At 48.8% G+C, this 64,097-nt stretch overlaps 2 protein-coding genes across 2 annotated transcripts; one reads left to right on the top strand and one right to left on the bottom strand.

Moving 5' to 3' along the window:
- Window positions 1-25,025: 25,025 nt before the first annotated feature.
- LOC140211547 (cortexin domain-containing 1 protein-like) lies at window positions 25,026-55,002 on the bottom strand. The gene is made up of 4 exons (XM_072281369.1): window positions 54,871-55,002; window positions 34,366-34,543; window positions 30,557-30,814; window positions 25,026-26,428 (listed from the first exon to the last, which is right to left on the bottom strand). The coding sequence occupies exon 4, from the start codon at window positions 26,390-26,392 to the stop codon at window positions 26,210-26,212; it is 183 nt and encodes a 60-aa protein (XP_072137470.1). The 5' UTR covers window positions 26,393-26,428; window positions 30,557-30,814; window positions 34,366-34,543; window positions 54,871-55,002; the 3' UTR covers window positions 25,026-26,209.
- Window positions 54,590-56,943, top strand: LOC140211543 (C2 calcium-dependent domain-containing protein 4C-like). Its single transcript, XM_072281355.1, has 2 exons — window positions 54,590-55,235; window positions 55,686-56,943. Exon 2 carries the CDS (start codon window positions 55,732-55,734, stop codon window positions 56,851-56,853), a length of 1,122 nt encoding a protein of 373 aa, XP_072137456.1. The 5' UTR covers window positions 54,590-55,235; window positions 55,686-55,731; the 3' UTR covers window positions 56,854-56,943.
- Window positions 56,944-64,097: the final 7,154 nt, after the last annotated feature.

The raw sequence follows: 64,097 nt of genomic DNA, 5'->3' as shown, positions 1-64,097 counted from the left end.
ATGGGTTAAGGGTGAAAGGTGAAATGTTTAAGGGGAACGTGAAGGGAAGCTTCTTCAGTCAGATGGTGCTGTGAGTGTGGAACGAGTTGTCAGCAGGATTGGTGGATACGGGATCGATTTCAACATTTCAGAGAAGTTTGGGTAGGTAGGTGAATGGGAAAGGTATGGAAGGCTATGGTCTGGGGCAGGTTGGTGGGACTAGGAAGATTAATAGTTCAGCACAGTTTAGTGATAATGACTGATTCTGAAAGAACATAATTAGAACAATAAGTTTATTGTAGTGCAGAGGTCACAGTGTTTCTGTACTGAGGATGATTCGGGTTATGCAAGTAGATTCAAGAACCGAATGGTTGAAGGGAACCTGGTGGTGTGGGGACTTAAGGCTTTCTACCTGACAGAAGCTGTGAGAAGATGGAATCGCCTGGATGGTGGGGATCTTTGATCTTGGATGTTGCCTTTTACATATGACAGACGGTGGGGGGGAATGTGCCCACGATGTGTTGGGCTGAGTCGGCAACAGTCTGCGGTTTCTGACGTTCTTGAGCATTTGAATTACCGTCCCAGACCATGATGCCACCAGTTAGGATATGCTCATCCATCCTTAGGTTCTGGAGCCACCACTGTGTGTCTAAGATGCCCCATAACCTTAAGACACAGTTCTGCAGATACCGGAAATCTTGAGCAACTCACGCTACTCTATGTTCTGGGTTCTGGCTACACAGCAGCCCTCCCCCCATTCCTGACCCTTGGGCACCCGATGTGGAGAGGGAAGGTTGGAGGGCCATGTGTTTGCATGGGACAGGTTGGTCAAGGATCTTGGGCCTGGAGGTGCACAAGGAAATCACCGATCGGGCGGAGCAGATTCAATCTTGAGGGACTACAGTAAATTCCAGCTTCATGGTTAGTAGGAAGATCAAGAGAGTGAGTGAGATTTACCGGAAAGGGTCTGTGTTTGGAGCATCCAGCCTTGGGAGCAGATTCTGTCCAAGACGCCCAAAAACAATATAAGTAAGGTTATAGAACTATAGATTCAGCATGCATGGAAAATGGCAGCATGGTAGTGAAGTGGTTAGCACAACACTTCAAAGTACATACAACCCAGGTTCAATTCCCACCACTGCCTGTAAGGAGTTTGTATGTTCTCCCTGTGACTGCCCAGGACTCCGTGTGTTTCCTCCGAGTGCTCAGGTTTCCTCCCACAGTCTAAACTGTACCAGTTGGTAGTTAAGCAACACACATCAAAGTTGTTGGTGAACGCAGCAGGCCAGGCAGCATCTCTAGGAAGAGGTGCAGTCGACGTTTCGGTCGAGACCCTTGATCAGGACTAACTGAAGGAAGAGTGAGTAAGGGATTTGAAAGTGGGAGGGGTAGCAAGTCCCATTATATCAAATTTTCTTTTTCAACCTTCCATGATGGATCAAGCTTATTTTGATTGGAAAACCAAAGGTATAATATCTTTTCGCGATTTATTCTTGGATAACTGTTTTATGTCTTTTGATCAACTCTCTAATAAATATAACTTACCCAGATCTCACTTTTTTAGATATTTACAGATTAGAAACTTTTTAATTACTGTCTCTCCTAATTTTCCACACCCATATCCAATGGACACTTTGGAAAAAATCTTAGACTTAAATCTTTCTCAGAAAGGTGTAATAGCAATTGTATATAATATAATTATAAATTTATGTCCTGATGCCTCTAATAAAATTAAAGCTGACTGGGAAAGAGAACTTGAGATTAATATACCGACTGAAAAATGAGAAAAAATTCTTCAGTTGGTGAATTCATCCTCTGTATGTGCTAAGCATAGGTTGATACAGTTTAAAGTAGTTCACAGGGCTCATATGTCCAAAGATAAACTATCTCGTTATTACTCTTATATTAATCCAATATGTGACAGATGCCAGCCTGAGATTGCTTCTTTAACTCACATGTTTTGGTCATGTCCCTTGTTGGAGAAATATTGGAAAGATATTTTTGATATTATTTCAACGGTCCTAAATATAGACTTACAACCTCATCTAATTACTGCTATCTTTGGACTACCAATGATAGACTCAAATAATTTAACCTCTTCATCACGAAGGATGATTGCATTTCTTACTTTAATAGCTAGAAGGTCCATCTTGTTGAATTGGAAAGAGATCAACCCTCCTACAGTATTTCATTGGTTTTCACAAACTATGGTGTGTCTGAATTTGGAGAAAATTAGAAGTGCAGTTTATGACCCTTCTACTAAGTTTGAAAAAATTTGGAGGCCATTTATTCAGCATTTTCATTTGATGTAATTTGATCATTTCCAAACTGGTTTTATTTCTCTGTACTGTTGTTGGAGGGGAATGGAGGCGTCGACACTGAGGTTTTCTTCTCTTCCATTTTTAAGTTGTTAGTTTTGCCCAAGTCTTTTAGTTTAGTTTAGTTGTTTTTTTTTCTTTTGGGATGGGTTTTTTTTTCTTTTTTTTGTCTTTTTCCTTTTTTTTTTGCTTTATATTATCCGTGATCAGTTCTACATGTATGGGAGTTTTGGTAATTTCCACTATTTGGTTTTGCAATTACTCTTTTTTTAAATGTAACAATACATCTCATATTATCTGTATTATTGCTATGTTTTGTTTCTATATTTTGAAATTAATAAAAAGATTGAAAAGAAAGTGGGAGGGGGAGAGGGAGATCCAAAATGATAGGAGAAGACAGGAGGGGGAGGGATGGAGCCAAGAGCTGGACAGGTGATTGGCAAAAGGGGATACGAGAGGGTCATGGGACAGGAGGCCCAGGGAGAAAGACAAGGAGGGGGACCCAGAGGATGGGCAAGGGGTATATTCAGAGGGACAGAGGGAGAAAAAGGAGAATGAGAGAAAGAATGTGTGCATAAAAATAAGTAACAGATGGGGTACGAGGGGGAGGTGGGGCCTTAGCGGAAGTTAGAGAAGTCGATGTTCATGCCATCAGGTTGGAGGCTACCCAGACGGAATATAAGGTGTTGTTCCTCCAACCTGAGTGTGGCTTCATCTTTACAGTAGAGGAGGCCGTGGCTAGACATGTCAGAATGGGAATGGGATGTGGAATTAAAATGTGTGGCCACTGGGACATCCTGCTTTCTCTGGTGGACAGAGCGTAGATGTTCAGCAAAGCGGTCTCCCAGTCTGCGTCGGGTCTTGCCAATATATAAAAGGCCACATCGGGAGCACCGGACGCAGTATATCACCCCAGTCGACTCACAGGTGAAGTGTTGCCTCACCTGGAAGGACTGTTTGGGGCCCTGAATGGTAGTGAGGGAGGAAGTGTAAGGGCATGTGTAGCACTTGTTCCGCTTACAAGGATAAGTGCCAGGAGGGAGATCAGTGGGGAGGGATGGGGAGGACGAATGGACAAGGGAGTTGCGTAGGGAGTGATCCCTGCGGAATGCGGGGGGGGGAGGGAAAGATGTGCTTATTGATGGGATCCCGTTGGAGGTGGCGGAAGTTACGGAGAATAATATGTTGGACCCGGAGGCTGGTGGGGTGGTAGGTGAGGACCAGGGGAACCCTATTCCTAGTGGGGTGGCGGGAGGATGGAGTGACAGCAGATGTACGTGAAATGGGGGAGATGCGTTTAAGAGCAGAGTTGATAGTGGAGGAAGGGAAGCCCCTTTCTTTAAAAAAGGAAGACATCTCCCTCGTCCTAGAATGAAAAGCCTCATCCTGAGAGCAGATGCGGCAGAGACAGGAATTGCGAGAAGGGGATGGCATTTTTGCAAGAGACAGGGTGAGAAGAGGAATAGTCCAGATAGCTGTGAGAGTCAGTAGGCTTATAGTAGACATCAGTGGATAAGCTGTCTCCAGAGACAGAGACAGAAAGATCTAGAAAGGGGAGGGAGGTGTCGGAAATGGACCAGGTAAACTTGAGGGCAGGGTGAAAGTTGGAGGCAAAGTTAATAAAGTCAACGAGTTCTGCATGCGTGCAGGAAGCAGCGCCAATGCAGTCGTCGATGTAGCGAAGGAAAAGTGGGGGACAGATACCAGAATAGGCACGGAACATAGATTGTTCCACAAAGCCAACAAAAAGGCAGGCATAGCTAGGACCCATACGGGTGCCCATAGCTACACCTTTAGTTTGGAGGAAGTGGGAGGAGCCAAAGGAGAAAATATTAAGAGTAAGGACTAATTCCGCTAGATGGAGCAGAGTGGTGGTAGAGGGGAACTAGTTAGGTCTGGAATCCAAAAAGAAGCGGAGAGCTCTGAGACCTTCCTGATGGGGGATGGAGGTATATAGGAACTGGACATCCATGGTGAAAATAAAGCGGTGGGGGCCAGGGAACTTAAAATCATCGAAAAGTTTAAGAGCGTGAGAAGTGTCATGAACATAGCTAGGAAGGGATTGAAGAAGGGGGGATAAAACAGTGTCGAGGTATGCAGAAACGAGTTCGGTGGGGCAGGAGCAAGCTGAGACAATAGGTCTGCCAGGACAGGCAGGTTTGTGGATCTTGGGTAGGAGGTAGAAACGGGGTGTGGGAACTATAAGGTTGGTAGCAGTGGATGGGAGATCCCCTGAGCGGATAAAGTCGGTGATGGTGTGGGAGACAATGGCCTGTTGCTCCTTGGTGGGGTCACAATTGTCCTGACGAAGTGTCTCGGCCCGAAAACATCGACTGCACCTCTTCCTACAGATGCTGCCTGGCCTGCTGCGTTCACCAGCAACTTTGATGTGTGTTGCTTGAATTTCCAGCATCTGCAGAATTCCTGTTGTTCCAGTTGATAGTTAATTGGTCATTGTACATTGTCCCATGATTAGGCTCAGATTAAATCAGGTTGCTGCACGGCATGGCTCAAAGGGCCCAAGGGCTCGTTCCACTCAGCATCTCAATAAATAATCCGTGACAGCCACCAGCCACTCACCCATTCCCATTTCCCATTCTCCCCACGTTCCTCCTGGATTCCACCCCTCACCCACACACCAGAGGGATGTGGGAGGGAACTGGTGCGCAGGGGGAAACCCTTGTGGTCACAGGGAGAACGTGTAAAGTCCACACACACACACGAGCGCGCACAAACTTGCTCACAGTTATATTCACACACATTGACACACAAATATACCCACAGGCACACAAATACAGTTACACACACACACACACCCACCCACCCACCCCCAGAAGGCAGGACTGAACCCGGGTCTCTGGATCAGCCTGAAGAAATTCTGAGAAGATCCCTTTAATGAACCATGGTCTCCTAAATCTTCATGTCAGAGCAGTTTTCAATCTCTGGGCTAAAATTCAAACGGAAATATGAGGAGGAATTGTCTTACATTGCCAGGAACACTGGTCAATCAACTGGGAGGCAGCTGCGGGAGGGGAGAGAGTGAAAAACACGTTTCAGGTTTCAGATGGTTTGTCAGACACACGGGCTACTCCTCTCTCTGCAGATGCAGGGTGTTCCAGAGTTGGGCCATTTGGCCCATCGAGTCTGCTCCTCCATTTCATCATGCTGATCCATTTTCCCTCTCAGCCCCAACCTCCTGCCTTCTTCCCGTGTCTCTTCATGCCATAACTAATAAAGAATCTATAAACCTCTGCCTTACATATACCTAATGGCTTGGTCTCCGTAGCCACCTGTGGCAATGAGTCCCACAGATTCACCATTCTCTGGCTAAAGAAATTCCTCCCCATCTCCGTTCTCAAATGACATCCCTCTATTCTGAGGCTGCGTCCTCTGGTCTTGGACTCCCCCACCATAGGAAACATCCTCTCCACATTGATTGTCGAGGTCTTTCAACGTTCAATAGATTTCAATGAGATCACCTCTCATTCTTCTGAGCTCCAGTGAACGCAGATCCAGCGCCATCAAACGCTGTTCATATGACAAGCCATTCAAACCTGGAATTATCTTTGTGAACCTCCTTTGAACCTTCTCCGATCTCAGCACATCCTTTCTTAGTTAAGGGACCTAAATCTGCTCACAGTACTCCAAGTGAGGCCTCACCAGTGCCTTATAAATCCTTAACATTACATCCATACTTTTACATTCTAGTCCTCTTGAAATGAATGCTAACATCACATTTGCCTTTCTCACCGCTGACTCAACCTGCAAATTAACCTTTAGGGAATCCTGCACAAGGACTCCCAAATCCCTTTGCACCTCAGCTTTCAAATTTTCTCTCCATTTAGAAAATAGTCGACCCTTTTTATTAACCTACCAAAGTGCATGACCATACACTTCCCAACATTGTAGTCCAACTGCCTCTTTTTGTCCATTCTCCTAATCTGTCTGTCCTTCTGTAGCCTCTCTACTTCCTCTAAACTACCTGCCCCTCCACCTATCTTCGTATCGTAAGCAAACTTTGCCACAAAGCCACAAATTCCGTCAGCCAAGTCATTGACATATAACGTAAAAAGCAGTGGTCCCAACACAGATCCCTGTGGAACACCGCCATTCACTGGCTGCCAACCAGGAAAACCTCCCTTTTTGTTCACAGTCTTTGCCTCCTTCCAATCAGCTAATGATCTATCCATGTTAGTATCTTTCCTGTAATACCATGGGCTCTTAACTTGTTAAGCAGCCTCATGGGTAGCACCTTGTTTCAAATGTTTCAGAGGTTTCAAAGGTACATTTAATGTCAGAGAAATGTATACAATATACATCCTGAAATGCTTTTTCTTCGCAACCATCCACAAAAAACAGAGGAGTACCCCAAAGAATGAATGACGAAGTCCCTCCCAGCTCCCGTCCCTCCCACAATCCCCCCCCACTGGCAAAAAAAAGAATCGGCCCCCGCCACCGAGCACTCAAGCGTGAACAAAGCAACAGCAAAGCCACAGACTTGCAGTACTCCAAAGACTACTTGTTCACCAGGTATTCGACATACCACAGGCTCTCTCTCTCTCCCAATTAAGGGAGAAAGATGTGTTTCTGTTTCACAGCGAGAGGGGAGACATACCAAACAACTCTCTGGTTTATGATGTTAAAAGTCCATTGCATAACTTTTTCTGAGCTCTGTGCCCAAAGATCTTGGGTCTCTGGGCATGCAGCCTTAGATCTTCCATCTCCCATGAAACACCAGTCTTCTTCTCGGACACCGACCTCCGATCCCCCCGTCTTCAGAGCCGCAAAAAATCAGTCCTCCAAAGGCGAACAAAACTCTTAGGCTGAGCCCTTAGCGTGCCGAATAATGGCCATTCCTGAAACCCCGAGAGCGTGTCCCATTCCCGCAAAGAACCATAGTCAGCATATAACTCCAGGTCAGGGTCTTCAAAAGAACCCTGAAAGGGGAAAATAGAGATATTGAAGATGGAAATAGTGCTGTTTCTGAAGATGCAAACAAAGAAGTTGCCGTTAGGCGCCATTAACCCTCCTAGGCTCAAAAGCCTTCTGAAAATCCAAGTGCGCATTACGATATCTGCCAAATCTCCTTTATCTATCCTACTCGTTATTCTTCAAAAAAATTCCAACTGATTTGTCAGGCAAGATTTTCCCTTGAGGAAGCCATGCTGACTAAGGCCTGTTTTATCATGTGGCTCCAAGTTCCCCCAAACCACATCCTTAACAATCGACTCCAACATCCTCCCAACCATTGAGGTCAGACCAACTGGCCTAATTTCCTTTCTTCTGCCTCTCTTTTCTTGAACAGTGGAGTGACATTTGCAATTGTCCAGTCCTCTGGGACCATGCCAGGATCTAGTGAGTCTTGAAAGATCATTACTTATGCCTCCAAAACCCCTTCAGCCAACTCTTTCAGAACCATAGGGTGTAGAACATCTGGTCCAGGTGACTTATCTACCTTCAGACCTTTCAGTTTCCCAAGAACCTTCTCTCTAGTTATGGCAACTTCACACACTTCTACCCCATGACACTCTCAAATTTCTGGCATACTGCTAGCGTCTTCCACAGTGAAGGCTAATACAAAATACTTATTCAGTTCATCCACCATTTCCTTGTCTTCTATTACTCCCTCTCTAGCATCATTATTCACCAGTCTGAAATCTACTTTCACCTCCCTTTTACACTTCATGTATCTAAAAAATGTTTGGTATCCTCTTTAATATCATTGGCTAGCTTACCTTCGTATTCCATCTTTTCCTTCTTATAGAGTTGTACAAGATGATGAGAGGCATTGATCGTGTGAATAGTCAGAGGTCTTTCCCCAAGGCTGAAGTGGCTAACATGAGAGGGCATAGATTTAAGGTGCTGGGAAGTAGGTACAGAGGAGATGTCAGGGGTAAGTTTTTTACGCAGAGAGTGGTGAGTGTGTGGAATGGGCTGCCGGCAACAGTGGTGGAGGCGGAAATGATAGGGTCTATTAAGAGACTCTTGGATGGCTACATAGAGCTTAGAAAAATAGAGGGCTATGAGTAAAGCCTAGGTAGTTCTAAGGTAGGGACATGTTCGGCACAGCTTTGTGGGCTGAGGGGACTGTATCGTGCTGTAGGTTTTCCATGTCTATGTTTCTATAACTTTTGTTAGTTGCCTTCTGTTAATTTTTTAAAGCTTCCCAATCCTCTAACTTACCATTCATTTTTGCTTTATTATATGACCTCCCTTTGGCTTTTATGTTAGCTTTGACTTCCCTTGTTAGCCATGGTTGTGTCATCTTGTCTTTAGAATACTTCTTCTTTAGGATGTATATATCCTGTGCCTTCCAAATTGCTTCCAGAAATTTTAGCAATCGCCGTCATCCCTGCCAGTGTTCTTTTCCAATCAAATTTGGCCAACTCCTCTCTCATCCCTCTGAAATGGATAGAACTGAGAAATTCTAAGGGTAGAAAGACCCTAATGGGAGTTATCTACAGGCCCCCAAACAGTAGTCTGGATGTAGGGTGTAGGTTGAATCAAGAGTTAAAATTGGCATGTTGCAAAGGTTGTTATGGGGGACTTCAACATGCAGGTAGACTGGAGGAATCAGATTGGTACTGGACCCCAAGAAAGGGAGTTTGTGGAGTCCCTCCGAGATGGATTCTTAGAACAGCTTATACTGGAGCCTACCAGAGAGAATGCAATTCTAGATTTAGTGTTGTGCAATGAACCGGATTTGATCAGGGACCTTGAGGTAAAGGAGCCATTAGGAGGTAGTGACCATAATATGATAAGTTAAGGAGAAGGGAAACTCGGAAGTGTCAGTATTACAGTTGAACAAAGGGAACTATGGTGCGATGAGGGAGGAGCTGGCCAAAGTTCAATGGAACAATACCCTAGCAGGGATGACAGTGGAACAGCAATGGCAAGTGCTTCTGGGAATAATGCAGAAGGTGCAGGATCAGTTCGTTCCAAAGAGGAAGAAAGATCCTAAGGGGAGTAAGGGGAGGCCGTGGCTGACAAGGGAAGTAATGGACAGTATAAAAATAAAAGAGAAGAAGTACAACATAGCAATGACGAGTGGCAAGCTGGAGGATTGGGAAACTTTTAAGGAGCAACAGAAGGTAACTAAAAAGGCAATACACAGAGAAAGAATGAGGTACGAAGGTAAACTAACCAACAATATAAAGGAGGATAGTAAAAACTTCTTTAGGTATGTGAAAAGGAAAAAAATAGTTAAGACCAAAATTGGGCCCTTGAAGACAGAAGCGGGTGAATTTATTATGGGGAACAAGGAAATAGCAGATGAGTTAAACAGGTAGTTTGGATCTGTCTTCACTAGGGAAGACACAAACAATCTCTCAGATATAATAGTGGCCAAAGGACCTAGGGTAATGGATGAATTGAAGGAAATTTATATTAGGCAGGAAATGGTGTTGGATAGGCTGTTGGGTCTGAAGGCTGATAAGTCCTCGGGACCTGATGGTCTGCATCCCAGGGTACTTAAGGAGGTGGCTTTAGAAATCGTGGATGCATTGGTAATCATTTTCCAATGTTCTATAGATTCAGGATCAGTTCCTGTGGATTGGAGGGTGGCTAATATTATCCCTCTCTTCAAGAAGGGAGGAAGAGAGAAAACAGGGAATTATAGATCGGTTAGCCTGACGTCGATGGTGGGAAAGATGCTGGAGTCAATTATAAAAGATGAAATTATGACACTTCTGGATAGCAGTAACAGGATCGGTCCGAGTCAGCATGGATTTACGAAGGGGAAATCGTGCTTGACTAATCTTCTGGAATTTTTTGAGGATGTAACTATGAAAATGGACAAGGCAGAGCCAGTGGATGTAGTGTACCTGGACTTTCAGAAAGCCTTTGATAAAGTCCCACATAGGAGATTACTGGGCAAAATTAGGGCACATTGTATTGGGGGCAGAGTACTGACATGGATTGAAAATTGGCTGGCTGACAGGAAACAAAGAGTAGCGTTTAACGGGCCCCTTTCGGAATAGCAGGCGGTGACCAGTGGGGTACCGCAGGGTTCAGTGCTGGGACTGCAGCTGTTTACAATATATATTAATGATTTAGATGAGGGAATTAAAAGTAACATTAGCAAATTTGCCGATGACACAAAGCTGGGAGGCAGTGTGAAATGTGAGGAGGATGTTATGAGAATGCAGGGTGACTTGGACAGGCTGGGTGAGCGGGCAGATGCATGGCAGATGCAGTTTAATGTGGATAAATGTGAGGTTATCCACTTTGGTGGTAAGAACAGGAAGGCAGATTATTATCTAAACGGAGTCAAGTTAGGAAAAGGGGAAGCACAACGAGATCTAGGTGCAGCGAGGGAGTGCAGCGTAGGTTCACAAGGTTAATCCCCGGGATGGCGGGACTGTCATATGTTGAAAGATTGGAGCGACTGGGCTTGTATACTCTGGAATTTAGAAGGCTGAGAGGGGATCTTATTGAAACATATAAGATTATTAAGGGATTGGACACGCTGCAGACAGGAAGCATGTTCCCGCTGATAGGTGAGTCCAGAACCAGAGGCCACAGTTTCAGAATTAGGGGAAGCCATTTAGAACGGAGTTGAGGAAAAACTTTTTCACCCAGAGAGTGGTGGATGTATGGAATGCTCTGCCCCAGAAGGCTGTGGAGGCCAAGTCTCTGGATGCCTTCAAAAAAGAGATGGATAGAGCTCTTAAAGATAGCAGAATCAAAGGTTATGGGGATAGGGCAGGAACTGGATACTGATAGTGGATGATCAGCCATGATCACAGTGAATGGTGGTGCTGGCTTGAAGGGCCAAATGGCCTACTCCTGCACCTAGTGTCTATTGTCTATTGTAATTCCCTTTACTCCACTGTAATACTGGTACATCTGACTTTAGCTTCTTCTTCTCAAATTTCAGGGTGAATTGGATCATGTCTTGGTTTGGTTCGTGGATCCCAGATTCCAGTCCATGATTCCTTATTCCAGGTTTTCTGGTTTTCCCTTTTTCTGTTGGATGCTCTAATTCAGGTAGCTGATTCACATTTTGGGCTGGCTGCTTAAATAGCTCCTTGGTTCAGCTTCAGTTGCTGGATTGTTCCTGTCAAAACCCCATGTCTGAATCCCTTCTCGGCCCCTTCCTCCTGAAGCCTTGCCTCGCCTCGCCTCAAGGAAACCAAGCCTCGAGGTACCCAAGTCACAAAGAACCCAAGCCTCGTCATGTCCTCACCTTGAGGAACCCAAGCCACGAAGAACCCAAGCCTTGTCCAGTCCTGTAGCTACGTCATGTCCTCACCTAGCTCCCAGGTCCGAGCCCGAGTCAAGACTCAGGTTCTGGGTCCTTGTCCAGTCTCTGGCTCGGAGTCCAAGCCCAGGCTCCTAGTTCTCAGTTCCTTGTCCTGGTCCCGCTTGCCTAGCCAATGTCCTAGCCCAAGTCTGTGTTCTTGTCTCAGCTCTCTAGTCAGGTCTTGTTCCTAGTACTTCAGTGTCTGTGTCTTGCATTTGGGTCCATACTCCCAGTGCCCCCCCCACCCCCGTATGACAGATCATATTTTGATCACTTTCCCCTAAGAGTTCTTTTACTTTAAGCTCTCTAATGAATTCCAGTTCATTGCATAACTCCCAATCCAGAATAACTGATCCATTGGTGCGCTCGACCATGAGCTGCTCTAAAAAGCCATCTCATATGCATTCTAGAAATTTCTCCTCTTAGGATCCAGCACCAACCTGATTTTCTCTATCTACCTGCGTATTGAAGTCCCCCATGACTATGGTAACATTGCCCTTTTGGCATGCATTTTCCATCTCCTATTGTAACTTGTAAACCCCATCCTTACTACTTTTGGGGGGTCAATATACAACTCCCATCAGGGTCTTTTTACCCTTGCAGTTCCTTAGCTCCATCCACAATGATTCAACATCTTCCAACCATATGTCACCTCTTTCTAATGATTTGGTTTCATTTTTTTACCAACAGAGCAACGCCGCCCCCTCTGTCTACCTGCCTGTTCTTTCAATACAATGTATTTCCTTGGACGTTAAGCCCCCGGGTATAATCTTCTTTCAGCCATGGCTCGGTGATGCCTACAACCTCATACCTGCCAATCTGTAACTTTGCTACAAGTTCATCCACCTTATTCTGTATACTGTGCACGTTCAAACATAACACCTTCAGTCCTGTGTTCACCCTTTTCGATTCTGTCCACCTTTTACGTTGCAACTCATCCTGTTGACTGTAATTCTCCCCAATCATCGGCCTCTCCTTGCTCACCGCACATTGCCTCTGTTTGTAAACTACCCCACCCCAGCACCATCACTGGTTCCCGTCCCCTTGCCAAATTAGTTTAAACCCACCCGAACAACTCTAGTCAACCTGCCCGTAAGGATATTGAATCCCCTCGGGTTCAGGTATAACCTGTCCTTTCTGTGCAGGTCATCCCTTCCCCAGAAGACATCCCAATGATCCAAAAATCTGAAACCCTGCCTCTGTACCAGTTCCTCACCTGGCAAATCATCCCATCCTTACCCTCACTGGCTGCTCTCCTGCCACTTGAGAATGCCGAGGACCCGATCCGAGACATCCCCGACCCTGGAACCTGGGAGACAGTGTACCATCCAGGTGTCTCTACCACGCTCACAGAATCTCATTTCTGTTCCCCTGGCTGTGGAATCTCCTCTCACCCTGCAGTCCTCCTCACCTCTCTTCTCTTCTGAGCCACAACACCAGACTCAGTGCAGAGAGCTGGTCACTGCGACTCCCCCACTCCCCGGGTAGGTCGTCCCCCTTAGCAGTGTCTAAATGGTATACTGAGGGGAACGGCCACAGGGGTACTCTGCACTGACTGCCCATTTCCCTTCCTTCTCCTGATGGTCACCCAGTTACCCGTCTCCTGCTGCCTCAGGGTGACCACCTCCCTGTAGCTCTGATCTATCACCCCCTCAGTCTCCCGTGTGAGTTCCTTAATGCGCTCTCTGAGGAGCTGCAGCTCGGTCCACCCGGTGTAGGTGTGGTTATCTGGGAGGCTGGAGGTCTCCCAGAGTTCCCACATCTGCCGGACGATGCTGAGGATGTTCTACGAGTCTGTGGTGGCCAGTGTGATCATGTTTGCTGTTGTGTGCTGGGGCAGCAGGCTGAGGGTAGCAGACACCAACAGAATCAACAAACTCATTCGTAAGGCCAGTGATGTTGTGGGGATGGAACTGGACTCTCTGATGGTGGTGTCTGAAAAGAGGATGCTGTCCAAGTTGCATGCCATCTTGGACAATGTCTCCCATCCACTACATAATGTACTGGGTGGGCACAGGAGTACATTCAGCCAGAGACTCATTCCACCAAGATGCAACACAGAGCGTCATAGGAAGTCATTCCTGCCTGTGGCCATCAAACTTTACAACTCCTCCCTTGGAGGGTCAGACACCCTGAGCCAATAGGCTGGTCCTGGACTTATTTCCTGGCATAATTTACATATTACTATTTAACTATTTATGGTTTTATTACTAGTTATTATTTATGGTGCAACTGTAACGAAAACCAATTTCCCCCGGGATCAATAAAGTATGACTATTACTATGACTATGACTATGTCACGCGCAGTACAAATCACTGCCCCTGGAGCCACTCTCACCGCACTACTACGCTCTAACAGATGAGGAATGAAGAATTAAGAACAAAAAGAGAAACTTCCTAGATTCTTTACCCTACCTGAGCCTGACGAGCCTCGGCCACTCTGCACACTGACCCACTCACAACAATGGCAGCTCCAAGAATTGGAGCAATATTCCCAGCGCCACCCGCTTTTATCTCAGATTTCCGGCATCTGCAGATGTATTTCACATCAGAGGTGAGTTAGCAGGGTCTCCGACGTAGGAGAAGGGGTCACTGGGTGAGGGGAGGGGGATTGGAATGGGCTAGTCCATGATATCAGCAGTGAACTAGATGGTGTGGTTCGAGCTGGATCTGTTGGTGCAGTCGTGAGTTGGCTGGAGTTCACGCTGCTGACTCGCGACTGTACTGTTAGATCCAGCTCGAACTGCATCGGGTTTGCTGAGGACACAGCAGTGGTTGTCCTCATCAGCAACAATGATGGGTCAGGATACAGAGAGGCTTGTCAAACGGTGCGAGAACAACAACCTGAGTCTCAGCGTGGACGAGACAAAAGAGACGATTGTGGACTTCAGGAAGGTTTAGGCTGGCCACTCTCCTTTGTACGTCAATGTCTCTGCCGTGGAGAGAGTAAAGAGCACAAAGTTCCTTCGTGTGCACGTAACAGGTGATCTAACCTGGACCCACAATGTCTCCTCACTGCTCAAGAAGGCACAGCAGTGTCTACACTTTCTGAGTCGACTGAGGCCTGCAAAACTCCCCACCCCCATCCTCACAACTTTCGACAGGAGTATCACTTGAGTATCCTGTCTGGCTGAATCTTTGTGTGGCATGGAAGCTGCAAGACGTCAGGCCACAAGACCCTACAGAGGACAGTAAAAACCACCAAGAGGATCACCAGGGTCTCCCTCCCCACTGTTTACCGGGAGCGTTGTATACAAGCAACCCAAAGCATTATTGAGGATCCCTCCCACCCATCCCACAATCTCTCTGATCCACTACCATCAGGAAGGAGGTACAGGAGCATCAGGACCAGGACTGCCAGACTGGGTAACAGCTTCTTCCCTCGGGCTGGGAGATTAATGAATACCCTGTCAGCACCGAGGTCAACAATAAGTATACCGGTTTGGATACTGTTGGCGGGGATGACCTACCAGGGACAATTTGTAGTGGTTGCGTCTCTGACACCGAGACTGGACCCTCAGCCCAGGTAGGAAGGAGGGAAAAGAGGAGAGCAGTAGCAATAGGGGATTTGATAGTTCGGGGGACAGATAAGAGGTTCTGTGGGAGAGATCGAGAATCCCGGATGGTCTGTTGCCTCCCTGGTGCCAGGGTCCGTGATATCTCAGATCGAGTTCTCGGTATTCTCAGCACAGAGGGTGAGCAGCCAGATGTCATGGTCCACGTGGGGACCAATGACGTAGATAGGAGTAGGGATGAGGTCCTGAAGAAGGAATATAGGGAGTTAGGAAAGAAGTTAAAAAGCAGGACCTCAAGGGTGGTAATCTTGGGATTGCTGCCTGTGCCACGAGACAGAGAGGGGAGGAACAGGAAGTTATGGCAGATGAATGCGTGGCTGAAGAGTTGGTGCAGGGGGCGGGGGTTCAGATTTCTGGATCATTGGGATCTCTTCTGGGGAAGGTCTGACCTGTGCAAAAAGGACGGGCTGCACCTGAACGGGAAAGGGACCAATATCCTGGCAGGCAGGTTTGCTAGAGCTGTTGGGGAGGGTTTAAACTAGTTTGGCGGGGGGTGGGAATCAGAATGTGAGTGCGGAGATTAGGGCAGAAGGACAAGGCCATGATGCTATGTGTTCTGAGTTGGTGAGGAAGGACAGGCAGGGGATAAAACATAAATGTAGCCAGTTAGAGGGGTTGGAATGTGTCTATTTCAATGTTAGGAATATTAGGAATAAAGGGAATGAACTTCGAGCATGGATCAGTACGTGGTACATGGAACTACGATGTTGTGGCCATGACTGAAACTTGGCTGGAGGAAGGGCAGGATTGGCTGATGCAGGTACCGGGGTTTAGGTGTTTTAAAAGGAATAGGATGGGAGGTAGAAAGCCGGGGGGTGGGGGGTGGGGGGGAGTAGCGTTACTGGTCAGGGCTATAGAAAGGGAGGACGCTGCGGAGGGAGTGTCCACTGAGTTGGTGTGAGTGGAAGTCAGAGATAGGAAGGGATCAATCATTGTGCTGGAAGTAGTCTATAGGTCCCTGAGTAGCCCTCAGGACACCGAGGAGCAGATAAGCAGGCAGATTTTAGAATGATGCAGGAAATACAGGGTTGTAGTTATGGGTGATTTCAACTTCCCTCATAGTGACTGGCACCTCCTGACTGCAAGGGGGATAGATGGGGCTGAATTTGTCAGGTGTATTCAAGAAGGATTCCTGACACAGTATGTGGACCAGCCAACGAGAGGAGAGGCCATACTGGATCTAGTTCTGGGTAATGAATCTGGTCAGGCGGCAGACCTCTTGGTGTGGGAGCATTTTGGTGAGAGTGGCCACAACTCCCTTAGCTTCAGCATAGCTATGGAAAAGGATAAAAACAGACAAAATGGGAAAGCGCTTAACTGGAGAAGGGCTAACGATGAAGGGATGAGGCAGGAACTAGCAAGAGTAAATTGGAAACAGATGTTCAAAGGTGAAAGCACAGAAGTAATGTGGAAGAAGTTTAGGGGCCACTTGTGCTGGGTTCAGGGTAGGTTTGTCCCACTGAGACAAGGAAAAAATGGTAGGAAAAAGGAACCGTGGCTGACGAAACACGTGAGGCAACTCGTCAAGAGGAAGAAGGAAGCATATTAGATTAGATTAGATTATGAGGACATGCAGTCCCCTTTTATTGTCATTTAGTAATGCATGCACTAAGAAATGATACAATATTCTTCCGATGTGATATCACAAAACACAGGACAGACCAAGACTGAAAAAACTAACAAAACCACATAATTATAACATATAGTTACAACAGTGCAACAATACCATAACTTGATGAAGAACAGGCCATGGCACAGTAAAAAAAGTTCAGTCTCTCGAATGTCCCACATCTCACGCAGACGGGAGAAGGAAGAAAACTCTCCCTGCCATGCCCGACCACAGTCTACTCAAGGATAGTCAACATGGCTTTGTGAAGGGAAGGTCGTGCCTCACGAGTCTAATTGGGTTTTTTGAAGAGGTAACAAAAGAAATTGATGAGGGTAGGGCGGTAGATGTGGTCGACATGGATTTTAACAAGGCATTTGACAAGGTCCCTCATGAGAGACTCATGCAGAAAGTCATGAGGCATGGGATCAGTGGACCCTTGGCTGTTTGGATAAAAAATTGGCTTACAGGAAGAAAGCAGAGGGTAGAGGTGGAAGGAAAGTATTCTGCCTGGAGGTCAGTTACTAGTGGAGTGCTGCAGGGCTCTGTCCTGGGACCCCTGCACTTTGTGATTTTTATAAATGACCTGGATGAAGAGGCGGAAGGATGGGTGAGTGAGTTTGCGGATGACACGAAGATTGGAGGAGTTGTGGATGGAGCTGTAGGTTGCTGAAGGTTACAAGAGGATTTAGACAGGATACAGAGTTGGGCAGAAAAGTGGCAAATGGGGTTCAATCTGGATAAGTGTGAGGTGATGCATTTTGGAAGGACAAACCAGAAGGCTGAGTTCAGGGTTAATGGTTGGTTACTTAAGAGTGTGGATGAACAGAGGGACCTTGGGGTTCAAGTCCATACATCCCTCAAGGTCGCTGCACAGGTTGATAGGATAGTTAAGAAGGCCTACGGGACACTAGGCTTCATTAATAGGGGGATTGAGTTCAAGAGTAGAGAGGTCATGTTGCAACTCTACAAATCTATGGTGAGACCACACTTAGAGTATTGTGTTCAGTTCTGGTCACCCCATTATAGGAAGGATGTGGAAGCTATGGAGAAGGTGCAGAGGAGATTTACCAGGATGTTGCCTGGATTGGAAAACAAGTCTTATGAGGCAAGGTTAGCAGAGCTGGGACTTTTCTCTTTGGAGCGTAGAAGGATGAGAGGGGACTTGATAGAGTTCTACATGATTATGAGAGGCATAGATAGGGTGGATAGCTAGTACCTGCTTCCCAGGGCATGAATAGCAAACACCAGAGGGCATATGTACAAAGTTAAGGGAGGGAAGTTTAGGGGAGACATCAGGGGTAAGTTTTTTACACAGAGGGTTGTGGGTGCCTGAAATGACTTACCAGGGATGGTGGTGGAGTCTAAAACATTAGGGGTATTTAAGAGCCTCTTGGACAGGCACATGGATGAAAGAAAAATAGAGGGTTACAAAGAGGCCCACTTTCAGGCGCGGGCAGCGTCGATGCGGGAGCAAGGAGTGCTCGAGGTCGACGGACGACTGGAGATTGGAGGATCAGAGGATCAGCCGTTGTAGGAAGGCCGAGGATCGGGAATACCTAGGCATTACCTGAGGAGGAAAGTAAAATTGCGCAGGCGCGGGTGATGTCAGCGGCGAGCGCGGAGATTAAAAAGAGGCCCACTTTCAGGTGCAGGCAGTGGAGTGCGTGGGAGCAGAGTGCTGGGCTTTGGCTCAGTGGGCTTCGGCGTAAGGGGGTCTTCGGTGAGAGGTAATCAGTGAGCCTGAGTATGTGCTTGCTGAGGAAAAAAGGTAAGGTCGGTAGGTATTTTTTCATTTATTCTGATTAATCTGGGATCAGGTAATGGAAGAGATAGTTCGAGCAGTGGTGTGCTCCGTATGCCGTATGTGGGAGGTCAGGGTCAACGCAGTTATCCCTGATGACCACGCCTGCAGAAGGTGCATCCAGCTGCAGCTCCTATCAGAGCGAGTTAGGGAATTGGAGCTGGAGCTGGATGAACTACGAATCATTCGGGAGGCAGAGACAGAGATAGATAAGAGTTATCGGGAGGTAGTCACACCAAAAAGACAGGAGGAAGGCAACTGGGTGACTGTCAGGAGATGGAGGGGGAGCAGGCAGAGAGAGCAGAGCACCCCTGTGGCCATTCCCATCAACAATAAGTATACCGTTTTGGTTACTGTTGGTGGGGATGACCTACCAGGAACAAGTTGCAGTGGTCCTGTCTCTGGCACTGAGGTTGGACCCTCAACTCAGAAGGGGAGGAGGGAAGAGAGGACAGCGGTAGTGATAGGGGATTCTATAGTCAGGGGGGCAGATAGGAGATTTTGTGGGGGAGATCGGGAGTCTTGGATGGTATGTTGCCTCCCTGGTGCCGGGGTCTGGGACATCTCAGATCGGGTGCAGGTTATTCTCGAGAGGGAGGGCAAGAATCCAGATGTTGTGGTCCATGTAGGGACCAACGACGTGGGTAGGAAGAGTGAGGGGGTCCTGCGTAGTGAGTTCAGGGAGTTAGGTGCGAAGCTGAAGGGCAGGACCTCCAGGGTAACAATCTCAGGATTGCTACCTGTGCCACGTGCGAGTGAGGCGAGGAACAGAAGGATTATACAGATCAATACGTGGCTGAGAGGATGGTGCAGGAGGGAGGGCTTCAGGTTTTTAGATAATTGGGCTTTGTTCCAGGGAAGGTGGGATCTGTTCCGATGGGACGGTTTACACCTGAACTGGAGGGGTACTAACATTCTTGCAGGAAAGTTTGCTAGTGCTGCTTGGGGGGGGGGGTTGAACTAAATTTGCAGGGGGCAGGGATCCAGAATGTGAGAGAGGATAGCGAGATGAAGTATAAAGGACAGGTGGGGACTACACGGTTCCGGAATATTAAGTGTGAAGTAGAGAAAAGTGAGGCGGAACGAGTGATAAGGAGGATACAAGTGCAGAGGGATGGTCTGACGGAGCATGGAGTTAAATGTGCAGAAAGAGAAAGTAAATTTAAGAAGGACAACAAAATTCAAGGGGTGTATAGCCCGTTGAGAGTTCGGGGAGCTGGGTTATGCACAATAGGCAGCGATTTAAACAGAGAGAGGAGAAATGGGTTAAAAATTCTATATCTGAATGCACGGTGTCAGAAATAAGGCGGATGAGCTTGAAGCTCAGGTGCAAATGGGTAAGTAACTATGATGTTGTTGGGATAACGGAGACATGGCTGCAGGGGGATCAGACCTGGGAATTGAATGTACAAGGGTATACGTGCTATCGAAGGGACAGAAAGGTGGGCAGAGGGGGTGGGGTGGCCCTGTTGGTGAGGAATGAGATTCAGTCCCTTGCAAGGGGACACATAGAATCAGGAAAAGTAGAGTCAGTGTGGATAGAACTGAGGAACAGTAAGGGTAAAAAGACCCTAATAGGTGTTATCTACAGGCCCCCAAACAGTAGCATGGATATTGGGTGCAAGTTGAATAGGGAGTTAACAATGGCATGTGGCAAAGGAAATGTCACAGTAGTTATGGGGGATTTCAACATGCAGGTGAACTGGGAAAATCAGGTTGGTACTGGACCTCAGGATAGGGAGTTTGTAGAGTGCCTACGGGATGCATTTTTGGAGCAGCTTGTATGAGAGCCGACCAGGGATAAGGCTATTCTGGATTTAGTGTTGTGCAATGAACAGGATTTGATAAGTGATCTTGAAGTAAAGGGGCCATTAGGAGGTAGTGACCATAATATGATAAGTTTTTATCTGCAAGTTGAGAGGGATAAGGGCAGATCAGAAGTGTCAGTATTGCTGTTGAACAAAGGAGACTATGGAGCCATGAGGGAGGAGCTGGCCAAAGTTGACTGGTCAGATATCCTAGCAGAAAAGACAGTGGAACAGCAATAGCAGGTATTCTTGGGAATAATACACAAGGTGCAAAATCAGTTCATCCCCTGGAGAAGGAAGGATTCAAAGGGGGGAAAGTGGCCACAGTGGTTGACAAAGGAAGTCAGAGATAGCATAGCATTAAAAAAGAAGTATAACAGAGCTAAGGTGAGTGGGAAGACGGATGATTGGGAAATTTTTAAGGAACAACAGAACTTAACTAAAAAGGCAATACGGGGAGAAAAAATGAGGTATGAACGCAAGCTAGCTAGGAATATAAAGGAGGATAGCAAAAGTTATTTTAGGTATGTGAAGAGAAGGAAGATAGTTAAGAACAATGTTGGGCCCTTGAAGAATGAATTGGGAGAAATTGTTATGGGAAACAGAGAAATGGCAGACGGATTTAATATGTACTTTGGATCTGTCTTCACTAGGGAAGACATAAGCAATCTCCCAGATGTATGGATGGGCCAAGGACATAGGGTAGCAGAGGAACTGAAACAGATTGACATTAGGAAGGAAACGGTGATGAGTAGACTGATGAGACTGAAGGCTAACAAATCCCCAGGTCCAGATGGTCTGCATCCTAGGGTACTAAAGGAGGTGGCTCTGGAAATTGCAGATGCATTGGTGATCATTTTCCAATGTTCCTTAGATTCAGGATCAGTTCCTGAGGATTGGCGAATGGCTAATGTTATCCCACTTTTTAAGAAAGGAGGGAAGGAGAAAACAGAACTATTGCCCTGTTAGCCTGACATCAGTAGTGGGGAAGATGCTAGAGTCCATTATTAAAGATGAAATAGCAGCATATCTTGATAGCAGTGATAGGATTGGGCCGAGCCAGCATGGATTTACCAAGGGCAAATCATGCTTGAGAATCTATTGGAGTTTTTCGAGGATGTAACCAGGAAGATAGACATGGGAGATCCAGTGAGTGTGGTGTACCTTGACTTTCAGAAGGCATTTGATAAGGTACCACATAGGAGATTGGTGGGTAAAATCAGAGCTCATGGCATTGGGTGGAGGATATTGACATGGATAGAAAACCGGTTGGCAGATAGAAAGCAAAGGGTAGCAGTGAATGGGTGTTTCTCGGAATGGCAGGTGGTGACTAGTGGGGTGCCACAGGGCTCGGTATTGGGACCACAGCTGTTTACGATTTACGTCAATGATTTAGAGGAAGGCATTGTGAATAACATCAGCAAGTTTGCTGATGATACTAAGCTGGGTGGCAGTGTGACATATGATGAGAATGTTAGGAGAATTCAAGGTGACTTGGATAGGCTGGGTGAGTGGGCAGAAACTTGGCAGATGGCGTTTAATGTGAATAAGTGTGAGGTTATTCACTTTGGGAGCAAGAACAGGAAGGCAGATTATTATCTGAACGGTGTGGAGTTAGGTAAGGGAGAAATACAAAGAGATCTAGGAGTACTTGTTCAGTCTCTGAAGGTGAATGAGCAAGTGCAGCAGGCAGTGAAGAAGGCTAATGGAATGTTGGCCTTTATTACAAAGGGAATTGAGTACAAAAGCAAGGAAATCTTTTTGCATTTGTACAGGGCCCTGGTGAGACTACACCTGCAGTATTGTGTGCAGTTTTGGTCTTCAGGGTTAAGGAAGGACATCCTGGCTGTGGAGGAGGTGCAGCGTAGGTTCACTAGGTTAATTCCTGAGATGTCCAGACTGTCTTACGCAGAGAGGTTAGAGAGACTGAGCTTGTACACACTGGAATTAAGGAGATTGAGGGGGGATCTGATGGAGACATATAAGATTATTAAGGGATTGGATAAGATAGAGGCAGGAAATATGTTCCAGATGCTGGGAGAGTCCAGTACCAGAGGGCATGGTTTAAGAATAAGGGGTAGGTCATTTAGGACAGAGTTGAGGAGGAAATTCTTCTCCCAGAGAGTTGTGGAGGTGTGGAACGCGCTGCCTCAGAAGGCAGTGGAGGCCAATTCTCTGGATGCTTTCAAGAAGGAGCTAGATAGGTATCTTATGGATAGGGGAATCAAGGGTTATGGGGACAAGGCAGGAACCGGGTATTGATAGTAGATGATCAGCCATGATCTCAGAATGGCAGTGCAGGCTCGAAGGGCCGAATGGTCTACTTCTGCACGAAGGGTCTCCGCCTGAAACGTCAACTGCACCTCTTCCTAGAGATGCTGCCTGGCCTGCTGCGTTCACCAGCAACTTTTATGTGTGTTACTTCTGCACCTATTGTCTATTGTTATGGGGTAGTGTGGGTTTAGTACGTTTTTTTAAGGAATATATGGGTCGGCACAACATCGAGGGCCGAAGGGCCTGTACTGTGCTGTAGTATTCTAGTGTCTAGCGTCTCTTCACTGGGACAGCGAGCTGTTTGCAGTTTTTTCTGAGTTGCACAGGACATGCTTTTTGAGTGATCTGTTATTAACTTATTTGTGATAATATTTTATTTGATGTACTGTCTGATATATAGATCATGGGTGCACCGTGGTCTGGAAGAATGTTGTTTGGTCCGGTTGCATGGCATGTGCGTACTTGGTCCTCCCGCGGTTGGAGGACCCTGCGGAGTGACGAAAGGCAGACACTAGAGGTCAGTGTCGGACCGTCCTGCAGACCGGCTGGAGAGTCCTCTGGTGGTGCGCTGCAGTACTGCAGGGGATTGGCTCCGACTTCGCCCTTATTCCAGGGAACAGTCCCTGACGCTTAATTGCCAGCCGACCGCTTGTGGGATACTTGGTGGGCCCGTGTCCCTGTTATGGGTTTGGTCCCATTGCAGGAACTCAGACATATAATTCAGGCTGGTGCTCCCAGAGGAGGTCCTGCACTGCAGAAGGAGGGAACGCCACAGTTTTGGAGGGGCGGTGAGGGGGGAGCGCCACATTGTGGTAGAGGTGGTAAGGAGGGAGTGCCTCCCTTTGGGAGGGACAGTGAGGAGGGAGCACACCATTCTGAGAGGGGCAGTGAGAATAGAATGACCCTTTGTGGTAGAGGAGCCTCTCCCATCTTCTCAAAAGGGCATAATTAAAGATTGAAATGTACTCTGCTGTGTGTTCTTTGATTTATCATAAGATATAGGAACAAAATTAGGCCAGTCAGCCCATTGAGTCTACTTAGTCATTCGATCATAGCTGATGTTCCCTCTCAACACATTCTCCTGCCTTTTCCCCATAAATGCTGACGTAAATCCAGATTCTAATCTTGATTCATTCTTCATATCAGTGGAAGAGGGAGGTAATCAGAAGGTGGTGCAGGCAAGTCAGCCCACTCAACTGAAAGAAACAAAGCCATGCCTTCAAGCTTAGCCTGCTGTCAGACTAGAAGATTTAAATGTCTCTGATATTCAATAAAAAATACATTTTTATATTTTAAAATTATGAACGGTAAGAAAGCGAAAAAATGCAATGTTTCAATATAGTTAAATAAACTAAAATAATGCTTTTGAAAATAATTGAATTAAAATGTACCTTTCTCCCAAAAACATCAACACTAGCACTTTGTTTATTGGATCGTTCCCTTTGGAAGAATCACCTCCAAAGGAATTCTGAGATTTCCAAGCAAGATCCAGACCAGACGCTCACAAATGCCAGGAAACAAGAAATACCTCATCGTTCCTTTGCCATCGCTGGGTTTGATTCTCAGAACTCCCGCCCTGAGAGCACCATAGGAGCCCCTTCCCCACACGAACCGCGACAGTTCACGATGGCACCCCCTCCCCGCTCTAAACCTCCGGAGGGAGGTGAGGATGAGGAAATAAATGCTGGTCTTACTAGGATCCCGAGAAATTGAACACAGCATCAAAACGTCAGCAGCTAATAAATTCTTGCTGAACACCTATGCTCTGTCCGCCAGAGAAAGCAGGATCTCACAGTGGCCACACATTTTAATTCCACATCCCATTCCCATTCTGACATGTCTATCCACGGCCTCCTCTACTGTAAAGATGAAGCCACACTCAGGTTGGAGGAACAACACCTTATATTCCGTCTGGGTAGCCTCCAACCTGATGGCATGAACATTGACTTCTCTAACTTCCACTAATGCCCCACATCCCCCTCGTACCCCATCCGTTATTTATTCATATACACACATTCTTTTTCTCTCTCCTTTTTCTCCCTCTGTCCCTCTCACTATACCCCTTGCCCATCCTCTGGTTCCCCCCCCCTTTCCCTTCTCCCTGGGCCTCCTGTCCCATGATCCTCTCATATCCCTTTTGCCAATCACTTGTCCAGCTCTTGGCTCCATCCCTCCCCCTCCTGTCTTCTTCTATCATTTCAGATCTCCCCCTCCCCCTCCCACTTCCAAATCTCTTACTAACTCTTCAGTTAGTCCTGATGAAGGGTCTCGGCCCGAAACGTCGACTGTACCTCTTCCTAGAGATGCTGCTTGGCCTGCTGCGTTCACCAGCAACTTTGATGTGTGTTGCTTGAATTTCCAGCACCTGCAGAATTCCTCGTGTTTACGTTAATAAATTTTTGCCATGCATTTGGGTGAGATACACACTTTATTTAAAAATACACAATTTCAACGTGTGTTTCGGGGAGCGGGGATTGAAATATTGAAGACCCTGAAGGGGTGGTGGAGAGGGGGTGCTTCCCCCCAGGGAGAAACTAGATGTGGGGACTGCTTCCAAACTAAGGGAGTGCAACTCCTTAAGAGGGAGACAAGGTGAGGTTTACGCTCTTGAGCAACTCTCAAAGCGCAGTGAGGGCAGAGTCCCTTCGAAGTTTAGATGGTGTCAATTTTCAAACAGGGAGGGGGTGAGAGGTTACCTTGGGTTGGGGGGGAAGATGGAGAGAGTTGCAGAGAGGTGTCAGGGGGACACTGCAGAACTCAGGAGTGAGTACAGGAATCGGGAATCATGCTAAAGTTGCACAAGCCGTTAGTGAGACCGCACTCAGAGTTCCGTGTGCAATTCTGGTCACCCAGCTGCAGGAAGGATGTCATTCCTGGAGAGGGGGAGAAAGGATTCACGAGGATGTAACCGGGACTGGGGGGACTGAGTTACATGGGGAGACTGGACAGGCTGGGACAGTTCCCCATGGGGCAAAGGAGGTCGAAGGGTGATGTTATAGAAGGTCGTACAATGATAATGGGTACAGATAAGGTGTGTGGTCACAGTCATTTCCACAGGGTAGGGGCGCATCAGACCAGAGGGAGCAGGTTTGAGAGGGTAAAGTTTTAACGGGGACTTGTGCAACTTCTTTACTCAAAGGGTGGTTAGAATGTGGAACGGGCTGTACAGGAACAACAGTTAAAATCACACGGACAGGTACACGGATAGGAAAGGTTTAGAGGGATACGAACAGGTACACGGATAGGAAAGGTTTAGAGGGATACGGACAGGTACACGGACAGGAAAGGTTTAGAGGGATATGGACAGGTACATGGACAGGAAAGGTTTTGGATGTGGGCCAAGCATGAACAAATGGGACTGGCTTGGATGGACACCTTGGACGGGTTCGGCCGAAGAGCTTGTTTCCATGAGGAGGGGGGTGGAGGGGATGGAGATGGACGGGATGAGAGAGAGGGGCCACGTACATCAATTGGAAACCCTCCTGCAATCCAGTTCGATCAGCGCCGGCCCGACTGTGGGAGTGCAGCTCGGGGGGGATGGGGGGAGGAGACGTCCAGGCCAAAGGTCTGAGAATACATCCCCCACCTCCCCCACGGAGGGTCAGTTGTTGATCTGCTCCTCCTGCCAGGTGGAGGTGGGGATGGCGCTGTATGGGTCGATTACCATCCGGGCACAGCGGACGATCATGACCAAGAGCAGCAGGCACAGCAGCACGATGAAGGCCAAGACCAAGCCCTCATCCAGGTCCATGTGGCCATTCAGGAGACCCTGGGCCACACGCATCCCCCCGACCAGATCTCTTGTCCCCTCTTCGCTCACCTGCAGGAGAAAGTCACCAGCTCAGAGCACAGAGGAAGATCCACCTGTTCAATGTCAATTTGGTGAGTGACCGGTAAACTCTCGCCCCTCTCTCAACCCCCTCTCACCCATTCCTTTCCCCATCCACTTCCCCCTCTCCCCATACTCACCCCTTCCTCTCTCCATCCACTTCCCCCTCTCCCCATACCCACCCCTTCCTCTCCCCATCCACTTCCCCCTCTCCCCATACTCACCCCTTTGCCTCCCCATCCACTTCCCCCTCTCCCCATACTCACCCCTTCCTCTCTCCATCCACTTCCCCCTCTCCCCATACTCACCCCTTCCTCTCTCCATCCACTTCCCCCTCTCCCCCTCTCCCCATACTCACCCTTTCCTCTCCCCATACTCACCCCTTCCTCTCCCCATCCACTTCCCCCTCTCCCCATACTCACCCCTTCCTCTCCCCATCCACTTCCCCCTCTCCCCATACTCACCCCTTCCTCTCTCCATCCACTTCCCCCTCTCCCCATACCCACCCCTTCCTCTCTCCATCCACTTCCCCCTCTCCCCATACTCACCCCTTCCTCTCTCCATCCACTTCCCCCTCTCCCCCTCTCCCCATACTCACCCCTTCCTCTCCCCATCCACTTCCCCCTCTCCCCATACTCACCCCTTCCTCTCCCCATCCACTTCCCCCTCTCCCCATACTCACCCCTTCCGCTCCCCATCCACTTCCCCCTCTCCCCATACTCACCCCTTCCTCTCTCCATCCACTTCCCCCTCTCCCCACACTCACCCCTTCCTCTCCCCGTCCTCTCCAGCACCTTCACAACACAGAAACAACCCCATCACCCCAACCCATCCATCCTAGCGAGTTCCTTTAACCCACATTGCCCATATCCCTCTAAACCTTTCCTATCCGTGTACCTGTCGAAGTGCCTGTTAATTGTTGTTAAAGTATCTCTACTGACCATCCTCTGGGTGAAGAAGTCGCTCCTCAATTTCCTGCCTCTCTCACACTCGTACATGCAGCCAAACTGATACAAATACAGACAAACACTCACAATCACACAGAGACACACACATACACTCACACCCACCCACTCGCACAACACACGTGCTCTTACATACATCTATACACCAACACCCTCACAGATAAGTGCGCAGACATGCACTCACACACACCCATTCACACACTTGTGCACACACACTGTCTTCCACTCACACATTCTCACAAAGATGCATACACATACTTGCACACACTCACACACATTGACACTCACACTCACAGATTTGCACTCAGTTGCACTCATACATGCACACTTGTACACATCCAATCACAGATAAGCACACTCAAGCTCACATACACACACATACACACACACACACACACACACAGGGAGGGGTGCAGGGGCTGGAGGGGGTTACAGAGACAGGGAGGGGTGTAGGGGCTGGAGGGGGTTACAGAGACAGGAAGGGGTGTAGGGGCTGGAGGGAGTTACAGAGACAGGGAGGGGTGTAGGGGCCGGAGGGGTTACAGAGACAGGGAGGGGTGTAGGGATCAGAGGGGTTACAGAGACAGGGAGGGGTGTAGGGGCCGGAGGGGGTTACAGAGACAGGGAGGGGTGTAGGGGCTGGAGGGGGTTACAGAGACAGGGAGGGGTGTAGGGGCCGGAGGGGGTTACAGAGACAGGGAGGGGTGTAGGGGCTGGAGGGAGTCACAGAGACAGAGAGAGGTGTAGGGGCCGGAGGGGGTTACAGAGACAGGGAGGGGTGTAGGGGCTGGAGGGGGTTAGAGACAGGGAGGGGTGTAGGGGCTGGAGGGGATTACAGAGACAGGAAGGGGTGTAGGGGCTGCAGGGGGTTACAGAGACAGGGAGGGGTGTAGGGGCTGGAGGGAGTTACAGAGACAGGGAGGGGTGTAGGGGCTGGAGGGGGTTACAGAGACAGGGAGGGGTGTAGGGGCCGGAGGGGGTTACAGAGACAGGGAGGGGTGTAGGGGCCGGAGGGAGTCACAGAGACAGAGAGAGGTGTAGGGGCCGGAGGGGGTTACAGAGACAGGGAGGGGTGTAGGGGCTGGAGGAGGTTACAGAGACAGGGAGGGGTGTAGGGGCTGGAGGGGATTACAGAGACAGGAAGGGGTGTAGGGGCTGCAGGGGGTTACAGAGACAGGGAGGGGTGTAGGGGCTGGAGGGAGTTACAGAGACAGGGAGGGGTGTAGGGGCTGGAGGGGGTTACAGAGACAGGGAGGGGTGTAGGGGCCGGAGGGGGTTACAGAGACAGGGAGGGGTGTAGGGGTCGGAGGGGGTCACAGAGAGAGGGAGGGGTGTAGGGGTCAGAGGGGGTTACAGAGACAGGGAGGGGTGTAGGGGCCGGAGGGGGTCACAGAGACAGGGAGGGGTGTAGGGGCTGGAGGGGGTTACAGAGACAGGGAGGGGTGTAGGGGCCAGAGGGGGTTACAGAGACAGAGAGGGGTGTAGGGGCTGGAGGGGGTTACAGAGACAGGGAGGGGTGTAGGGGCTGGAGGGGGTTAGAGACAGGGAGGGGTGTAGGGGCTGGAGGGGATTACAGAGACAGGAAGGGGTGTAGGGGCTGCAGGGGGTTACAGAGACAGGGAGGGGTGTAGGGGCTAGAGGGAGTTACAGAGACAGGGAGGGGTGTAGGGGCTGGAGGGGGTTACAGAGACAGGGAGGGGTGTAGGGGCCGGAGGGGGTTACAGAGACAGGGAGGGGTGTAGGGGCCGGAGGGAGTCACAGAGACAGAGAGAGGTGTAGGGGCCGGAGGGGGTTACAGAGACAGGGAGGGGTGTAGGGGCTGGAGGGGGTTACAGAGACAGGGAGGGGTGTAGGGGCTGAAGGGGATTACAGAGACAGGAAGGGGTGTAGGGGCTGCAGGGGGTTACAGAGACAGGGAGGGGTGTAGGGGCTGGAGGGAGTTACAGAGACAGGGAGGGGTGTAGGGGCTGGAGGGGGTTACAGAGACAGGGAGGGGTGTAGGGGCCGGAGGGGGTTACAGAGACAGGGAGGGGTGTAGGGGTCGGAGGGGGTCACAGAGAGAGGGAGGGGTGTAGGGGTCAGAGGGGGTTACAGAGACAGGGAGGGGTGTAGGGGCCGGAGGGGGTCACAGAGACAGGGAGGGGTGTAGGGGCTGGAGGGGGTTACAGAGACAGGGAGGGGTGTAGGGGCCAGAGGGGGTTACAGAGACAGAGAGGGGTGTAGGGGCTGGAGGGGGTTACAGAGACAGGGAGGGGTGTAGGGGATGGAGGGGGTTACAGAGACAGGGAGGGGTGTAGGGGATGGAGGGGGTTACAGAGACAGGGAGGTGTGTAGGGGATGGAGGGGGTTACAGAGACAGGGAGGGGTGTAGGGGATGGAGGGGGTTACAGAGACAGGGAGGGGTGTAGGGACTGGAGGGGTTTACAGAGACAGGGAGGGGTGTAGGGACTGGAGGGGGTTACAGAGACAGGGAGGTGTGTAGGGGCTGGAGGGGGTTACAGAGACAGGGAGGGGTGTAGGGGCCGGAGGGGGTTACAGAGACAGGGAGGGGTGTAGGGGATGGGGGGGTTACAGAGACAGAGAGGGGTGTAGGGGCTGGAGTGGGTTACAGAGACAGGGAGGGGTGTAGGGACTGGAGGGGTTTACAGAGACAGGGAGGGGTGTAGGGGACGGAGGGGGTTACAGAGACAGGGAGGGGTTTAGGGGCTGGAGGGGGTTACAGAGACAGGGAGGGGTGTAGGGACTGGAGGGGGTTACAGAGACAGGGAGGTGTGTAGGGGCTGGAGGGGGTTACAGAGACAGGGAGGGGTGTAGGGGCTGGATGGGGTCACAGAGACAGGGAGAGGTGTAGGGGCTGTAGGGGGTTACAGAGACAGGGAGGGGTGTAAGGCTGGAGGGGGTTACAGAGACAGGGAGGGGTGTAGGGGCTGGAGGGGGCTACAGAGACAGGGAGGGGTGTAGGGGCTGGAGGGGGTTACAGAGAAGGGGAGGGGCGCAGCAGTTACAGAGACAGGGTGGTGTTGATACAAGGTTTGGTTCTAAAGGCCTGGCAGGGTTTGTTTAACCCTTGTTTAACCCTTCGCTCAAGTCACCAGATCTGGATGAAAGTGTCAAATATTTGCTGGATTAGGTTTCAAGGTCACAGTGTACTTACTGTGCTGGTCTGGGTATCACCGTCCCGTACTCTGTCTTGTCCTCTCCCCTTCCTCTGTCGGCTGTGGACTCCTGGTGCTCACCGCCCTCCTGGCGGGTTGCAAGCGTTACGCAGGGGGCTGCCAGTGGGGGACAGGCATTGTACAGTTGCCCTGGGCACTGAGAGGAGGGTCCCCTCCAGTGCACTGGACCGGGGAGGTGTCAGGTTTCAGCGAGATCGTATAACCATCCACATCCAGGTTTAGGTTACAGAGAAGTCCTGAAGCACAAATTCATATGAACACAGAACACAGACACAGAACTTAGATCATAGAACACAGACACAGAACACAGAACACATAGAAATATAGAAACATAGAAAATAGGTGCAGGAGTAGGCCATTCGGCCCTTCGAGCCTGCACCGCCATTCAGTATGATCATGGCTGATCATCCAACTCAGAACCCTGCCCCAGCCTTCCCTCCATACCCCCTGATCCCCATAGCCACAAGGGCCATATCTAACTCCCTCTTAAGTATAGCCAATGTACTGGCCTCAACTGTTTCCTGTGGCAGAGAATTCCACAGATTCACCACTCTCTGTGTGAAGAAGTTTTTCCTCATCTCGGTCCTAAAAGGCTTCCCCTTTATCCTCAAACTGTGACCCCTCGTTCTGGACTTCCCCAACATCGGGAACAATCTTCCTGCATCTAGACTGTCCAATCCCTTTAGGATTTTATACGTTTCAATCAGATCCCCCCTCAATCTTCTAAATTCCAGCGAGTACAAGCCCAGTTCATCCAGTCTTTCTTCATATGAAAGTCCTGCCATCCCAGGAATCAATCTGGTGAACCTTCTTTGTACTACACAGAAAATAGAACATTAAATAGAGACAGAGAACATAGAACATAGTGTCATGGGGCATAGGGGCATAGAGAAGTACAGCAGAGGAGCAGGTCCTTCAACCCATCTAGTCCATGCCGACCCACTTAAACTGCCTGCTCCCATCGACCTGCACCGGACCAAAGCCATCCATATCCCTACCATCCACGTACCTATCCAAACTTCTCTTAAGCATTAAAATCGAGACCACATGCACCACATGTGCAGCCAGCTCATTCCACACTCTCATGACTGCCTGAGTGAAGAGGTTTCCCCTCATGTTCCCTTAATAATTTCACCTTTCACACTTAACTCATGACCTCTAGTTGTAATCTCACTTAGCCCCAGTGGAAAATGCCTATCTGCATTTACCCTATCTATACCCCTCATAATTTTGTATACCCTCGAACCTTATTCTTCAAGGAATAAAGTCATGACCTATTCAATATTTCCTTATAACTCTAGACCCAGCAACATCCTTGTAAATTTTCTCTGTACTCTTTCTACCTTGTTTACTTCCTTCCTGTAGTTAGGTGACCAAAACTGCACACAATACTCCAAATTAGGGCTCACCAACATCTTATACAACCTCAGAGTAACATCCCATCAATTAATTTTTCCAATTGGTCTAGATCCCACTGTAAGCTCTGATAGTCTTCCTCGCTGTCCACAAGCTCCACACCCGCCCCCATCTTTGTGTCATCCGTAAATCTGCTGATCCAGTGAACCACGTTATCATCCAGATCGTTGACATAGATGACAAACAACAAAGGACCCAGCACCGATACCTTCTTGACCAACCTCCCATACGGAACCTTATCAAATGCCTTGTTAAATCCATGTAGACAACACCCACTGCCTTGCCTTCATCAACATTCCTGGTAACTTCCTCGAAAAACTCTATAAGATTGTTTAGATATGACCTACCACGCACAAATCCATGCTGACTATCCCAAATCAGTCCCTGTCTGTCCAAATACTTAATATCATGACCCTTACAATCCAGTAACTTTCCCACTACTGATACCAGGCTCACTGGCCTATAATTTCCTGATTTATTTTTAGAGCCTTTCTTAAACTGTGGAACAACATTGGCCATCCTCCAGTCCTCTGGTACCTCACCTGTTGCTGAGGATAATTTAAATATCTCTGCTGGGGTCCCTGTAATTTCTGCACTTGCCTCCCATAGGTCCTGGGGATTTACCCACTGTAATTTGCCTCAAGACAGCAAACCCCTCCTGTATAGGGTCCATGACCTCATTGCTGTTTTTCAACAATTCTCTCGACTCTGAGTCTGTCTCCCAAGTAGATACTGATGCAGAAGATCCATTTAAAGTCTCCCCATCTCTTCTGGCTCCACACCTAGATCACCACTCTGATCTTCCCGAGGGCCAATTTTGTCCCTTTCAGTCTTTTTGCTCTTGACATATCTGTAGAATTCCTTAGGATTCTCCTTCACCTTGTCTGCTAAGGCAACCTATGCTCTGAATGTGAACAAAACAAAAGAGATGGTTGTTGACTTCAGGAGGACATGGAGCGACCACACTCCACTGAACATCGACGACTCCTCCGTAGAGATCGTTAAGACCACCAAATTTCTTGGTGTTCACCTGGCAGAGAATCTCACCTGGTCCCTCAACACCAGCTCCATGGCAAAGAAAGCCCAGCAGGGTCTCTACTTTCTGCGAAGGCTGAGAAAAGTCCATCTCCCACCCCCCCCATCCTCACCACATCCTACAGAGGTTGTATTGAGAACATCCTGAGCAGCTGCATCACTGCCTGGTTCGGGAATTGCACCATCTCGGATCGCAAGACCCTTCAGTGGATAGTGAGGTCAGCTGAGAAGATCATCGGGGTCTCCCCTCCCGCCATTACAGACATTTACACCACACGCTGCATCCGCAAAGCAAACAGCATTGTGAAGTACCCCATACACCCCTCATACAAACTCTTCTCCCTCCTGCCATCTGGCAAAAGGCACCGAAGCATTCGGGCTCTCACGACCAGACTATGTAACAGTTTCTTCCCCCAAGCCATCAGACTTCTCAATACCCAGAGCCTGGACTGAAACCAACTGACTGCCCTCTACTGTGCCTATTGCCTTGTTTATTATTTATCGTAATGCCTGCACTGTTCTGTGCACCTTACGCAGTCCTGGGTAGGTCTGTAGTCTAGTGTAGTTTTACGTCGTTCAGTGTAGTTTTTGTACTGTTCATGCAGCACCATGGTCCTGAAAAACATTGTCTCCTTTTTACTGTGTACTGTACCAGCAGTTATGGTCGAAATGGCAATAAAAAGTGACTTGACTTTTAACCCTCCAATTTCTTTATTAAGGGTTCTGTTGCATTTCTTATTCTCCATAAGCACCTAATTTGTTCCTACTGCCATACCTGCTATGAACCTCCTTTTTTTCTTAACCAGGGCCTCAATATCTCTTGAAATTAAGGTTGTCTATACCTGTTATCTTTACCTTTTATTCTGACAGGCACATACAAGCTTTGTTCTTTCAAAATTTCACTTTTGAAGGCCTCCCACTTACTAAGTACACCCTTGCCGGAAAACAGCCTGTCCCAATCCACACTTGCCAGATCCTTTCTGATACCATCAAAATTGGCCTTTCTCCAATTTAAAATCTCAACCCGTGGGCAGTTCAGACCTGTCAGCCTACAATATTGTCCCGACCCTTTAACCTGATTCCAGATCAATCTAACCCTCCCTCACACAAAACCCTCATTTTTTTTCTTTTATTCATGCGCCTATCTACGAGTCTCTTAAATGTCCATGATGTACCTGCCTCTACCACACCCTGACAGGGCGTTCCACGCATCCACCACTCTCTGTAAAAAAAACTACCTCTGACATCCCCCCTGTACTTTTCTGCCAATCACCCCAAAATCATGCCCGCTTGTATTCGCCAGTTCCACCCCGGGAATAAGTCTTTGGCCACATACCGTACTTTTTCCTCTTCTCATCGTACACGCCCCGAAACGTAGCATCAGGGTTCAACAGTCAACAGGCTGCTGAAGAGCTGTTTGCATTCATCAGTCTGGGCAGGTGAGATGTTCCGTTGCAGTTGTTCAAGACTTTGGTGGGAGTGTACTTCGAACGTTGTGTCCAGTATTTGTTGAGCTATTAAATTAAATGGGAAAGAGTGCAGAGAATATTTCGGTGGATGCTGAAGGAGAGGTTGGGCAGGAGAAGTCTCAGGAATTGGCTTTTTAGATTTCAAGACTCGATAACACCATCCCATCTCCTCCCCTCCACCCCTCCGGTCTGAAATCTTCTCCAGTCCTGCACCCCTCCCCATCTCAGGAACCACTCTGACCCCTACACCCCTCCCTGTCTCTGTAACCCCCTCTGGCCTCTACACCCCTCCCTGTCTCTGTGACCCCCTCCGGCCCCTACATCCCTCCCTGTCTCTGTGACCCCCTCCGGCCCCTACACCCCTCCCTGTCTCTGTAACCCCCTCCGTCCCCTACACCCCTCCCTGTCTCTGTAAACCCCTCCAGTCCCTACACCCCTCCCTGTCTCTGTAACCCCCTCCAGCCCCTACACCCCTCCCTGTCTCTGTAACCCCCTCCAGCCCCTACACCCCTCCCTGTCTCTGTAACCCCCTCCAGCCCCTACACCCCTCCCTATCTCTGTAACCCCCTCCAGCCCCTATACCCCTCCCTGTCTCTGTAACCCCCTCCAGCCCGTACACCCCTCCCTGTCTCTGTAACCCCCTCCAGCCCCTACACCCCTCCCTGTCTCTGTAACCCCCTCCATCCCCTACACCCCTCCGTCTCTGTAAACCCCTCCAGCCCCTACACCCCTCCCTGTCTCTGTAACCCCCTCCAGCCTCTACACCCCTCCCTGTCTCTGTAACCCCCTCCAGCCCCTACACCCCTCCCTGTCTCTGTAACCCCCTCCATCACCTACACCCCTCCCTGTCTCTGTAACCCCCTCCAGCCCCTACACCTCTCCCTGTCTCTGTAACCCCCTCCAGTCCCTACACCCCTCCCTGTCTCTATAACCCCCTCCAGCCCCTATACCCCTCCCTGTCTCTGTAACCCCCTCCAGCCCCTACACCCCTCCCTGTCTCTGTAACCCCCTCCAGCCCCTACACCCCTCCCTGTCTCTGTAACCTCCTCCAACCCCTACACCCCTCCCTGTCTCTGTAACCCCCTCCGGCCCCTACACCCCTCCCTGTCTCTGTAACCCCCTCCACCCTTCCCTGTCTCTGTAACCCCCTCCAGCCCCTACACCCCTCCCTGTCACTGTAACCCCCTCCGGCCCCTACACCCCTCCCTGTCTCTGTAACCCCCTCTGGCCCTACACCCTCTCCATTTCTACAACTCCCTTCAACCTGAATACCCCTCACCTATTGGTTCCCGTTATTGCCTCCTCTATTTATCGCTGTCCGGCACCAGAAGCCCTTTGAGTTCCTGCTTACCTCCGTACAATCTCTGTCTTCACCCTCACCCCACACACACACATCCATCTCTCTCTCTCTTCCCCCCACCCCCTCACCCCGGTATCCCAACCTCAACACCCAGGTCCCGTCCTCAGTCCACCAGTCACCTCCTGCCTACACCAGCCCCCTCCCCTCCCCTCCCCTCCCCATGGCATGCAGACAAAAGCATTTCACTCTGGATGCGGGTCGAAGGCATTAGGCAGGTCGGCACGGACTAGATGGGCCGAAGGAACTGTAATGTTCAGTGACTATCTTTCGGTGCATGTGACAATAACAACCTAATTGCAGTTCAGGAATCGGGTAACTCCACGCTGGTCGGGTGTCACAGGCGGGACCATCACAAAGGAGAGAGCGTAGCGGGTTAAAAGATGCTCTATGATTCAGCCGACCGTCATTACAACGTGGCCAAGTACCTCGGTAATTGAGCTGGGGGGAGGGGGGAGCTGCTAATAATTTGCCTTGAAGATCAAAATCTGTGCCGAACGCCCATTAGGCTGATGAATTATTGAAAGCGGCTGTTCAAAGATGAGAAGAGTTTCGTGTAGGCCGGGGTTGGTTTATTGGGTTAATTTGCATTACATTGGCGTGCTGCGTTTCCCGAAGCTGCCCCAGGGATAATTAGCGAGGAATTATCTCTGAGGTCGGCACGGGCATTGGGTACGAGCCATTAGCCGGCAATGAAGGGACTGGCCCCGGACAGTTACAGCCTCTTGCCGCGCGGAATCAGGCCCTCCGGCCCATCTACTCCATGTCTGCCCGATCTCGTCCCATTGCTTGTTTAGGTTTTTTATTTATTTACAGATGCAGCGGGGAAAAGGCCCTTCCGGCCCAGCGACCCTCTGATGAGCCACCGACTTTCCGAACCAACGGGACCGAGTAACTACTGACCAACCGTGACCGGCAGATCGTTGGACTGTGGGAGGAAAGCGGAGAACCCGGAGGAAACCTGCGCGCTCACCCCTTGCCGACGCCGCGGGGATCGAACCCCGAACCAGTCAGCGGGTCAAATGCTACGAGAAGACAGGCGAATGGGGCTGAGCGGGAAAGTAAATGAGTCATGATCGAATGGCGGAGCAGACTCGACAGACCAACAGGCCTAATTCCGCTCCTTTCCCCTTCGGTTATTTGCCTATGTTTGTCCCATTAAATCTTTTCTATAGTAAATCCTCTAAACCATTTCTACCCATGAGTGGTTTTAAACGTCATAATTTGTACCTTTTTTTCCATGAAGCCAAACTCTCGACCTCACAATTTCCCTCACGGTGGCCCTCGCACCTTACTGTCTGGCCGCACTGCACTCTCTCTGTAACTGTGACTCTCTATTCTGTTACTGTTTTCCCCCTCGATACTGATGAGTGGAATGGCGAGAAAACTGGGTGTGACAAAAACAGAATGTGAATTGATTCAATAGACAATAGGTGCAGGAGTAGGCCATTCGGCCCTTTGAGCCAGCACCACCATTCACTGTGATCATGGCTGATCACCCACTGTCAGTATCCAGTTCCTGCCTTATCCCCATAACCTTTGATTCCGCTATCTTTAAGAGCTCTATCCATCTCTTTCTTGAAAGCATCCAGAGACTTGGCCTCCAGAGCCTTCTGGGGCAGAGCATTCCATATATCCACCACTCTCTGGGTGAAAAAGTTTTTCCTCAACTCCGTTCTAAATGGCCTACCCCTAATTCTTAAACTGTGGCCTCTGGTTCTGGACTTACCCATCAGTGGGAACATGCTTCCTGCCTGCAGCGTGTCCAATCCTGTAATAATCTTATATGTTTTAATAAGATCCCCTCTCAGCCTTCTAAACTCCAGTGTATACAAGCCCAGTCACTCCAATCTTTCGACATATGACAGTCCCGCCATCCCAGGAATTAACCTTGTGAACCTACGCTGCACTCCCTCAATAGCAAGAATGTCCTTCCTCAAATTTGGAGACCAAAACTGTACACAATACTCCAGGTGTGGTCTCACCAGGGCCCTGTACAGCTGCAGAAGGACCTCTTTGCTCTTATACTCAATTCCCCTTGTTATGAAGGCCGGCATGCCATTAGATTCCACTGACCACTGCACTACCGTGTGACCCACAAACCACAAAAAAACTGCCAGAGGAGCTCAGCAGGTCAGGCAGTGTCTGGGGGGGGTGGGGGGAGGCAATGGTTCCAGCTGAGAATGTCGGTGTGTCGAGGTGAGAGGGAGGGGTGGGACAGGGCATGGGAGGTGACAGGTGGATCCAGGTGGGGGAGAGGATGACAGGGTGAGGAGGGGTCAGTCTGGGTAACGAATGGAGGGGGGGGGAGGATGAAACAAAGGGAGAGACACCCTTGGTGGACCAGCGGGAGCAGGACAAGGACATGGGACAGGGAGATGGAAAGTCAAATGTCCACAAGGATATGGGGAGAGGGAATTGGAGAGTTGAATGTTCACAAGGATATGGGGAGAGGGGATTGGAAAGCTGATGTTCACAAGGGGAGAGGGAATTCGAAAGTCAAATGTCACACCATTGGGTTATAGACTGAGCTCTAACAGCAGGTGTACAGAGCAGATGTATGGAAACTGACATTTTATAAACCGTCGGCCGGGCCTGAACTGAGCCACCTTGGTCGTTTCATTATTGTGGGCACCAGTGGTTTCTGCAACCTTCCCTCCGGTTTTTACTTACAGCTGCGCAGACCGACCCACTGCTCTCAGCAGGGAAGTTTTACATGGCCTGAAGCAGTGTGGCCCTTTAAATGTGTTTTTTTAAAGTCATATGCGTATCATGATGTCAGCATTCGGCAGGCTGGCAGTTTATTAACAATGAGCTACCAACTTCCCTTCTATGTTTATTGTTACCATAAGACTATAAAGTCAGTCAGTGGGAGCCGTCCCGAATCTGGGGTTGGCGGCTTTGCACCTCCATCTTCTTCGATATAAAGGATAGGAGCAGAATGAGGCCATTTGGCCCATCGAGTATGCTCTGCCGTTCAATCATGGCTGATCCTTTTTCTCCCCCCCCCTTCTCAGCCCATTTCCCGGCTTTCTCCCCGTAACCTTTGATGCCGTGGCCAATCAAAACCTATCACTTTCCGTCTTAAATACACCCAACGACATGGCTTCCACACCTCCACACGACCAGCGTCCTGTTGCACTCACCTCAATAATAAGCGAGTGCTTTGAGAGGCTGGTCAAGGACTACATCTGCAGCTTGCTACCACCCACACTGGACCCCTTACATTTCATTTACTGACACAGCCGATCAACAGATGATGCAATAGCCACAGCTCTACATAACGTCCTTACACATCTGGAGAAAAAGGATGTTTATGTGAGAATGCTGTTCTTGGACTACAGTTCAGCATTCAACACCATAGTTCCATCCAGGCTTGACGAGAATCTCAGAGACCTCGGCCTTCACCCTATTGTAAGAGTGGGCTCCCTCACCTCCAAACCTCTGACTCTCAACACAGGAGCCCCTCAGGGCTGCGTACTGAGTCCCCTCCTTTACTCTCTGTATCGCCACCCACAGCTCCAATCTGCTGATTAAATTTGCTGATGACACTACATTGAAACAATAATGAGGTGGCCTACAGGGAAAAAGTCATCTCTCTGACACAGTGGTGACAAGAAAACAGCCTCTCCCTCAATGTCACAAAACAAAGGAGCTGGTTGTGGACTACAGGAGGAATGGAGATGGGCTAATCCCTATTGACATCAATGGATCTGGGGTTGAGAGGGTGATCAGCTTAGTTCCTTAGCATCCACATCATCGAGGACCTCATGTGGTCTGTACACACCAGCTGTGTGGTGAAAAAGGCACAACAGCGCCTCTTTCACCTCAGACAGTTGAGGAAGTTTGGTATGGGCCCCCCAAATCCTAAGAACTTTCTACAGGGGCACAATTGAGAACATCCTGACTGGCTGCATCACTGCCTGGTATGGGAACTGTACTTCCCTCAGTCGCAGGACTCTGCAGAGAGTGGTGCGGACAGCCCAGCGCTTCTGTAGATGTGAACTTCCCACGATTCAGGACATTTACAAGGACAGGTGTGTAAAAAGGGCTGAAGGATCACTGGGGACCCAAGTCACCCCGACCACAAACTGTTCCAGCTGCTACCATCCGGGAAACGGTACCGCAGCATAAAAGCCAGGACCAACAGGCTCCAGGACAGCTTCTTCCACCAGGCCATCAGACTGATGAACTCATGCTGATTTGAGTGTACTTATATTGACTGTTCCATTTATTATAAATTACTATGATTGCTCATTTAGATGGAGACATAACATAAAGATTTTTACTCATGTATGTGAAGGATGTAGGAAATAAAGTCAATTCAATAAATTCATCACCCTCTGGCTAAAGAAATTTCTCCGCATCTCTGTTGTAAATGGACACTCCTCCATCCTGAGGCTGTTCCCGCTTATCCTAAACTCCCCCACCATGAGAAAAACCCTTTCCACATCTACTCTGTCTAGGCCTTTCAACATTCGAAAGGTTTCAATGAGATCTCGCTTGTTCTTCTAAATTCCAACAAGAACAGACCCAGAGCTATCAAATATTCCTTGTATGATAACCCTTTCATTCCTGGAATCATCCTTGTGAACCTCCTCTGAACCCTCTCCAATGCCGGCACATCGTTTCTAACATGAGGGGCCCAAAACTGTTCACGATACTCAAGATGAGGCCTCACCAGTGCCTTATAAAGCCTCAGCATCACATCCCTGCTCTTGCATTCTAGACCTCTTGAAATGAATGCTAACATGGCATTTGCCTTCCTCACCACTGACTTATCCTGCAAGTTAACCTTTAGGGTGTTCAGCACAAGGACTCCCAAGTCCCCCTGTATCTCAGATTTTTGGATTTTCTCCCTGTTTATTTCTACTACCAAAGTGCATGACCATGCATTTTCCAACATTGTATTTCATTTGCCACTTTCTTGCCCATTCTCCTAATCTGTCTAAGTCCTTCTGCAGTCTTCCTGTTTCCTCAACAATATCTACCCCTCCATCAATCTTCATATCACCTGCAAACTTGGCAACAAAGTCACCTAAATGTCACAGCCACGGATTCAGCAATTACGGCCATGAATATGCATGTCTCAGCTAATTATTATTTCATTGTGATAGTATTTAACTCCATTCATTCCGTCGTAGTTTTTGTCAAGACTTGGACACAGCTATGCTTCATTGGCTGCATTCCGCCTTGCCTGAGAAATTGGTCTGTCGATTCAACTGACCCTGAAGACTAGCAGTATTCGTTTTATTCTTCGCTGCTCTTTTCAGCCGCAGTGTAGGCTTCGTTTCCCCATTTGAGAGTTTTAGTTAACAGCCCTGTTTGGCCTAGCGTTTATTGTTTTTTTTCCCCCTCTAACACTGTTCACATTAAAGTCTGTGGTCTATCGACCTGCTTCAGTGTTTCTCACTCCGCACGCGGGCCATGTCTGAACTGGGGGGTGACAGCAAGTCTCGCCCATGAAAAGATGGATCCAGCGGAGAGGGAGCAGCTGACCTTGGCTGTAAGATAAATCGGTCAGTGATTCGTCGAGGTAACAATGTTCTGTTGGAATTCCTAAGTATGAGCTCTTGTTTCTGTCTCCAGCGTGACGGAAGGATCTTGCCAAGTAATGGACCAAGCAAAGTTTGAACAGTGACGTTTTGACATTGGTGGCTTGAGGAGAGGGTGCCTTGTATTCTGTTCTCAGTACACGATATTTGCGTGGCATTCTGCATAGGTACGTTCCAATGAGACAGGGAAAGGATGGTAGGGTACAGGAAACACGGTGTACAAAGGCTGTTATGAATCTAGTCAAGAAAAAAAGAGCTAGGTAATGATAGAGAGCTAGGAGATTTTAAGGCTAGCAGGAAGGAGCTTAAGAAAGAAATTAGGAGAGCCAGAAGGGGCCATGAGAAGGCCTTGGTGAGCAGGATTAAGGAAAACCCCCAAGGCATTCTACAAGTATGTGAAGAGCAAGAGGATAAGACATGAGAGAATAGGACCAATCAAATGTGACAGTGGAAAGGTGTGTATAGAACCGGAGGAGACAGCAGAGGTACTTAATGAATACTTTGCTTCAGTATTCACTATGGAAAAGGATCTTGGCGATTGTAGTGATGACTTGCAGCAGACTGAAAAGCTTGAGTATGTAGATATTAAGAAAGAGGATGTGCTGGAGCTTTGGAAAGCATCAAGTTGGATAAGTCACCGGGACCAGACGAGATATACCCCAGACTACTGTGAGAAGTGAGGGAGGAGATTGCTGAGCCTCTGGCGATGATCTTTGCATCATCAATGGGGACGGGAGAGGTTTCAGAGGATTGGAGGGTTGCGGATATTGTTCCATTATTCAAGAAAGAGAGTAGAGACAGCCCAGGAAATTATAGACCAGTGAGTCTTACTTCAGTGGTTGGTAAGTTGATGGAGAAGATCCTGAGAGGCAGGATTTATGAGCATTTGGAGAGACATAATCTGATTAGGAATAGTCAGCATGGCTTTGTCAAAGGCAAGTCGTGCCTTATGAGCCTGATTGAATTTTTCTGAGGATGTGACGAAACACATTGATGGTGGAGCAGTAGATGTGTATATGGATTTCAGCAAGGCATTTGACAAGGCTTACTGAGAAAGTAAGGAGGTATGGGATCCAAGGAGAAATTACTTTGTGGATCTAGAAATGGCTTCCAACAGTGGTTGTAGACTGGTCATATTCTGCATGGAGGTCAGTGACCAGTGGCGTGCCTCGGGGATCTTTTCTGGAACCCCTACTCTTCATGATTTTTATAAATGACCCGGATAAGGAAGTGGAGGGATGCGTTAGTAAATTTGCTGTGACACAAAGGTTGGAAGTGCCCTGAAAAGTACTTTCGAATCCTGAGACTCCTCCACGTTGGCATGCTTGCCACAGTCATGGTCAGCAACAGTAACTGTGAGCCTTTTCCAGTTAGATCAGGAGTAAAACAGGGCTGCGTGATTACCCCAACTTTGTTCACCATCTTCATTGTGACAATCATCCACATTATCAAGGATGACCTACCCCCAGGAATCGAAATTGTCTACAGAACAGATGGCAGACTTTTCAATCTTGCCCGTCTCAAATCCAAAACAAGACATCCACGAGTTCCCTCATCGAGTTCCAATACGCAGATGACAACAGTGTCGCAGCTCTCTCAGAAAACCACCTACAACAGATTCTGACTGCCTTCAACCGTGCATACACGAAACTTGGACTTACCATCAATTCCAAGAAGACTCAGATCATCTATCAACCGTCACCAACTGAGACAAATCGGATAGAACCATCAATTCAACTTGATGAAACAACTCTGGAAAACGTGGACCATTTTCCGTATCTTGGAAGTCACCTCTCCTCCAATGTCTACCTTAATGACAAGATCCAACATCGTCTTAAATGCGCTGGAACAGCTTTTGGACATTTCTGAACAAGAGTCTTTCATGATCATGACATCTGAACAGACACCAAAATGTTAGTGTACAAAGCAGCAGTAATCCCAATTCTCCTGTATGCATCAGAAACCTGGACAACATACCGACGACATCTGAAGGCACTTGAAAAGTTCCATCATCGCTGTCTTCAAAACATCTTAAATATCAGCTGGAAAGATAGAAGAACCAACGTCAGCGTGCTAAATGAAGCAAAAACAACAAGCATTGAAGCCTACGTCATCAAGAACCAACTAAGATGGAGCAGTCATGTTGTTCAGATGAAAGACGAACATCTGCCGAAACAAATCTTCTACTCCCAGCTTAAAGAAGGCAAATGTAAAAGAGGCGGACAACAGAAGAGATTCAAAGATGTCTTAAAAGCCAACATGAAGAAATGTAACATCGACATCAACAATTGGGAAACCAATGCCAAGGACAGGAAACTCTGGCAAGCCATCATCCGAGAAGGAACAGCAACTTTCGAAGCCGACAGATCTGCACAATTAGAAGAGAAGAGAAGAAAATGGAAAGAGAGGCAGCAACAACCAAAGCCCGATCTGCCATCTGGAACTACCTGTCCTGAATGCGCAAGAACTTTCAAAGCCAAGATTGGACGCATAAGCCACTTGAGAGCCCATAAGTAGATCAACAGAACGAAGACCATCATCCTCAACCTCGAGGGATAGCCATGATAACAACAGTGTTGTAGGTAGTGTGGAGGGCTGTCAGAGGTTACAGCAGGACATTGATAGGGTGCAAAACTGGGCTGAGAAGTAGCAGATGGATTTCAACCCAGAAGTGTGAAGTGGTTCATTTTGGTAGGTCAAATATGACAAAAGAATATAGTATAAATGGTAAGATTCTTGGCAGTGTGGAGGATCAGGGGGATCTTGGGGTCCGAGTCCGTAGGGCGCTCAAAGCAGCTGCACAGGTTGACTCTGCGGTTAAGAAGGCATACAGTGCATTGGCCTTCATCAACCATGGGATTGAGTTTAAGAGCTGAAAGGTAATATTGCAGCTATATAGGACCCTGGTCAGACCCCACTTGGAATACTGTGCTCAGTTCTGGTGGTATCACTTTGGGAAGGATGTGGAAACCATAGAAAGGGTGCAGAGGAGACTTACAAGAATGTTGCCTGGATTGGGGAGCAGGCCTTATGAAAGCAGGTTGAGTGAACTCGGCCTTTTCTCCTTGGAGCGACGGAGGATGAGAGGTGACCTGATAGAGGTGTATACGATGATGAGAGGCATTGATCATGTGGATAGTCAGAGGCTTTTTCCCAGAGCTGAAATGGCTAGCACGAGAGGGCATAGTTTTAAGGTGCTTGGAAGTAGGTACAGAGGAGATGTCAGGGGTTAGTTTTTTACACAGAGAGTGGTGAGTGTGTGGAATGGGCTGCTGGCGACAGTGGTGGAGGCGGATATGATAGGGTCTTCTAAGAGACTCCTGTAGCTCAGAAAAATAGAGGGCTATGGACAACCCTTGGTAATTTCTAAGGTAAGGACATGTTCGGCACAGCCTTGTGGGCCGAAGGGTCTGTAGGCTTTCAATGTTTCTATGTCCTGACTCTATATTCCGGGAGTCCTGAGTCTGCAGAGTGAGCTTTAGTCTACATTGAGTTTCTCTGGTATCCATCCTAAGCTTTTCAAATCACAAGTACCCAGGTTCCCAGCTTTGTGGTCTCGTGACTCAGATCTGCATAACAAATGAGCGCTTCAAGCGAGCTTTTCAATTGATTCAACATTCAAGTCAAGCCCAAATTCTGGACAGCCCCACTCCAAACGCTGATCCCTGGCTGGAGTGTGCCAAAAACACAACTAAAGTAGCCCTTTCGGAGTATTTTAACCCCTTGATGAAAGTCGTGGTACAGACTGGGAAAATTGAACTTTCATGTAACAAATTAAACAGATCTACAGAGAACCACCTAGCTTAGCGATGAAAGAAACCTGTCTATGCTCTCTTGATCTGTGAAATTGAGAGTTTATACTTTATACTTTATTGCCGCCAAACAGTTGGTACTAGAACGTACAATCATCACAGTGATATTTGATTCTGTGCTTCCCGCTCCCTGGATTACAAATATCAAATATTAAAAATAGTAAAAATAGTAAAAATTTGTAAATATTAAAAATTTAAATTATAAATCATAGAAAATAGAAAAATGGGAAGTAAGGTAGTGCAAAAAAACCGAGAGGCAGGTCCGGATATTTGGAGGGTACGGCCCAGATCCGGGTCAGGATCCGTTCAGCAGTCTTATCACAGTTGGAAAGAAGCTGTTCCCAAATCTGCCGTACGAGTCTTCAAGCTCCTGAGCCTTCTCCCGGAGGGAAGAGGGACAAAAAGTGTTTTGGCTGGGTGGGTCGTGTCCTTGATTATCCTGGCAGCACTGCTCCGACAGCGTGCGATGTAAAGTGAGTCCAAGGACGGAAGATTGGTTTGTGTGATGTGCTGCGCTGTGTTCACGATCTTCTGCAGCTTCTTTCCATCTTGGACAGGACAACTTCCATACCAGGTTGTGATGCACCCCAGAAGAATGCTTTCTACGGTGCATCTATAAAAATTAGTGAGGGTTTTAGGGGACAGGCCAAATTACTTTAGTTTTCTCAGGAAGTAAAGGAGCTGGTGGGCCTTCAATATCAATATCCTTCAATATCCTAAACACAAAATACTCTGCAGATGTTGGGGTCAAAGCAACACTCACAACACGCTGGAGGAACTCAGCAGGTCGGGCAGCATCCGTGGAAACGATGAGTCGACGTTTCGGGCCGGAACCCTTCTTCAATATCCTAATTGCCTCTTGATAAAATTGTGAAAGGAAACACTGAGTAAGATTTGAAAAGGTTCATTCTCATAGGTTTCAGGTTTCGTTTCCCCAAGGATTTTTCTGTACGGCCCCAGGGTTTTCTTTTTCTGATCATTTCCAAACCTTATTCAATGTGATTAGGGTTTTTCAATGTCCTCCCCATCTCGAGGACTCCCAAGCCTCCCTCTTGACCTCGCCCGAGGTTTCTTGATCTCAGTCTGTTGGGGTTCCCGGGTCTCAGTCTCTCCGGATCCCTGAGTCTCCCTGCCTCTCAAGTTCCCCAGGTCTCTCAAGTCTTCCCTGGATCTCGAGTTTTCGGGTCTTCCAGGGCCATCAACTGCCAGCTATACGGAGGGGGGTCTTGTAGTGACTACTTCAGGCCTGTGCAGGGCATCAGAGAGCTTTTGGGTTCTGAGGTTTTTAGAGCTCCTGAATTGGATAATTTTTGCTCAAAAGTTATTAATGTTAGTTTCTTGTGTTTTTTTTCTTGAGCGACTCACTCATTGTAAGGCGCTTTCCTGGTGCTTTAAGTTTATTTTGATACATTCAGATTCTGTTAGTTACATTCTTGAAGCAGATGCCTGATTATCTCCAATCGGAGGGTCATCATTTTGAGAACAATTTGTCTCACGGCGTCACTTGGTCGAGCTACCTCTGTATAAGCTCTTGTTTCTGTCTCTACATGGAAGTCTTTGGCTCCGATATTGGCAGTGTACACCATGGCACTTGTCTGCCAGCATCACTGAAGGACATCTTGGACAAGTCCCTCATTCGGGACTTCCAGCGGACACAGGTCTGTGGCGCCTCAGGGGGCTGTGCCTAGAGGGGGGTCCTGTTACAACCACGAATTTGGCAGCACATCAGATTCGGCAATTGTGCTCGTGAATATGCACGTGTCAGCTAATTATTATTTCATTGTGAGAGTATTTAACTCCATTCATTCCGTCGTAGTTTTTGTCGAGACTTGGACATAGCTAAGCTTCATTAGCCACATTCCGCCTTGCCTGAGGAATTGGACTGTTGATTCAACTGACCCTGAAGACCAGTGGTATTCATTTTATTCGTAGTTGTTTTTTTCAGCCGCAGTGTAGGCTTCGTTTTCCATTTGAGAGTTTTAGTTAACGGCCCAGTTTGGCCTAGCGTTTATTGTTTTTTTCCCGTCTAACATTGTTCGCATTAAAGTCTGTGAACTCACTCAGTTTCTATCATCCGCACTTGGACCATATCCGCACCTGGTGACACGAAATCATTAAAATACAGCATAAAAAGAAGTGGTCCCAACACCGACCCCTGCAGAACACCACTAGTCACTGGCAGCCAACCAGAAAAGGATTCTTTATTCCCACTCACTGTCTCCTACCAATCAGCCAATGCTCTAACCGTGTTAGTAACTTTCCTGTAAGGGGCTCTAACCTAGTAAGCAGCCTAAACACAAAATACTCTGCAGATGCTGGAGTCAAAGCAACACTCACAACACACTGGAGAAACTCAGCAGGTCAGACAGCATCCGTGGAAAAGATCGGTCGACTTTTCGGGCCGGAACCCTTCATCAGGACTGTGAAGGGTTCTGACGAAGGGTTCCGGCCCAAAACGTCGACCGATCTTTTCCATAGATACTGCTTGGCCTGCTGGGTTCCTCCAGCATTTTGTGCATTGTTGGTTCAATTTCCAGCATCTGCAGATTTCCTTTTGTTTGTGACTAGTCCATCCACTTTGATATTGCTTGCTTTCATATTTCATCTTTTCGCTCCTGATGATTCCTTTAGTTGCTTTCTGTAGGTTTTTCAAAGTTTCCCAATGCTGTCTTTCAGCTATTTTTTACTTTGTATACCCTCTTTTGCTTTTACATTAGCTTTGATGTTCCTTGTCAGACACAGTTGTATTATTTTGCCATTTGAGTATTTATTTGTTTTTGGAAAACATCTATCCTGCACCACCTTCATTTTTTTTCCCCAGAAACTCGAGCCATTACAGCTCTGCTGTCATCCCTGTCAGCATCTCCTTCCAATTTACTTTGGCCAACTCCTCTCTCATACCACTGTAATTTCCTTTACTCAGCTGAAATACTGCTACATCCAACTTTACTTTCTCCCTATCAATTTCAAGCTGAACTCAATCATATTGTGATCACTATCTCCTACCCCTATTCACCTCCGGTTCATTACATAATACCCAATCCGGTACAGCTGATCCCCTATTAGGCTCAATGACAAACTGCTCTTTAAAAAGTCATCTCGTAGCGTTCAACAAACTCTCTTGGAATCCATTACCAACCTGATTTTCCCAATCTATCTGTATGTTAAAATCTTCCATGACTACCATAACATTGTCCTTTTGATTCGCTTTTTCTATTTCCTGTTGTAATCTGTGCTCCACATCCCAGCCACTGTTGGGAGGCCTGTATATAACTGCCATCAATGTCCTTTTACCCTTGCAGTTTCTTAACTCAACCCACAAGGATTCAATATCTTCCGATCCCATGTCACACCTTTCTACTGATTTGATGTCATTCTTTACCAGCAGAGCCACACCACCCCCTCTGCCTCCGATACACATTCTATCCCTCCAATACAATGTATGAACTTGGACGTTCAGCCCCAGCTACAACCATCCCTCAGCCACGATTCAATGATGGCCACAACATCATACCCAACAATCTGTAATATTGCAGTAAGATTATCTGCCTTATTTCTTATACTCTGTGCATTGAGATAAAACACTTTGAGTGCTGTATTTGCTACCTTTTTTGACTCTGCATCCCTAATGCACTGATACTCGCTCTGCTGGCTGTAATTTTGTCCCATCAGCTGCCTGCCCTTCTTGACAGTCTGACTGCATGCTATGTTTTTTTTTAACCATCATCCTATCCTGCGTCCATTCACTCTGGTTCCCACTCCCCTGTCAAATTAGTTTAAACCTTCCCCCAACAGCTCTAACAAACGTGCCACGAGAATGTTGCCCCCCCCCTCGAGTTCAGGAGCAACTCATCCCTTTTGAACAGGTCAAACCTCCTTCAACAGAGATCTGAATGATCCAAGAACCTGAAGCCCTGCCTCCTGCACCGGCTTCTCAGCCACACATTTAATCTGCCAGATCATCCTGTTTCTACCTCAATGGTGCATGACACAGGTAGCAATCCAGAAATTACTACCCGGGAGGTCCTGCTTCTCGATTTTCTACCTAGCTCTCTAAATTCTCTTTTCAGGACCTCTTCTTTTCCTTCCTAAGTCATTGCTACCGATATGTACCAAAACATCAGGCTGCTCTTCCTCCCCCTCCAAAATGGTGTAGATGTGATCTGAGATGTCCCTGGCATCTGGGAGGCAACATATCATCTGGGTGTCCCATTCATGTCCACAGAATCTCCTGTCTGTTCCTCTGACCATTGAACCCCCATAACTACTGCTCCCCTCCTCTCCCTCTTTCCCTTCTGCACCAGACCCATGCTCAGAGCCAGTAACCTGGTCTCCGTGGCATTCCCCTGGGAGGTCATCTTCCACAACAGTATCAAAAACTGCATACTTATTTTTGAGGGGAATGCCACAGGGATGCTCTGTGCTAACTGCCTTTTCACATTTGCATTTAAGTCACCCAACTACTCACCTCCTGAAACCTTGGGGTGACGACTTCTGTGTAACTCTGACCGATGATCTCCTCACTCTCTCCCATACAACCCGAAGGTCATCCAACTGCTGCTCCAGATCCCTAACAGTCTTCAAAGAGCTGCAGTTGGATGCACTTCGCACAGATGTAGTTCACTGGGAGACTCTGGGTCTCCCAGGACTCCAACATCCGCCATGAAGAACACCCAACAAATATTTACTACACTAGGCATCCCTGACACAGTAAGAAAAAAGGGAAACTTAACAGAAACTTACAAATTGTCACTATTTGTAAGTGTTGTAACTTTAAACGCTGACAATGTAAATACATTGAAGCTCTAAAATGTTTCAAACTATAGGTTGTGGTATGTTTATTTAGAAAATTTATGGATTATATTTGTTAACACATAGAGTATTTCACAACTAAATTAACATAACTTTCAAAATTATATTAACATTATGTAAAAGAGAATTCCAGCTCCCTGGCTACGAAGGCTATGTGCGTGGGAGCATTTCAGTTACTGCGCGGCCATGCATCTGCACAACTTAGAAGCAACGATAGTGGTTAGCACAACAGTTTACAGCACCAGCCACCTGGGTTCTATCTCCACTGCTGTCTGTACATTCCTCTCGTGACGCTGTGTGTTTCCTCTGGGTGCTCTGGTTTCCTCCCATGTTCCGAAGATGTACCAGTTAGGGTTAGTAATTTGTACAAGCAAGCCAGCAGACGAAGTGCCACACCTCCTCCCTCACCTCCACTGAGGGCACCAAACAGTCCTTCCAGGTGAGGCAACCCTTCACCTGTGAGTCTGCTGTGGTGGTCAGGGGTGTCCGGCGCTCCCAAAGCGGCCTCCTCTACACTGTTGAGACTTTGTGGATTTGGGGACTGCTTCATCAAGCACCTCCACTCCGTCCGCCACAAGTGTGACCTCCTGGTGGCCAAACATTCTAATTCCAATTCCCATCCTTGTTGATCCATGGCATCCTTTTGGGACAAGAAGAGGCCACTCAGGGTGAAGGAGTGACCTACTCCAAGGTCAAACCTTATGTCCCGTCTGAGTACCCATCAACCTGATGGAATGACCATCAATTTCTCTTTCCAGTGAACAAACTTCCCCCTGCCCCTTCCTCTATTCCCCATTCTGACCTTTCATTTTGTTTTCTCACCTCTCTATTACCTCCCCCTGGGTCCCCTCCTCCTATTTCTCTCTCCTATCAGATTCCATCCTCGCCAGCCCTTTAACATTCCCACCCAACTGGCTTCACCCTATCACTTTCCACCTAGCCTCTTTCCCTGCCACCACCACCACCTTCCCCTTTTAATTCAGACTTCTTCCCCCTTCCTTTCCAGTCCCACTGAAGGGTCTCGGCCCAAAACGTCAACTGCACTCTTTTCCATAGATGCTGCCTGGCCTGTGCTGAGTTCCTCCAGCATTTTGTGTGTGTTACTGTGGGCAAGCTACATTGGTGTCAGAAGTACAGTGACACTTTCGGGCTACCCAGCACATCCTCAGATTCAGATGGTTGTTGATGCAAACAATGCATCTCACTGTGTTTTTATGTACTTGCGACAAACGGAGCTCGTCACACTGTGTGCGGGGAGGAGGAGGTGCTGGAAAGGGCCAGATTGAGGTGTGTGGGCCATGGGAATGGCAGTGACATGGAGGGTTTAGAGAGGCCAGGATGGTCTTCCCAAGGAAGGGAGGGGAGATATGAAATAATGAGGGGTTTCACCAGGGAGAGGGTTGAGTGAGGTGGATGAGGGGTGAAGGATTGGAGGTGAGGAATGAAGGGTTGGAGATGAGGGGTGAATGGAAGTGAAGAAATGAGCAGGTGAGAGGTGAGGGGTCGTGGGGTGCAGAGGATACCCTGAAACTTGGCCACCCTTTACAAGGTGGACTGTGTCATTATTGGTGGTGGGTGGGTATCGCCGGACCCCTCCCTCTTCACTGACTCAGCTCCTGAGTTGAGTGTTTGCACGGAGGGCAGCAGGTGGTGGGCTGGTTGGGAAGTTCTGGTGGAGGACGGAGTCTTGTATTCAATCTGTCTCCGTGCTCTGGGAGATGTTTGGGTGCCGAGCAGCCTGATCTGCTGAGTTCCACCATTTTATCTGTTGCCTAAAATTCATTTATTATTGTGGCCTGTACAGTGACAAGTATATAGCACAGTACAGGCCATTCGGCCGAACTTTTAACCTACTCCAAGGTCAGTCTAACGTCTCCCTCCTCTGTAGTCTTCCATTTTTCTATCATAGAAACATAGAAACATAGAAAATAGGTGCAGGAGTAGGCCATTTGGCCCTTCGAGCCTGCACCGCCATTTATTATGATCATGGCTGATCATCCAACTCAGAACCCTGCACCAGCCTTCCCTCCATACCCCCTGATCCCCGTAGCCACAAAGGCCATATCTAACTCCCTCTTAAATATAGCCAATGAACTGGCCTCAACTGTTTCCTGTGGCAGAGAATTCCACAGATTCACCACTCTTTGTGTGAAGAAGTTTTTCCTAATCTCAGTCCTAAAAGGCTTATGTGTTTGGGACCGAAACCCTTCATCAGGATTTAATTCATGAAGCTAAAAGCGGCAAAGGTTTAAAGTTCAAAGTAACTTTATTATCAAAGTACATGTTTGTCATTAAGCTTCACTTTCTGTCGGGCATATGTCGGGTATATGGAGGAATTTAAGGTGGGGACTTATATGGGAGGCAGGGTTTGAGGGTCGGCACAACATTGTGGGCCGAAAGGCCTATACTGTGCTGTACTATTCTATGTTCTATACTCAATAAATCCAATTGAAATCGAGAACAGGAGATGACAAGCCGTTGAGTCCAGAGATGGTGGGAAAGTTCGGTTATAGAAGAAGAGAAGTTATCCCCACTGATAGGACTCTTCTTGGGTTTCCAGGCGGGGACTGGTATCGATTTGAACGGACGTTTCGATGATAAACTCTGCAGAGCTTGTTATCGATACCCAAAACACACATTAAAGTTGCTGGTGAACGCAGCAGGCCAGGCAGCATCTCTAGGAAGAGGTACAGTCGACGTTTCGGGCTGAGACCCTTCGTCAGGACTAACTGAAGGAAGAGCTAGTAAGAGATTTGAAAGTGGGAGGTGGAGGGGGAGATCCGAAATCGATACCCGTACCCAGCTGGAAGCCCGAGGAGAGTTCATTCCTCATAGACGCCGGGCCTTTTTATTTTAAATCCCCACTGGTTCAAGAGTCTGATGATTGAGGGTTAATAGCTGTTCCTGAACCCGGTGGTGGAGGTCCCTGATGATGGATGTTGCTTTCCTGTGACAGCGTTCCGTGTGGATGTGTTCCATGGTGGGAGGGTTTTAACCATGATAGACTGGGCTGAATCCACTATGTTTTGTAGGATTTTCCGTTCAAGGGCATTGGTGTTTCCATACCAGGCTGTGATACTCTCCACTACACATCTATAGAAGTCTGTCAAAGTTTTAGATGTAATGCCGAATCTTCGCAAACTCCTAAGGAATCACAATTCCTTAAAATCGCCGCGTACAAGAACTGGTGCTGTTCTTGACTTCGATTTGCAAGATTTACGGAGCTTCCCTGCAATGGAACTGGACTCTCTGACGGTGGTGTCTGAAAAGAGGATGCTGTCCAAGTTGCATGCCATCTTGGACAATGTCTCCCATCCACTACATAATGTACTGGGTGGGCACGGGAGTACATTCAGCCAGAGACTCATTCCACCGAGATGCAACACAGAGCATCATAGGAAGTCATTCCTGCCTGTGGCCATCAAACTTTACAACTCCTCCCTTGGAGGGTCAGACACCCTGAGCCAATAGGCTGGTCCTGGACTTATTGCCTGGCATAATTTACATATTACTATTTAACTATTTATGGTTTTATTACTATTTATTATTTATGGTGCAACTGTAACGAAAACCAATTTCCCCCGGGATCAATAAAGTATGACTATAAAGAGGGGAAACTTCTTTCTGCCTTCCGTTCAGACACGCGAGCTTGTTCAAAAGGAAAACAGAGTGTTACAGTAACAGTGAAAGTGCAATGCAGACGAAGTTCAAAGTGAATTTATTATCGAAGTGCATGTCCGTCACCATACACAAGCCTGAGATTCATTTATTTGCGGGCATACTCAGTAAATCCAACAGCCAGTGAAAGACTGCGCCGCCAGGGCGGACAACCCGCGTGTACGTGGGGGGGGGGAGAGGGTGTTCCCGAGTCTGATCGCAGCGGGGTAGATGTTGTTGAGCCCGGTATCGGGATTTTGTACCCCCTCTCCCGACGGGAGAGGGGAGATGAGGGAACGTTCAGGATGGGAGAGGCTGTTGGTTCTGCTGGCTGCTTTACTGAATGTAGGTGGAGTTCGTGGAGGGGAGGCTGGCTCCCGCGACGTGTTGAGCTGTGTCCACAGCTCTAGTTGCCTGCGCTCCCCCGAGAGCAGAGACCACGCCAAGCCCTGATTCATCCGGACAGGGTGCCGTCGGAGGTGCTTGGATTAGAAACGGGTGGGTGATTTCCAAGCACAAACTCAAGAAATTCTGGATTCAGTCCTGATGAAGGGTCTTAACCCGTAACGTCGACTGACTATTCCCCTCCATAGTGCCCCCCCCGGCCTGCTAAGCTCCCCCAGCATTTTGAGTGATTTATTAAGGGACTCAAATGACACCCCCCCCCCCCACGAACTCCCGAGAAAACAAAACGCAAGTAGTAGAAAAACACAAAGGAACAATCCCAAAAGAGTTATAGGAGCGGGTTCTAACTGCCCAAAAGGATCAAGTTTTAATGCGAGAATCTTGGGGGAACTTTCTCCAACACGCAGTCCTAACGGCGCCAGTGACACGAAACAAAAACAGCTGAACGCCGCAGCGACCTTAACATCACACAGTAGAGTAATTACAAATGCTGCGGGTCCGGCCAGGCTGACCCAAGACCCAAGATTTCTGTGCCTCTGTGTGTGTGTATGTCAGACAGAGACAGAGAGTAGTGTGTGTGTGTGTGTGTGTGTGTGTGTGTGTGTGTGTGCCTGAGAGGAAAAAAATGTGTGTCTCTGTGTGAGAGAGACTATGTGTATGTTTGTGTCTGTGTGAGTGTGTGTGTCTCTGTGTCTCTCTTTCTGGGCACCTCTCTGCGCGTCTTCTCCCCACCTCTTTCATCTCTTTGTCTCTCTCTCTCTCACACACACACACCTGTTTCTTTTTCGCTCTGTCCTTCCCTCTCTATTTCTCCAAATCATTCTTCACCTCCGGGCCCCTCGTTTTCCTTTCCCTTTCTGTCTCTCCGTCCCGGTCCTGCTCCCTCCACGCCCTTTCCCCCCGGTCAGACGCCTGCCCAGCCGGGACAGGGAATGCGTGACTGTGTGTAGGGGCCGGACTGTCCCGCCCAGTTCCCTCTCACCCCGCCCCGAGTATAAAGCTCCAGCGGCCAGTACGCGGAGAGCGACCGGTGTGTCAGGACAGCGTCTGCAGCAGCACCTCGTCCTCACCCGTTCAGCCCGGAGAGGAGATCAGCAGGCAGTCACCGGCGCTAGGGCGTCTCGTCTTCACGCCGAGTGGTGAGTCTAACCGGGAAACGGGCGGAGGGAGGGGAGTGGGGGAAACGGAGACAGGGAGTGGGGAGGGAGGGCGTAGAACAGGGAGGAGGAGAGGGTGAGGAAAGGAGAGGGAAAGCAGGATGAGGAAGGAAGGGTTAGGGTGAGATGGTCAAGAAAAGAGGGGAAGGGATCGAGGGGTGGGAGGGAGAATGGGGAAGAGTGGATGGAGAGGAAAGGAAGGCGAGAGAGGGAGAAATAGAAGAAAGGAGGATGGGGTGGAGGGAGGAGGATGGGGTGGAGGGAGGAGGATGGGGTGGAGGAGAGGGACGGGTGGTCAATGGGGGAAGGAGGTTGAAGGAGGTTGAGAGAGGGACGGGCCAGTTGTGGAGGGAAGGGGAGGAGGCGGCTTGGCGGGAGAGGAGACGGTAGTGGAGTGGGATCTAAGGTGGTCTCCTGGCTGGTGTCTTGCAGGGTCCCCTAGCGAAGAGGCTTGTGGATCTGGGAGAGGACAGGCTGCATGTGGTTCTTCCTGCAGAGCCTGGGCCTGAGCGGGCAAGGGGGACCCCGGCTCCGGGCCACTCCCTCCCACCCCAACGTGCTGACCCCAGACAGCATTCCCGAGTTCTACATCCCGCCCCGGAGAGCCGCGGTTCCAGCCAGGAGGATCGGCAACCGCCTCAGCCCCCTTCAGACCGCCCGCCGCCATATCATCCGGTTGGAGAGCGTGGGACCCAGCCTGGGACAGGGGGAGGAGGAAGAGGGCGAGGGGGAGGACGAGGAGGAAGGCCCAACTCTGGGGGCCGGCCTGGTCCCGTTGCATGCCAACCCATCTGAAATCATCTATCTGCCCGAGAGCCCCCACACACGCAGGAAGGAGTCCCTCTTCCACAACTCCGAGGCCTGGCCCTGGGGTTTACTAGAGACGCAGGAGACTAATTCCAGCCCTTGGGCCTCTTTGGAACCACAGAGGCCCAATCTTTACCCGCAGGGGCCTAGTCCCAGCACTTGGACCTCGTTGGGACCACAAGGGCCTAGTCTTTGCCCTCAGGGGCCTAATTCCTACCCTTGGTCGTCCTTGGGACTACAGGGGCCTTACCCAAACGCAACGCAGAAGCCTCGAGCCTTGGACAGTGACACGGCCTCCTCGGCTGACTCCTCACCTCTCGGCTCTCCGTCTCCCCCGCGAGCCCATGAGCCGAGCTGGGCACCCCGCCGCTTAGGGCCTCCGCTCGGCTTCCCAGCTCAGGAAAGGACACTAACCCTGGACCAGGGTGGGACACTGAGCCTGGAGGCCGAGTACAGTCCCGAGGGCAGCAGGCTGCACCTCAGGCTGCTGGCGGCCCGCGGCCTCTACCCTCCTCCCTTTCCGACCCGGGACGTGGGCTGCTGCGTGTCCCTCTGCCTCCTGCCCGGCAAGTGCCAGAGGCAGCGAAGTGCCGTGATCAGAAGGAGCCGGGAGCCCGTCTTCAACGAGGACTTCTTCTTCGAGGGACTGCGGCAGGACGAGCTGAGCCAACGGCTCTTGAAGATCAAGGTCCTGAACCGGGGCTCGGGGGTCAGGAGGGACTGCGTGATGGGGCGCTGCCACTTGGAACTGTCCGCCCTACTCCCCGCGGCCCACGCCCTGAGCCGGGGCTAGCAGTGGCGAGGGACCGAATTCCACCACGTACAGCTGCCTGCTGTTTGTTGCGATATTTATGCTGTTTCGTAATAAAACGTTTTACTGACCCCTCTGGCTCTCGCAGCTGATTTACTGGCACGGAGGAAGTGGGCCGAATGGCTTTGAGGAGATTCAGGGAGGGAGCGGGGGGGGGAGGGTAGGAAAGGGATGGAGTGGAAGGGAGTGAGGAGAGAGGGACAGAGGGGAGAGGGGGAAGGAGGAGAAGGGAGTGAGGGGTGAGGGACAAAGGGAGACAGATGGAGGGGAGGATGGGGAGGGAGGGAGGACTGGGGAGATGGAGGGAGAAAAGGAGAGATCAAAGGTGGAAGAGGATGGGAAGGGAAGGTGAGGGGGAGATAGGGAGAGGGAGGAAGAGAGAATTGGGGGAGATGGAAGGAGAAATGAGGAAATCAGAGGGGGGAGAGGATGAGGGGCAGGATGGAGGACAGGGAAAGAGGGGGAGTGTCCCAGGACAACTTGGGCCGTTGACGGGGACAGTGGGTGAGCGATGGGGGAAGAGAGAGGACAAGAAGATAGTTAGCACTCTAATCGCATTTCATTGAAGCTGGCCGGTTCTGTCACGAACAGTGGCAGGCTCAGAGAATTCAGCCATGAAGCGCAATATTCCGGGCAGAGGGCGAGGTGCTGTTCCTCAAACCCATGCTGGGGTTTCGATGGAACATTGTAAGGACCTATTGCGGAGAGTGGTGAGGTGAGGAGGGTGGAATCTGTGGCGAGAGAGAGGGGGTGGAAGGGGACAACCTTCCAAGCGATTGAAAGCAGAAAACGATGTCAATGCTCAGCAGGCCAGGCAGTGTTTTCAGAGGGTAGTAAGTTAGTTAACCACACTGCCCCTACTGAGGCATAGGCTGCCAACAGCAGGTCGCCAGAGTCCCCTGTGCTGGGCCGGTCTTTCACGTTGTCCCCAGGTGTAGCCCATCTTGGTGGATTCATCCCCTTCCAAGGATGAGCTTCTGTTGGTGTCGCTGTAGCTCTGGGCATTTATGGGATGGGGGTTGCATGCAATGTTCCCTCTAATTTAGACTGACCAGTGTGCGCGAACATCTTGTGCGGTACAGTTATTTTTTTCTTGGCCCAGTGACAACGTGCGCATTGAATTTTATTTAGCGAGGTATTCATTTTAACAGCTAGCAAAACGCTGTCAATAAGAACTTTGATCTCTGGGCCTGATCGCGTTTCCTCTCGTTCATCTGCACTCTCACAAAACGCACTCAGCAAACTCGGAGGGTAATAAAGGCTTTTGTGCACCGTCCATATATGATTTGATTACTAAATGACGCTTTAAAATGTCTAGTTTCCAAACATCTCTCCACCTCTTCCCACTTGCAAATTCTCCAGCAACTTTTGCTTCGCGACAACACACGCAGCTAACACCAATTTCTGTAGTGTACAGAAATATTTCTCGTAGCTGCAGGTTCCTGACCTCACGAGCTTTCGGTGTAGCAGTTTCTACTGTTTCATTAAGCCATTCCGCTTTAAATGAGCTAGCCGTTTTATTGCGCTTCGTTCCTTTGCTTCTTTGGATAGTGAGTCAATAATTTATTCAATAAGAACAGTATAAACAAGCCAGTTCTAAAATCTGCAGACAAATCATCACAAACTCCACGTTGTCTACATCAACAACCGGAAATGGAAACGTGGTTGTGTACGACCATGAAATGTACTTCACCTGCCGACGAGGTAGAGGGTGTGCGCAGTTTAAATTCCTCTGTGCGCTCGTAGCAAAAGATGAGTGCGCGCACACCTTAGATGGAACATTGCCGACCCCGTGCCCAATTTCACAGCCGGGCTTGTGTGTGTGTGTGTGTGTGTGTGTGTGTGTGGGGGGGGGGGGGGGGAAGAGTTGTTAAATCAAAACAAAGGAAAGAGGCGCAGAGAAGGTGTAGGGAGGACAGGTGAGATGGTTTACCGGTAACTGTCATCACCTGCACCGAGGTCCAGTGACAAACTTTGCTTTTCATGTCGTCCGTACAGAACTTTTCATGACATCAATACAGCGGGGTCGTACAAGGGAAAGGCGATTACAGAATGCAGAATAAAGTATTACAGTTGCAGAGAGAGTGCAGTGCAGGCAGGTGTTGTAAGGGGCGTGACAAAATAAATTGTGAAGTCGAGAGTTCACCTTATCATTCAAGACTCTAATAACAGTGGGTTAAAAGCTGCCTGCCGTACGTACTTAGAGATGCTGCCTGGCCTGCTGCGTTCACTAGCAACTTTGATGTGTGTTGCTACGTACTTTCAGATCTCCTGACTGAGGGGAAGAGAGAATGTCGGGGTGGGTGGGGTCTATGATTAGGCTGTTTACCGAGTGCAGACGAGTCCATGAAGGGGAGGCCGGTTCCCGTGATGTCCGCGGCTCCCTGCAGTTGTTTGCGGTCTCGGGCAGAGTTACCGAACCGAGCCGTCCCGTGACGCGTGGGGATAGGATGGTCTCCGTGGTGCGCCTGTAAACATCGTGGAGATACACACAGACCCTCACTGGGGGATGGGTCTCTCTCTCTATCTCACTCACTCTCTCTCTCTCTCTCACTCTCTCACACTCTCTCGCTCTCTCACTCTCACACTCTCACACTCACTCTCACACACACGCAGCAAGCGATCGGGTAAGTAGATAATGTGTCGGGCTTTATCACGAGAGAGGCTTTGAGTACAGGATGAGACTGTCTCACCGCCCTGGCGAGAGCGCACTGGGAAGACTGCATAGTTCTGGCCCCTTGACCCAGGAAAAGATGTCCTTGCCACGGAATGAGTGCCGTGAAGATCCACCAGACTCGGAGGGCGGGGTCCAGGGACGGTAGGTTTGGGGACAGAGTAAGGCGACCGGGACTCTGTCCTCTGGGGTTGGGAAGATCGAAGCGACTGGGCTCGACGGAGAGGGTGTCTCTCCTGCGCGTCACTGTCTCAGACTGAGAAGTTGGCCATTTGGGACGGGGACGGGGACCGTCTCTTCACCTGGAGGGCTGGGGAATCGGTGGGATCCTCCCCCCCCCAGAGGCTCCATCACTGAGTGGGTGGGTGTTGAGGGAATCTGTGGATATTGCATGATCTGGGGGTGGCGGGGAGGGGGGAGGTGTTAGATGGGGAGAATGACACTAGTGGGTCTTCAGTGGTCAGAGCAGAGGGACCTGGTTCAGTGACATATGAATGATGAACGAGGGAGAAAGAGAGAGGAGAGGTATTGCACATTGCTTCAAGAGTCAAGATTGTTTAATGTCATTTCCAGTACACAATTGTAAAGGAGGATGAAATAATTGTTACTCCGGATCTGATGCAGCACAAAAATCGCAGTAAGATAAAGTACACAATAATAACAAAAAATATAAATACATAAGGCAGCTTGATTGATTGTACCCATAAAGGGACGCTAGGCACAGAAAGTTACTGACAGGAAATGATAAAGTTGTGGAGGGGTGGGTTGGTGGGTGAATATGTTGCTGATTTGGCGAAAGTAACTGTTTTTGATTCTGGAGTTTCTGCTGTGAATGCGACATAGCCTCCTCCCTGATGCGAGTGGGACAAGCAGTTCATGAGCAGGGTGGGTGGGATTCCTCATGATACGGCTGACCTTTTACCGGCATCTCTCTCTATATATACATCCTTGATTTTGGAGGCCAAACTAGGGTAGGATTTGCAAAGTGAATGGCAGGGCACTGAGGAGTGTGGTAGAGCAAGACCTGGCAATTCAAATCCATCATTTATTAAAAGTGTCATCACAGGGTCATAAAGAGAGCTTTTGGCACACTGGCCTTCATAAACCAAAGTATTGAGTACAGAAGATGGGATGTTATAGAAGACATAACATATAGAAGTTGTACAAGACATTGGTGAGGCCAAATATGGAACATCGTGTGCAGTTCTGATCACCAACATATAGAAAAGATATCAAAAAGATTGAAAGAGTACAGAGAAAATTTATAAGGATGTTGTTGGGACTTGAGAACTTGAGTTATTGGTTAGGACTTTATTCCCTGGAAGGTAGGACAATGAGGGGAGACTTGATTGAGGTCTAGAACATAGAAACATAGAAAACCTACAGCACAATACAGGCCCTTCGGCCCACAAAGCTGTGCTGAACATGTTCTTACCTTAGAAATTACCTAGGGTTACCCATAGCCCTCTAATTTTCTAAGCTCTATGTAGCCATCCAGGAGTCTTTTAAAAGACCCTATCATTTCCGCCTCACCACCATCGCTGGCAACCCATTCCACATACTCACCACTCTCTGTGTAAAAAAACTTACCCCTGTCATCTCCTCTGTACCTGCTTCCAAGCACCTTAAAACTATGCCCTCTCTTGCTAGCCATTTCAGCCCTGGGAAAAAGCCTCTGACTATCCACATGATCAATGCCTCACATTATCTTATACACCTCTATCAGGTCACCTCTCATTCTCCGTCGCTCCAAGGAGAAAAGGCCGAGCTCACTCAACATATTCTCATAAGGCATGCTCCCCAATCCAGGCAAAATCCTTGTAAATCTCCTCTGCACCCTTTCTATGGTTTCCATGTCCTTCCTGTAGTGAGGTGACCAGAACTGAGCACAGTATTCCAAGTGGAGTCTGACCAGGGTCCTATACAGCTGCAACATTACCTCTCGGCTCTGAAACTAAATCCCATGGTTGATGAAGGCCAATGCACTGTATGCCTTCTTAACCACAGAGTCAACCTGTGCAGCTGCTTTGAGTGTCCTGTGGACTCAGACCCCAAGATCCATCTGATCCTTCACACTAACAAGAATCTTACTATATAATGGCATATTACTATACTATATATTACTATACTATACTAGAGTACTATATTCTGCCATCATATTTGACCCACCAAAATGTACCATTTCACACTTATCTGGGTTGAACTCCATCTGCCATTTATCAGCCCAATTTTGCATCCTGTCAGTGTTCCGTTGTAAACTCTGACTGCCCTCCACACTATCCACAACACCCCCAATCTTTGTGTCATCTGCAAATTTACTAACCCATCCCTCCACTTCCTTATCCAGGTCATTTATAAAAATCACAAAGAGTAGGGGTCCCGGAACACATCCCTGAGGCACACCACTGGTCACCAACCTCCATGCAGAATATGACCCGTCTACAACCACTCTTTGCCTTCTCTGGGAAAGCCGGTTCTGGATTCACAAAGCAATGTCCCCTTGGATCACAAAGCTATGCCGACTACTCCTAATTATATTATGCCTCTCCCGATATTCATAAATCCTGCCTCTCAGGATCTTTTCCATCAACTTACCAACCACTGAAGTAAAACTCACTGGTCTATAATTTCCTGGGCTATCTCTACTCCCTTTCTTGAACAAGGGAACAACATCCGCAACCCTCCAATCCTCTGGAACCTCTCCTGTCCCCATTAATGATGCAAAGATCATTGCCAGAGGCTCAACAATCTCCTCCCTCGCCTCCCACAGTAGCCTGGGGTACATCTCATCCGGTCCCGGTGACTTATCCAACTTGATGCTTTCCAAAAGCTCCAGCACATCCTCTTTCTTAATATCTACATGCTCAAGCTTTCCAGTCTGCTGTAAGTCATCCCTACAATCGCCAAGATCCTTTTCCGTAGTGAATACTGAAGCAAATTATTCATTAAGTACCCCTGCTACCTCCTCCGGTTCCATATACACTTTTCCACTGTCACACTTGACTGGTCCTATTCTCTCACGTCTTCTCCTCTTGCTCTTCACATACTTGTAGAACGCCTTATAGGTCTATAAGATTATGACGGATATGGGTAGGTTAGCTTTTTCCACTGAGGTTGGGTGAGACTAGAGGTCATGGGTTAAGGGTAAAAGGTAGAATATTTAGGGGAAACATGAGAGGAAACTTCTTCACTCAGAGGGTGGTGAGAGTGTGGAACAAGCTGCCAGTGGAAGTGGTTCATGCAAGCTCGATTTCAACACAAGAGAAATTTGGATAGGTACGTGGATGGGAGGGATATGAAGGGCTATGGTCTGGGTTGATGGGACTGAGCAGAATAACATTTTGGCACAGACTAGATGGGCTGAAGGGCCTGTTTCTCTGCTGTAGTGCTCTATGACTTCATGATCTGAACCCACAAGTGATTAAAGACAGAGCTTCACAGAGCGAGGGTGAGAGATGAAAGCCTTCCTTTGATCTGTTCTTCACTGTGCACATCAAACCACCCTCGGAACTCAGTGCCATTGTCCTTTGAGCCTCTACATTCTCTGACAGCCCCCCACAACCATCCTGACCTTTAGATGCTCGAAGATCCAGATTGATCCGTCCCAACCAGAGCTGGGTCCCTACCACCTCACCCTGACTCAAGACCCAGCTTGTCGCTGCTCACCCTCCTGGCAGAGCCACCAGCTGCTCCCTCCGTATCAATGAGCCCCTAAATATTCAATCAGGTTAGATGTGGCAAGAGTATACAAAGGGAGATTTACACACATAAATCTCATGTTTATGAGATTGACGAGCTAAGCACACATTTAGCTCATCAGTGAGCATTACTGGAACAAAACAAGCCCACTTCCTCTCAGTCACTGGGTCAGATACTTTTAAAGATTTCCCTCCCTCTCCCTCTTCAAATGCCTTGCTTTTTCCTTCTCTCTCTCTATTTCTCTCCATTTCCCTCTCACTATCTTCCCTCTCTGCTCTATCTTCCTATTTCCCTCTCTCTCATTTTAATCTGTTTTTTCTTTTCCCTCCATCTATCTCTCCACTGCCTCTCTCTTTCTGAGTCCCTTTAATCCCCCCAATGAATCTCACTGTGGAGCTGTCAAACTTCCTTTACATCTATCTTGCTCCAACTCTCAGGCTCTCTCTTGTCATCTGTGTCTGTCTGAACCCCCCCCCCCAACCTCTCTCTCTCTCTCTCTCATCACCAATTTCACTACGCGCTGCTTTTGTATCTCTACCACAAATCCCTCCACCAATGTGTCAGTCCATTTGGCCCATCGAGGCCATACTGGGCATCAACCGCCCATTTACACCCATCCCCATTTCATTCTCCCCACATTCCCACTGACTCCCCCTAAGAATCTACCCCTCACCCACACACCAGGGGCATGATTTACTGTGGGTGCTGGATTATCTGGGAGCACCCAGGGTGGTGCTTTAGTGAGGCGCTGGCTTCAGACAGCTGGGTGTCCACCAGGAGCGGTAAGGAGAGGAGACAGACTGTGCAGGGTATCTCTGAAGCTATTTCCCTCAGCCACAAGTGTCAACAATTC

The sequence above is a fragment of the Mobula birostris genome, chromosome 2, assembly GCF_030028105.1.
Source record: "Mobula birostris isolate sMobBir1 chromosome 2, sMobBir1.hap1, whole genome shotgun sequence".
NCBI lineage: Eukaryota > Metazoa > Chordata > Chondrichthyes > Myliobatiformes > Myliobatidae > Mobula > Mobula birostris.
This window is presented reverse-complemented; position numbering and strand designations above follow the sequence as displayed.

Bases quoted from the DNA above. Each gene is read 5' to 3' on its own strand.
- LOC140211547 (XM_072281369.1), bottom strand. From the start codon at position 26,392: ATGCGTGTGGCCCAGGGTCTCCTGAATGGCCACATGGACCTGGATGAG.
- LOC140211543 (XM_072281355.1), top strand. From the start codon at position 55,732: ATGTGGTTCTTCCTGCAGAGCCTGGGCCTGAGCGGGCAAGGGGGACCC.